We start from the raw sequence: 71,293 nt of genomic DNA, 5'->3' as shown, positions 1-71,293 counted from the left end.
ATAACTGTTACCTATCAAAACTAACTTCAGGGCACTTTTTACATAAATATTTATACATATGTTTCTCAGTCATATGGGTTTTTAGAAGAAATTCAGTTCTGTAATAATAACTGCACAGTGCACAGAAGAATGTTCCACTTGTGTGCTGAAAAAGAATTATTCCACAATATTATTTAACATACCAACATTTCTTAACATCTTTGACTTATATTTGTTAATAATGGGATAAAACATTCAATCGGATTTGAATATTGGCATACTCTTATGACATACTGTAATTGATATTTGGTCAAATTAGAATCTAGTAATCAAGATTACTACTAGATTTACACTAGATTAAGGTAACTCTGATGATTTCACTCATAAAAAAATGTCACGTGAGAGCATGAGTCCTTCATTTTTCGCATAGACAAGGAAATATATTTCTACACCCAGCCTTATCATCATGTACGCATGTATTTGTACGCTGCGACCATGTCACGAAACCCCTAACAACCCCATATTTTAGGCCTCATAAAGTCATTGAGAGAGGAGATAAATATTTTAAAATTATGATCTCCGATAATATAAAAGCAATCTCAATTGATCGACTAAAACCTGCATTTCTAATGCACAATAACTCATAAATACAATACGCTCCATCAAATAAGGCCGAAGAATTCATAACAAATTCCAAAGTGCGGCAGCAGAGAGGGCCACGATAACCATAACAACCAGATGCGAACCCAATACGGGCGACTCATCAAACCTACAATGTGATTTATGTCTGCGTAAAAAAACTTCTTATAATTATTCATCTTTAAATTTAATATTATTTTATTTTTTTTTAAAGGAAGGGAAGTGTTGTGCCTAAGTATTATCTTTTATTAATGTAAGCAAAAATCACTGTCCATAATGGCATCTAGAAACAAGTTGATATTCAATATACTACATTGTCAATTATTACATTATTATGTTCTGTCGCCTGGTCGCCATTCTAACATCGCACTGTAATATCGTCGTAACAATTAAATATTGTAAATTATATCACAATACATATGTCTATACTCAATTGCCTTTCATTACATCATCCACAAGACCTTTAAGGTAAACTTTTTTTTCATATTTGTATATTAAAATTAATATAAATAATGTTTGTACAAGTATATAACAATTTTATCTTTTAAATTGAACTAAACTCTTAACTTATTAAGTATCTAAAAATACGAAAACCTTGAAATAAAATAATTAATTCAATAATCAGAATTACAAATCAGACTAAATTGTTATTCACCTTAAGTGTGGAGGCAAAGAAGGAGGCTTTGTGCTTAAACAGACATAATTATGTAATTCAATATGACAATATCTGTAAAAAAATCAGTTTTACACATAAGCAATATTAATTTTGTTATTAGTATTTACCTTATCATGCATTCTCATGTGTGCTGTCAAACGATTTTCATTATAATATGCTTTTTTACACACTTTGCACTGATACTTGCCATGTGCAAACATTTTATATACATCCACAACTGCTTTAGCCTCCTTATTTGATATTGGTACCATTGTTGCATACTCCTCTTCTAAATTCATACCATCTACATCTGTTTGTTCAACTACTTTAGGTTGTTCATCATTATCTTCATAAACATTATCTTCCCCATCACAATCATCGAAATTGTTATCAAAGAAACTTTCTTCATTTTTTTCAGGCTCCAATTCCACACTTTCAGTTTGAAAAGGCTCCTCATATGTTGGTATTGCATTGTCTTCTTGTTTAACGCAAACATCTACCAATTCTGTTAGCAATTTTTGATTATTCCTAGGCACTTCAAAACTAAAATCATCCGATGTTGTCGTATATTGTATAACAGGTATATTATCTTGATGCTTTATACCAATTCTATTCTGATTTACCCATTTGAATTTAAGTCTTTCATAACCTGTCTTGAGATGGTCTGGAGCGAGATATGACAGTGCCGGTTTAATATTTAGTACATTACTATCTAATTCTGCAATTATTGACTTGGTGATCTGAAAAATAGTTAACATATATTAGTGACATGGTCCCAACTATTTATTTAAGTTGATATTTTAATAAACTTTAAAACTAACTTTACATAACACAACATAAGAGCAGAAAATGACATGATATTTATATAAATAGAAGCTAAATATATTTTTTTTTATTTAAGATGAATAGTTTACCTCTTTATTTCTATACAAAATTTCTTGCAAAGCATAATACGTGCGTTGGCATTTATCACGAAACTTCTTAAAATTTCTAACATAGGCAACACACTGATAACACAAATATTCGGGTAAGCCATTATGACTGTGGGTCTGTAAATAAACGGAACAATAATTTAAAGTAATAAAATATTATTATAACAACACCAATTAACAATATATAAACATTCATATTTCATTGTTATGATAACAAATTGTGTTTAAACGAAAAAGAGTAAGGAACAAATTATAGATATCATTCAATAACATTAGAAAAATGTGGTTTATTTATTATTTATAATTTAATTTTGATTCAGAAATGTTTAGACAGCTTACCTTTAAACCTGATGCTAAATTATATTCGTTTCTTAATTGATCTATGTTCATACTGAAGATTTTAACATCACTTTTTAAGCACACTGTGCAAGCTTTTAAGTCAAACATATCGACAACTTTTATCTCAACATTTACACATTATAATAATAAATAAAATATTAAAGGATATAACCACAAACCAAACACAAATCAACGCAAGTTGAAGTTTGCTATTTAAACAATGATCACAGATAATGAAAGTTATAGACATTGAATACATAATATTGTCACAGAGTCAGACACTTTATTTTATTATTTGAATTATAGTATAGTAAGACACAAAATTAGATGTAGCAAAAAGAAGTGTAGAAAGTGAAAAAAGAAAAGTGGAAGAGTGTGGAAAGCAAGTGTATGTAAATCGACGCGTCAAATTGACGAATTTATTAGGTCATATGATAGTACAAGTTCATATTCGCGTGAGAAATAAATACTGATAATTTGGGATAGCGTACTTAATTCGGATGTGATCAGTTTTACGAATTTTGCCGCTGCGACATCTAAGTTGTGTCGTACTATACATACAAACAACCAAAAATGAAACAGAATAGCAATTGATAGCATAGAATAACTTATACATAAGGAGCCGATAGTCACCCAGAAAATAAAAAAATGTTTTATTGTTCGTCTACTCGTCGACTAATTGGTATTATTTATTATATGAATAATTTACATGTATACACACACTCCTATTGCAATGGAAGTGGGAAGAAATAAACAAACCTTAGATCATGTCATCATCGTCATCATAATTCCGTTTTTGTCCACTGTTGAACATAAGCCTCTCCAAATGGCCCAAATGCAGGTCACTGTGGTCTTTCTCCGGCTACTCGAATCCAGCTCCTGACTCTCGTCGTGTGTAAATCGTCCTTAGTTAGATTTACGTATTACAAACGATTTGCTAATAGTTTAGCTAGCTGTAGCTACAGCAGTTGTGCACTACTACTGACAAGCCTATGATTTTATTATATTCGTTTTTAATACATCACCAAGCATAAACAACCACATAAAAGCTTTTATCCTTCCGCGGATTTAGACCTCGCTTCTTACTAAATTTCATCAAAATCAATTCAGTAATTTATCCGCGATAGTGTAACAAGCAGACAGCGAGTAAGTGTTATCTGCGCAGTTATACTGTCTTGTTTCCTATAATCTTAGAACAAACTAAAAACATTTAAAAACAATTACAGCAACAATTTACATGTGTCAATCAAGAATTTAGGTGTAATTTCAAAGTAAAACAATCTTAATCTTTTCGTTTAAAAAAACTTTTATTAAATGATTACAAGTTACTTGTTACATAACTTCACACTAATGTTGAATAAAATTGTCTTATTCTACTACAACATTATAACTAGCTAGGTGCCAAGATCTCTTTAATCTCACATTGTGGTAATAGAATATTTTGTTAAATAGATTATTTTATTTAGAGCTATCTATAACAAAGATATATTTATATTACAGAATGCATAAAAAATTAAAGACTTTCCTATTTAAGTTATTAAAAAATTATATTTCAAATTTAAAAAGAAGGTTACATTTTGTTATTTTGTGTATTTCATTTTTATTAAAAGTGCTAAAAATATTTGCAAAATTTCATTCAGTTTGATATAATTGATTTAGAAATTATTAACTCGATTATATCTACAAACAGATGAAAGTTTATATTCAAAAACTAGTAAATAGGATAAATGTGATAATAATGACAGTTAAAAATAAGTACATCTGTAAAATTCATGGCAAAAATCCCTAATTGCATTATTAAAATTGAGGTCCAAAATATTAGTCAGAGAAAATAAAAGTTATAAACTGAAAATGTTATAAGACCAATTAACATATATACACTAACAAAATCTTATGTTTTGCTAATTAATACCAACTTTTGCAAAATATTACACAATAATACTTAACATCAATTAATAATTTATGCGTAAACACAAATAAACATATACAGGTATTTTATAACTAACAATAAAGTATTACATGAGATTTCTTTAAAAATAATACAAATTATTAAAGCAGGACAAAATAATGAAAAAATATTTGCAATATAAATAATAGTGTTGCTTTGAAACACAATCTCGAGACTCAGGTTAACATTAATTTCACTCTAAAAATATTGCTACCTCCTTTATATTTCCTTTTGATAAGAAAAGAAAAAAACCATTCAGATATTACTGTATTACTAACACAAATAAATTATTATTAATAATCATTCAACAGGCTTTACCTGAAATTAATTATTAAACATGTCTACTGAACAAAAGTATTAATTGTATTCGTCACAATCTCTATTAATGTGTTTTTCGTCAGATATATTTGTTAAAGATGTAGATAACTGTGTGACATCTTAGTTAATAATGCTTGTGATAAAAATCACTGCATATCAATGTGGAAGAGGATAGCAAGAAAAACCCGTTATGGTTTTACAAAGATCAAGATCAGACCCAATAAAATCTTTAAAAGTGTTTGACGTTTTAAAAAGAGATAAATATATGTATATATATAATATTAGTATATTTAACTATTTAATAATTAAATTGTTTTAAACACTACTAATCTGTTATTACATTTTTTTGATTTTAAAGTAAATAATACTAGTCTTAAGGTACATATATTAAAACTTAATTGCTTAATCTTATTTGTCTAATCAAATGCAGCGTTAAATTAATATTTATAATATATTATTTGTCGTCCATTTCCATCAACCTACAATCTTTATCCAAAGTTCAACTTGTTCACCTTGATTGAAATGCACTACACTCAGAACCTCTTTTTACCTTTTGATTGAAATGAACTACACTCAGAACTTCTTGTTCGCCTCAATTGAAATGAACTACACTCAGAACTTCTTGTTCACCTCGATTGAAATGGACTACACTCAGAACACCTGGTTCACTTCGATTGAAATGGACTACACTCAGAACTTCCTGTTCACCTCGATTAAAATGAACTACACTCAAAACTCCTTGTTCACCTCAATTGAAATGAACTACACTCAGAACTTCTTTTTCACCTTGATTGAAATGAACTACACACAGAACTTCTTGTTCACTTCAATTTAAATGAACTACACTCAGAACTTCTTGTTTACCTCGATTGAAATGAACTACACTCAGAACTCCTTGTTCATTTAATTGAAATGGACTACACACAGAACTTCTTTTTCACTTTGATTTAAATGAACTACACTCAGAACTTCTTTTTCACCTCGATTGAAATGTTCTACACACAGAACTTCTTATTCACCTCGATTTAAATGAACTGCACTTAGAACTCTTTGTTCATTTGATTGAAATGGATTACACTCAGAACATCTTTTTCACTTTGATTGAAATGGACTACACTCAGAACTTATTTTTCACCTTGATTGAAATAGATTACACTCAGAACTTCTTTTTCACTTCGATTGAAATGAACTGCACTCAGAACTCTTTGTCCTATGTCCCGCAAACTTTGTTTGTGGTGTCGATGTAGGCGCTGAGGTAGTTCCCGTGCGCGGCGTCGAGCGGCAGCTTGTAGCTGGGCGCGGGGGAGGGCGGCGCGGAGTCGACGTCGCGACGCCGCTTGCGGTTCTTCTTGTTCCAGGGCGGGTACGGGATCTTCAGGTGCACGGTTTGTACGTGAAGCTTCACCGTGTTCTTTTGTGAGAAGCGACGGTTGCAGTGCGGGCACTGATATTTCTTCTCGCCGGTGTGGACCTGCGAATACGGAAAAAAATTAAAGTTCATATTTACACTATAAATGTACACAACATTGTTATATTGTGCTAAAACATATCAGTAAATATACTGTGTAATATGTATGAAGTTTTTTTTTTTTTGAGTTGATTCTAGTGAATATTCTTCATGGTACTGGTTGCATAGCTACATGCAACCAGTACCATGAAGAATATTCACGGTAAAAACCTAAAAATTGCATTGTTGCATTCTAGCGTTGGGTGGTCGTTGTACTGGGAAACATAACAATGTAAATGATTTCCTGGAATGTAAGATTTTAGTTAAGACAGTGGGAAACATGTATTTCAATAATTAATTAAACTGAGCATCCAAATCTATTCAGACGTGTTTAATTCAATCCTCAATTATTTTAAATATATATTTCTTTTATTTAAAAAAAAAAAAAATCAATTTGCCTCTTCGTAAACTTGACTATGTTGAGCACCATTTATATTTATATCGAAATATTTATACAATATGGTATGTCCGTAAATAAAAAAGTTTAAAACATTTACAATAAATAATCGATACAATTTTTTTTCTTTGTTAATTTTTGCCCAAGAGAAATGATGAATTGTAGAAACTTATTTTTTAAAATATCGATTTGAAGATACAACTCACAACAAGATGTCGATCGCGGTTATTCTGCATGCTGAAGCGCCGGTCGCAGTGCGGGCACGAGTACGGTTTCTCTTGCGTGTGCGTGCGCATGTGCACTACGAGGTTCGCATATTGCTGAAATTGAATAATCATTGGTCTAAGGTCTTTGTAAGCAACTGTACGATCATATATATGAGACAACATCACATACATTACTCTGATCCCAATGTAAGTAGCTGAAGCACTTGTGTTACGGAAATCAGAAGTAACGACGGTACCACAAACACCCAGACCCAAGACAACATAGAAAACTAATGCTAATCTACATCGACTCGGCCGGGAATCGAACCCGGGACCTCAGAGTGGCGTACCCATGAAAACCGGTGTACACACCACTCGACCATGGAGGTCGTCAAACATCATATTTTTCAACAAATGTTTTATATGTATATAATATAGAATATATGTGGGATACCATTCTTAATGGTTAGTCCATACTTTGTATAGCACACAGTATTCATTACTGCTAATAGTTAGATGCGACCACTTTTTGTTTTTTATATTATTTATTTTTATGAATAAATGATTAATTTGTTTTATTTCCAAGAAATTTAATACATCATATATCACTATTGAACTATTTTCCATTCAAAACCATATAGGTAACATATTTAAGAAGTTCAATTATGAGAAAAAACACATTCAAAGAAAAAATCAAATATTCAGAGTAGATGATATGAAGCTGTGAAGAAGTGTTTCTTATTCCGAACCGGTGTTCCTGTTTAACTGGATTATCTTTTTTCTTTTTTTTTATGGTATACAGTGGCGTAGCTATCGTAGGGCCAGGAGGTGCAGTGCACCAGGGCCCCGGAGTTCAGGGGCCCTCTAAACTAAACCTTTAACTTCTGTAGCTAAAATCACGACCCTGCGCACAAGATTTCTTATTTGGTATCTATAATTTTAAAGGGTAATCATTAGTTAAAGAGAGATGGGAAAGAGGGAGTGAGGGCCCGATTCTTTTTCTATGCACCGGGGCCCTTCCTCACCTAGCTACGCCACTGATGGTATAGGTTGGCGGACGAGCATATGGGCCACCTGATGGTAAGTGGTCACCATCGCCCATAGACATTAACGCTGTAAGAATTATTAACTATTCCTTACATCGTCAATGTGCCACCAACCTTGGGTACTAAGATGTTATGTCCCTTGTGCCTGTAGTTACACTGGCTCACTCACCCTTCAGACCGGAACACAACAATACTGAGTACTGTTGTTTGGCGGTAGAATAACTGATGAGTGGGTGGTACCTACCCAGACGGGCTTGCACAAAGCCCTACCACCAAGAAAATCATTCAGAAAGTGCAATGCTTCTACATTGAATAAGGTTATTCGAGTGTGTAGCGCTCACCCTGGTCTTGTGTCCGCAGATGTCACACATGTATCGCTTGAGGTAGGGCGCTCCAGGGTGCTCTGCGTCGTAGTGTCGGACCGCCTGAGTGTCATTCAGCAGGTACTTGTTACACTGGAAATTTTCAATTATTATGTAACAGAGAAATATATGACAATAATGTGCGTTTCAGCAAAGAACAAAACAGAAGCGTTAGATCAAATAATACAAGGTATGGTTTACTAGTTATTGACTATAAAAATATACAAACTGATTACAACAACAGCCTGTAAATTCCCACTGCTGGGCTAAAGGCCTCCTCTCCCTTTGAGAACGTTTTGGAACATATTCCACCACCTTGTTCCAATGCGGGTTGGTGGAATGCACATGTGGCAGAATTTCTATGAAATTTGTCACATGTAGGTTTCCTCACGATGTTTTCCTTCACCGCTGAGTACGAGATGAATTATAAAGACAAATTAAGCACATGAAACAGCGGTGCTTGCCTGGGTTTGAACCCGCAATCATCGGTTAAGATGCACGCGTTCTAACCACTGGGCCATCTTGAATCTCGACAAACTGATTAATTATTTGTAAAATTTTATTGAATTTTTTTTCTTAGTACGAAATTTAGTTAAAAAGATTATGTTAAAGACCAAAGGAAGCTTTTTGCAAGTTCTTCTTTTAAGTTCTATAAAAATTAGGATGTTATGGCCCCTTGCTGTTTGGCGGTAAGATATTTAGGATGAGTAAGTAGTACCTTCCTAGACGAGCGTGCACAACATTACCACTAAGTAATGCTGAAAAATAAAATAAATAAAAATACTGTAGGGAAACAATAAGCTCGAGCTTACCAAAGAGGAGCAAGGGTTTATAGGCTGTATCTATAAATAGTCATTTGGGTGGAGGGGAGTCGCTGTGTGTGTGTGTGTGTGTTTGTGCGCGTGCGTGCGTGCGTGCGTGCGTGCGTGCGTGCGTGCGTGTTGTGCGCGTGCGTGCGTGCGTGCATATTGTGAGTGTGTGCGTGCGTGCGTGCGTGTTGTGTGTGTGTGTGTGTGTGTGTGTCTGTGTGTGTGTCTGTGTGTGTGTGCGTGTGTGTACTCACGATGTCGCAGTGCGAGGAGGTGGCGCGGCCCATGTTGACGACGCCCTTGTCCGTGAGGCGCGCGCCCTCGCCCTCGCCGTCAAGCCCCAACTTCGTGATCGCTCTGTGCGCCCGCCGACCGAATTACACATATTTATACGACAATTAGGCATGTACTTATAGTACGACACAAATTAGATGTAGCATCGGAAAACGCAATGGAATGAATATAAAATCGATTACTGCCGATTTACACAACCAATAGAAATAGCGCCCAATCGCGCCATTCGACGCTATTCGTCGCTATAGATTCACGCTTCAGAGAAAGCAAGTGCATGTAAATCGATGTGTCAAATAGACGAATATATAAGGTCATATGATATTACAAGTTATTACGTTTATGCAAAGATAATATTCGCGTGAGAAATAAATATTGATAATTTGGGAGAGCGTACTTAATTCGGATGTGATCGGTTTTACGAATTTTGCCGATGCGACATCTAAGTTGTGTCGTACTGTACTTATTACAATATAACTTTTTTTTTATTGAATAGGTTGGCGGAGGAGCATATGGGTCACTATCACCCATAGACAATGACGTTGTAAGAAATATTAACTATTCCATACATCGTCAATGTGCCACCAACCCTGGGAACTAAGATGCTATGTCCCTTTAATCTGTAGTTACACTGGCTCACTCACCCATCAAACCGGAACACAAAAATACTGCGTACTGTTGTTTAGCGGTAGAATATCTGATGAGTAGGTGGTACCTACCCAGGCGGGCTTACACAAAGCCCTACCACAAAGTAAAATTATTACGAAATACGATATTTTTATTACTCTGACTTTAAAACACGCGCAAATGTAATCAAAAAGGCCTCTTAACATGTTGTCAGGTACGGACAATCAATACAAGTATACAAATATGACACTCCCAATGCAGTGCCAATATAATACTAGGGTATGTGTAAAATATTGTCTATTTTATGTAACGCAGTCATAAACTACTAAATAAACTGACCGGTTGGTGTCAGCGTGCTTGTTGGAGGAGCCAAGGTGCGTCGCAAAGGCATCGTCGTCTCGGAACTGAACCCCACACTCGGCGCAGTACAGCGGGTTCGATGTGTCCACTTTGCCTTCGTTTTCTTCCATCTCCTATGAATACAAAAATATACTTCGAAAACAAAAACTAACAGTCCACTGAACGAATATACAGAAAGAATAAATGTTAATGTGTAATAATTATAAATTCCGCAGACATTTTTAACTTTGCCGTTTAGTAAATTCAAATCGTTTGTAAAGAATACATTGGTAGAAAAAGCATATTATTCAATACAAGATTTTATAAATGATAAAAAAGCGTGGAGCTAATACCCGTTGACTTCCACGCAGGATATATTAATTTAAACAATTGTATATAACTGACATGACTTTGTATTTTAAATGTTAAAAAAGAGTAACTACTGAATTTCTTGCCGGTTCTTCTCGGTAGAATCTACTTTCCGAACCGGTGGTAGCTTCACTTAATTGTAAAATGACAATTCAAAAGTGCTACTTGAATAAAGTTTATTTTGATTTGATCTATCAAACTGGTACAGTGGCGGATTTACAAATATGCCGCTAGTACGCTAGTAGGCTATTCAATTTTTGTCGCCCCAACTATTTTTGCAACATTTATGATTTGTGTTTTATCGTCCTCATTACATCGGCTTTTTCCTGTTATTAGTATGATTATAAACTTGGTGATTTTTTTGTCAGTTACTAGATTTTTTTTATCATCTACTATGTAGTGACGAGATTACAGACGTAATATGTATACATATAATTAAAAGTTTTTTTTTTTTATTTCTGTAAGATAATAACAAATTTGAACTAAATTTGCCGCCCTAAGTTCCAGCCTAGTTAGCCTATTGGTAAATCCGCCAGTGTACTGGTATCTTAAATGTAAAGTCCAGCACCTAAGTTAAGTTACTGACCTCCTTGCTATGAGTCTTCAGTTTGTGTATGTGTAGTCCGGTGACGCTTACAAAGCTGTGACCGCATAAATTGCAAATGTTGGTCGATGGATGCATCTTACGGATATGACCAAGCTTTGTGGACTCTTTACTGAAATTATTATTTTCATTTTTAATTAACCGCATACATTGCAATAGTTTTTTATTTCAGTTTAAATAAAAAAAAAATTATATACATATAGATATATTATATTCAATATTGTTATTGATGTATTAGAAAATTTCGTAAGTGCTGAAAGGAAATGCTTTTTAAATGGTTTCTACGAATAAATAAATAACTTTGACCTGTAATTTATATTACGTCATTAGTCAAGCTGTAAAATAAACTATATAATTGTTTTAATTGAGTATTATTTAAAGCATTATGGATTCATGAAAAAAAGACATTATTACTGTCGGCGAATATGTTATCAGAAATTCGGATGTAAAATATTATAAAATGTAAATATAATGTTGAACCTGATAACATTTTAGTTTTCTAATTATTTATTATGCTTTCATTATACTGAAAAAAAATATTATGTTTTACAAAATTGTACTTACGAAAATTCTTTTTTACAATGAGGACATGGGTATGTGACTTTTTTATGCCATCTGTAATGAACTTTAGCTTGACCCCTGGAAATAGAGACTATAATAAAGAAATATGCATACCAATTTCCACAAATTATTAACAATATAATTATGTATAAAAAAAAAAACTATACATTAGCATCAACTCTTTGAAGATAAGTTATGGTAAAGTAATATAAGACAGTATTTTTATTTAATATTCGTTACGTCAAATAGGCATGCAATGCACATTTCCCATTGTTTGACAAAGTACTTTATTAACAGTAATCATTATAGTGAAATAAAATATGTATTTATATTCTACCTGTTAAAGCAAGTGTAGCCACACATTTGACATGAGTATTTGAAGATATGACATCTAGTCATGTGTTTGTACATCTTCCCAGTACTCGGATAACATATTTTGCATGCATCACATTGTAGTTTGCCAGACAGAGCCTGGAAATAAAATCATATCATTATTATAGTTATTTCCTAATAAGGAGGTTTTGATTTTGTTAATTAACACAGTATAATGTTTAAATTAAATAAATTCAATGACACAAATAATATACATGATTTCGACTGATAATAAATAAACAAAAACTTACAGGATCATGTTTCTTCAAATGTGTCTCAAATGTTGTTGCAACTCTGAATCCTTTAAAGCAGTATTCACACTTAAACGGTGAATCAATGTAGTTCTTTGTTTTCTGTCTGTCTCTCACCAACGCATATTGCTCAGCCTGACTTATGGCAGATTGAATGGGGAAATCATGCGGTACCTCCTGCTTCGTTCCCAATCGACGTATGGCAGACTTATTTTTCCTACCTCCCTTAGTGACTCTGGCTGTCCGAGACCAACTACCCTTGTTGGATATCTCTTGGAAATGTCCCCAGTAATAATGTCTTTTTGCCGAATGTCTGTAATTTACAACTGATTATAAATTTTAAAAATAAATTGTAGAATAATAGTATTTATTGCTTCAAAACATTTATCATATACAATAGGCTATTTGACAATGCGAAAAATAAATTGTGAATTATAGTAATCAGTGTATACTATGAGTTTAAAAATGGTTATTTACTAACAAAAGTTGAAAATAATACTTAATTTATTCAAAAATTCATAAATAAAAATGCATTTTTTCAAATGTTTCTCTTGTGACACAAAACGCTTCTGATTGGCCGGTCTTATGATGAAATCACTTTCTTGTAAGCCTTGCTTTTCTAATATTTTTACCACAGCTTAAAATACAGGAAAGTGACGTCACCAACCCCATTACAGCACCAACAAAATCAACTTTTACTGGGTTCCTTAACTTCTACTAAATAATATAAAATGGATTTTAAAAACCAGTCAAATAGCCTATGAAGTAATATTGCAGTTTGTTACATATTAAATAAATATAATGTATTGAAAACTTTTGTTACCTATCAAAGTTAACTTCAGGGCACTTCTTACATATATACTTGTACATGTGTTTCTCTGTCATGTGACTTTTCAAAAGAAGTTCAGATCTATAGTAATATTTGCATAAAACACAGAAGAAAGTTCCATTTATACTCTGAAAATAAGGTATTGTACACATTAATAATGGGATATTTTTTAAAGCTCATGATGTATGAACATGGTTTACCATTTCATGCATCCTCATATGTGCTTTCAGTCGACATTCACTATTGTATGTCTTCCCACAAACTTTGCACGAGAACTTGCCTTGTGCAAGCAGTTTATACACTTCAACGACAGCCTTAGCTTCTTTCAGAGATATGGGTAAAATAGTTGCATATTCTTCCTCCAAATTCATACCGGCATCAGCTTGCATGTCCATTTTATCATTACAGTCAATTTCAATCTGTGGTTCATCACAATCATCAAAGTGGTTATCAAAGAAACTGTCGTCATTTTGTTTTGCTTCCAAGTCCGTGCTTTCCGTCGTAAAAGTTTCATAGTTCTTTAGTATGGTATCTTCCTGTTTGATATTTTCTTCTAGGTCAATCCACAGTTTAGGCTTTTTTTTAGGCACTTCATATATTAGACTATCAGATGTAGTACCATATTGAGCGATGGTTATGTTTTCTTGTTGATCTAAATCAACATAACTTTGTTTGCCTGATTTATATTTAACATTTTCATACTTAGTTCTGATGTGGTCTGTAGCAAGATAGGATAATGTGGGTTCAATGTTTAACACACTTGAGTCTAATTCTTCAATTATAGACTTTGTTATCTGAAATGTAATGATGATTACTTTAATTTTAAATTTTATATTTATTATAATTAGTAAACATTTAATAAATAAAAACATTGAATTTGGTAACTAAATTTCAATTGCTCATATGTATCAATCAATTATTTTAAAATAACTAAGTTGTATAAGAAATACTTTTTCAAATTCCAATCATTTTTATTTATTTGTCGCTCCTCACCTTTTTATCACGATTTAGAATTTCTTGCAATGCATAATATGTACGATGGCATTTATCACGAAACTTCTTAAAGTTTCTAACATATGCCACACATTGATAACATAAATACTCTGGTAAACCATTTTGACTACGAGTCTGAAATTGGAAACGAATTTAAAAAGATTAGTAGATTTCGCTTTGTTACTTGAACTAATCGAAAAAAATCTTATAAAAATTAAATAATTCTTCGAAATTATTAAAGATGCATAAAAAAAGAATTAAGAATAAATAAAACAAAATATTTGGGGCTAAAAAGCTCTAAATACAACCAACAACAAAAGTGACATACCATTAAACCAGATACTAAATTATATTCATGTCTCAGTGGACCTGTGTTCATATTAAACAATTTTACGTCAGTTTTCAGGCACACTGTGCATGCTTTTAAGGTAAACATACTGATTTAATCAACAAACAATTTCTTCATTTTACTTCATTACAATTAGTCTTTAGATGTTATCTAAATTATCACAAACACCGAATCCAAATATTGAAACAAATTTAGCAGTCAAAGGTGACAGGTGACAACTATCAGAAATTTGAAACTTGAAGTTTCAAAGAAAATCACAGAGTAGAACAATATTAGTAAGGTAGTTTAAATTTTTTGGTTGGGCTTTGTATAAGCCTATCTACCACACATAATTATAATATCACTAAGCAACAAAGCTTAATAATATTGTTACGGTTTGAAAGTTAAATTACGAGGTCGGGCTAGTGGCGCATTGGTCTATTGGTAATTAGCATTTAAGGAAGGAAGGGTAAAAACTTTTGATGAAGGCTTTCTAAATTATTAGCCTCTTTGTAAATTATTATTTAGATAAAACATTTGAACCGGGTAAAAATACATAATAAAATATTGTATTAAATATAATGAAAAACACATATTCATAAGGCTGTTTATTGGCTTCATAAAGCTATTTATTAGCATTCGAAATACCAATATTTTATTTTCATGCATGCTTGCTTGATAGTAATCAACGAACACATGGAGGTCTTCACGAAGGTATCTAAAGACGAGCTTAACTGTTTAAAATTTTAAACGAACTTATTCATTATTATTTTCTCATTAGTCACTTTCAATAACTGCTATTTTTTCACTGAGAGACTTTTAAGTATAAGTTCGTTCGCTTACATACAACATTTATAATAATTGTTACGTAGGTTCCATTTTTAAGAGGAAACAAGTGTGTTACAAATATCCTCTAATAAGTAATGGAAAATTAAAAGCCGCTTGCCTGGAATTCTCTACTGAAATATGTGAGTTACGTCGAAATGGCGCGAATTTTAAAATTTCAGTATTTATTATTAAATATTCTATATTATTTTTTAAAATGAGAAAATTATAATACTATTAAAAATAATACAATATAATTTTATGATATTAAAATAAATTTGGTTTAGTTAAAAAGAATGTAAATTGAATTTGTAATTTTACAAAACAAAACACATATCCAATTTCTGAAAAATTTATTTCCTCTTATAATTGTAATGAATACTATCCTTTACTTTTACAATGCCAGTTTAGTTTGTTTCTGATTTTGTTTTTTAGCATCTATTAATTTATTGACATAGCAGAAGCGTAATCTTCTTTATCAAATACTGGATAATTTTCAGCATAACTTTGTGACAGTTGTCTTTCTTCTTCAGTGAATGTTATAGATGTGTCGGGATGTGTATTGGAAAGTAACATTGGCCATAGGAATAAGGCATTGAATCGCTCCATTAAGAGAAAAGCTTGCACTTTTAACATGACATTTCTTCTCATAACTACATTAATGTTTATTGTGTCTGCTTGTTGGGGTTTAGTGGTTACATAAGACATTAGTTTCTTACACCCTGTTATGGTCGAATAATGAGGTGGTAGAACATATGCTAATGGACCTAAACAGACATTTCCCCAAATGTCAGGACTTCCACTTATTTCTATACTTGTCTCTGTATTTTGTTTGGAATAAGACTTAACTTTTACAGTATACATTTCATGTTCTGGTTCTAATAAATCTCGATACTTTTTACCATATGAACTGTTTAAAAACTTTTCATGGTTTAATTTTGCCCTTAAAAGAATAAGTATTTTACGTAAGTTTGTCACATTGCATTTTCTGGTACGAGTATTAAAATTATCATCTGAAGAATCCGGTTCCTCTTCATCCAATTCAATTTTCCTTGCTTCTTCCAATTTTACACTTTCAGTAACAATATGAGCTATAATAGCATCTTCTATTACATTTTCTGGTGAATCTTTTGTAACCTTTTTACTTTTTTTATCGGTCACCTCTGATTGTATTCTAGTTTTTAAACTTTCTATAGCTCTATTTAAATCATCAGCACAATGTCCATGACCTAATCGTCTTGCACCGCGTCTTGGAGCTTTAGCAATATCTACATTGGGATTTCTTCTCATCCATTTAGATAATGTTAAATACCTCGCTCTTATATGCACTCTGTCTTTCCCTGGGAAATATGGAGCTATACTTGAATAATTAGTGATTGCATCTTGATTTGCCATTAGCTGTACAAGTTTCCTGTCCTCTTCTATCGTCCATACTGTTGATATTCGTTTTTTAGCTAAGACCTGATACCGGACTCGACATTGTGTCAAAGAACGGCCTGGAAGATACTTTGTCATCTTTTTAAAGTTTGGACCAAAATTTTCATAACAGGTTAATATTACTGCATCCTCTTCTGCCAAAAATCTGCCTTTTCTATGCTCACACATCCTTGAATATTTATTGTAGATTTGAATCTTAGTTCTGTTCTCCATTGAAGCTGCTACTTTACCCCATGGTATGTAATTATCTTCTTTGTAATATTCAATTAATCTTTTCAGGTATTCTTCTTCTTCCTTAGTCCATTTTCTGCCTGTGAAAGTATTAATCATGTTTGTTCTAAAATATACGAAGCATTGGTAATTTGTTCTACCAGTTTTTAACTTTTCAGCTATTTTGTCCCAGTTTTGTAGTTTTTCATCATATGCAACTTTTTGCAATGTTATATGCTCAGTTCTACTCCAAACGTTTTTATTTATACTTGGATGAAGAAATAACTTCCAGAGAGATCTGTATTCCTGAGCACTGTGTCTATAATTTAATTTATTGGCAATGTAATCCCAATCATATTCATCTTGTAACGGCAGTGCTAATTCTTTTAGTGACATTTTATTTACATGATCCATTTCTTTTTTTATTCTTGCAATTTCTTTATCATTTTTATTTTCATGAACTTTATTTTCACGTTTTAAGGCTGCAATTTTGGATTCCAATTCTTTTTTTCTTTTTGCTTGAGATAATTTATGTATTAGAATCATAAACTGGCTTTTATCTTTAACTGTCCATCCCGGAACAGATACAATATTTGAAAAGTCATACATTTCAGATTTGTTCATTATTATAGTGTCATCATTATCTGGAGCTGGAAAATTGGACCTGTCTTTAAAATAAGGTTTTCCACAATTTACGTAACGGAATGTCTCTACTTTATCGAATTTGTCATTCCAATCTGTACCCTGTATATCGCTTAACTTTTGTCGACACTCACGCAAACGAGATTGTAACATTTTCTCTAGTCTGGATAATTTTTCATCACACATTTTATTAAGAGCTAAAGTAGTTTCGATTTTTGAATATTCCTCATATTTAGAAGAAAAACTGCAGAAACTCGTTGCGCCTGTTGATATCTGAGAAACTGATGCACTTGAACAAGGTTCATCATCAATTAACACGGCATTAAGTTGCTCCAAGTCCTGAATCTCATTTTCTTCATCACTCTCTTCTTCAAAGTCATACATTTTAATACAATTTTTTTAATTTCTTGATTTGAAAAAACCTGAGACAATTCTATTTAAGTTTACTATTATCAACTCAATAGTAGTTTTTCTATTGTTAGAACTATACCTTTTTAATGTCACTCAGATTGTTCAGTAATAAATAAGTTATAGTCAAACCACTGACCAGAATATGAAAATGTTCAATAAAATAAAGAATGAATAATCGAGCTTCAAAAATTCAATAAAAACCTTGTATTCCTTTAGAATATTTTCAAAATGGTTTTACTGTAGACCTACAGATAAAACAGTAGGAAAAAGAATAATTTGTAAGTATTCCATATTTTTAGGTTTTGCATTAACTTAATTTTATAACGGCAAAAATGTTAATTGATTTTATTTTCTTTGAAAAACTCAAAACATTTATTAATAAATGAATAATATGAATACTCTTTGCTTTGATTGGGTTTAACTCCAGGGCCATGAAACTTCAGAAGAAACGTCGGATACAAAATTAGCTTAGAAACTAGCGCCATCTAGCGACCAGGGTCAAAATTTTTTTTATTATAATTTACGTATAGATGGCAGTAGTTACGATATTTTTACATAATATAATCAAAGGTAATATAATAAATTATTATTTTTATCGACAAGTTCTTAAAATATTATTTTTTAATATATTTAGGTACATAATTCACAAAATTAAACTACTTTACAATTTACTGTATCATAGACTATACATGTGCCTGACTTGTTTATGGCTACAGAAAAACTGGTAAAACTTTTCAAAAGTTTCAAAACATTGCTTTTGTTCACCTTGACTGTGACTATTTTCATTTTGGATTTTATACTACCTACTTGGCTTTTTTCATTTGGATTTTGTGATTCTTGTATACCTGATAACACTTGGCTTTGAATTTGGATACCGATATTTGCTTTTACGACTCACTTTGGCAAGATACCTGGACTACTGGCTGCTTATGAATTTGGATTAATCATGCCCGATAAAAATCGTTTGGTGTGTTATTACGGGTGCATCAATGATGGTAAGTCTACGATTTGAATAATTAATTAAAAGCAAAACTTTACATCCCAATTTAGACGGAAGAAAATGTTAACTGTCGGGTCGCCTCCTTGAGGCTGAATAGTCCAGTGCCCACTTGAATTGAATTTGAAACACTAGTTTGTTAGAAATAAAATGTTCATTCATTAAGAGTTGAAGTTTGTATTTACTCGCGTTTTTTTATATACTGAATATTACATAGTGTCAAAAATATGGACCGTCAAGTGGTTGCGGTTCACTGCAGAACTTAGAAATTAATATTAGTGGTAATTATTAATAAAGACATTCTTTTTTTGAGCTGTAAAAATGAATCTCATTAAAACAAAAATAATAAACTTCCAAATAAGACAAAATAAATTATTTATATTAGAAACGCTCTAAATTAATTATGAACGAGATAAAATACTGAAATATTACAAGATGTTCTCGCAGACGAGATTGCATTAGCTAACAACAATAAAAATAATCATTAGCATTTTAAATGACTTGGTTGTGGTAGATGGATTTCTTAATATATTGACATGTAATCTGTATAATAAAAACTAATCATAAAATGTATTGCTAAGTGCAAAACTCGGGTCGGCATTAGAAATTCGCATCCCGAATTTGATGATAGTAGGGGTTGTTTCTTAAAGGGGTTGTTCCCCTCTCTCGAAATTTACCACTCCCAACCCGCGGAAACCCATAGTTTTTTTTTAATGTGCGTTTAAAGTTACGTGTAACGGATCGATATTTTACATTATAATTAACATTAAATCATTATTTTTATGTTTGTTATCTTTTTTCTGTATTATATTTTAACAAATACAATATTAATTTATAGTAAAAATAAACGTGTCAAAATTTAATTTAATTTTGTAGTGTAGTTTTTTAGTGTATTCTTTTGTAAAGAAAATAATAATCACCCAGAAGATTTTACGAACATGATAATAGAATACAATATAACATAAAATATAAAAAAGATCCATTTATCGCATTATTAAATTTAGTCAAGTATATATACAGATAAATGGTTCTTATAAATTTCTAAAATATACCTATTGTTGTTTCTATTTTTCACCCAAGATTAACAGCTGTGAGGGGTACAGGAGTGGCGAAGCCACTCCGGCAACAAAAATAGTAGATAGTTATTGTAGCTAAGGATAGGTTAGGTTAGGTTAGATTTTATGACCAAACGCTGCGCAAGCCGAGCGAGCGAAGCGAGCGTGCCGCGGCAGCGGCCGGCGCAGCGCCAGAAATCACATTAAATACCAATAATTGGAATTTTATATCTCTCCCCTTCCAAAATTTAACTAACAGTACGATCTTGAAGATTTTAGTATTGAAATTTAAAAATTGAAAAAAAAAAAAACTAATGATTTCCGCGCGGGGGGAGTGGTGGTGTAGGTACTACACCACCCCCCTGACCCCCCACCCCTTCCCCAACCTTAAATTCGGGATGCGAATTTCTAATGCAATCCCCAAAACTCAAAAACGAATCTCTAAAATATGTATTAGTCTTAAAAAATTTAGTATGATTATATGCCTTATTGTCATTTATTATTTAATTAAAATTTGCCGAAAAAAATTTTAAGCCTTCTATAGACAGATATAACGGCATATTTGTTTATAGAAAGCTTACAATTTCTTTCAAAGTATGTATGACACTTTTAACATTATTAATTATTGTCAGGCCCACTGCATCATTTCCCGGACCCAAAAAGCCAAAATGTGGAAAATATTGAAAAATTTTCTCAATGGAAGGCTGTGCTAGATGTGGACACACAAGAAAAAGGAGATAAATACATTTATAATCATATAAGATTGTGCAATGAACATTTTTTGCAATGTTATCAGCTACCAAGCCGACGTCTCACAAAAAATGCTGTCCCCACAATAAACCTAAATAAGATAATCCATCAAACTGAGCAACCTTCAAAATCTGGGATTGCCTTACTGGATACTTGTTAGTATTTTTTTTTTATTACACTTAAGTTGTCCAACCTATCCAACTTGAGTTGTTCTGAGCCGGAAAGTTGTACATATACAGATTATTTGACACATTTCCTGTTCATTATAGAAATTATATACATTTCCTAGGAACTTTCTCATTTAACCAGCTGAATACCATTATTTTAGGGGTTGTCCATTAATCACGTGATCTTTTTTTAGCATTTTTTAACCCCCCCTCCCCCATTGGTGATATGTAGTGAGGTTTAAGACCACCCCCCTTCCCCCTTCTTAACATCACGTGTATTTTTAGTACCTACAACGAATCTTAAAATTTTCTGAATATTATCTTAATTTAAATACAGGTATAAACTATAATCTTATTTTATTCTGAAAATAAATACATGAGATATCTTATTACAACCCCCCTCCTCCCCCTTGTGTTATTTTCGTGATTTTTATCAAACCCCTCCCCCCCCTTTCAAGCCTCACGTGATTAATGGACAACCCCTTACATGCAGTGACTGCCTAAAGACCTCCACAATAAAGTTCTAAGTACATTGGACTTGGTTATGGTTCTGAATAGATTTTTATTTTCCATATCTCTCGGTTATGGGTATGGAGCTGCATAACATCCATGATTAAAACCACACAGTAAGAGTAAAACTAAAATAATAATATTTTTAACCCCCTATGAAAAAAGAGGGGTGTAATAAGTTTGACTGTTATGTGCGTCTGTCTGAGGCACTGTATCGTTTAAATAAGTGAACCCATTTGGATGCATTTCATTCAAGCACATGTAAAGCATAAAGGGTGCTTTATTTTTTATTGTTTGGTTACATTAACTGTTTATTTTTTCGTGGATTTCTCAGTCAATGTTTGAACTGTGACCACAACTCCTGGTTGCATACCCTTTCAATAGATGTTATTACATTAGAAGTACTTAGTATAATGAGATTTATATTTATTTTCTAGATAAAAATCCCATATTAGAACATGCTGTCACATCTGAGCCTTCAACATCTGTTACTTCTGTGCAGCCTATTCGTAAGTATTTTTTTTTATTATTTAGTATGTTTTCATCTATTACACACTAATAATATAAATGCGATAGTTTATGTATGTGATTAATTATGTAAGTTTATTACTTATTCACGCTCGAACGGCTGGACCGATTTGAATTAATTTCGGCATGTAGATAGCTCATCTTGGATTAACACAAAAAAAAAATCTCAGGTGAAACTGCTAATGTAACTCTATATTGTCTGTCAGTCTGTTACGGTTTAACAGCTAAACTACTGAACCAATTTTAAATAAACTTAAACACCACGGAAAAACTTACTCTAGTTTTATCTGGCTTCGACTTTGAATATTTTTGCAGCTGTAATAATCGATATTCATGCGGACGAAGTCACGGTTGAATGTTGAATTGATATATTATATGATGATGTTGTAACAAAAACTTTTTATTTTTTACAGGTAAACGGAAACATTCTAATCCTGAATGCAGAAATTCTAAATTGATAAATAAACTAAAATTAAAATTAGGTAGACTTGCTATCAAATATAAAGATCAGAGGAAGAGAATTCAAGCAGCCAAAAACCTGTCAATGAATAAAACATTTTTAAGAGCCATTGAAAAACTACCAGAAGAAATTAAAATCTTTACTAAATTGCAACTGAAAAGTGTAGTGAAACCGAGAGGAAGACGTTTCTCAGATCAAGAGAAAATCATGGCACTGACCATACTAAAGCAAAGCCCAAAGGCATACAAATTGTTGCAAAAAATGTTTGTCCTGCCATCAATACGTTGCTTGCAAAAGTTACTGAGCACATTTAGTGTACAACCTGGATTAAACCAGCACATATTAGATGATTTGGAAAATATTGCAAGAAATTTGCCACACGAAAAAAAGTATGTCAATATTTTATTTGATGAGGTTTCATTGGCCCCAGGCATAATATATAATGAATTTATGGACAAAATAATTGGTTTTGAAGATTTTGGATACTACAGAAATAGGACTCTGGCTGACCATGCACTTGTGTTCATGATAAAAGGAATTAAAAGTAAATGCAAACAGCCCATTTGTTTCACCTTTTGTAAGGCCTCAACAAAGAGTTCAGATTTGAAGAAATTATTAATAGAAATTATAAAACAAATTAATAGAACAGGCCTGAAGGTAGTGTCAACAATCTGTGACCAAGCGACAACCAATGTAAAAGTGGTGCGAGAATTATACAACGACACAAAAGCGGAATATTTGAGAAGAGGTATTGAATATAATTCAAAAGCATTTGAAATAGATAACAAAAAAATATTTCCACTATTTGATACACCCCACCTTCTTAAAGGAGTAAGAAATAATTTATTAAAAAAAAAAGCTAAATATATACAAAATGGTGATACTAAATGGGCTAACTGGGAACATTTAAAAATGTTATTAGAAGTAGATGATGGAGACGATGAAATAAGATTGCTTAATAAATTAACAGAAAAGCATGTCATTGATTTTAAAATACCTAAAATGAAAGTTAAATATGCAGCACAAGTGTTTAGCCAGAGGGTGTCTAGCGCTTTGCGGTTTTTATCAAGTTGGTATATTTATAATTTTACATACTTATAAGATTATCTTTTTAACATAATTAGCAAGAGTAATTGAAAAATATTAATATTTTGTTTCAGAACACAAAATTCTACCAGAAGAATGCAAAGGAACAGCAGATTTCCTATTACTATTCGATAAACTTTTTGACTCCTTTAATGGTCATTCTTACGACGGTTCGACTAAAACATATAAGCAGTGTTTAAAAAATAAATCACCCCATTTCCAACTATGGTATGATTTGTTACCGATTTTAGAATCTATTAAATTTGAATCAGTAGTTAGAAAAAATGATTCTCTGTTGATTAAATATGAATCGATTCCATCAGTAAAAAATTGGATACACAATATCAAAACCTTTATTGAAATGTGGCAATATTTAAATGTTAATTATGGTGTAAATAATTTATTAACTAGAAATTTCAATCAGGATCCCTTAGAAAATTTCTTTAGTAGTATTAGAAGTAATGGTGTTCGTAATATTAATCCTAATTGTAATCAGTTTATAAATGCGTATAAGACTTTATTAATCAATAATTTAAATTCTGTTCATTCTGTAAGAGCTAATTGTGAGAACGATTGTAATAAATCATATCAATCAATGGGAAATATGCTGAATAATAAATGTGATGATTCAGAGAATATTGATTTTGCATGTGAAATTGATGCTTTATTAACCATAATGAACAATAATAAAGGTAATGATTGTTTGATTTATAATGAATCAAAAAAATATGTTACTGGATATGTAATAAAAAAAATGAAATCGAAAATATTCAAAAAATGCGATATTTGTGTACGAGATTTGTGTAGATCAGAAGCTGATTTGCAATCTTTTAATTATGAAGTTGATTACACAAAACAATCATTATTCCACCCTAGCGATAATATGAATAATTTAATGAATGATATTTATCACACTATTATAACATGCGTACGTGATTGTCCAGAAACATTATTATTAAATAAAAAAATCAAATACATCCTTAATTGTGCATGCGATTATAATTTAATTACTTGTGATCAACATAAGGAGGAGCTGATTGAATGTATTAATAATTTATCCATCAAGTTGATTATACATAGTTGGTGTACCGGGGTGAACAGAATTTTAAATGGAAAGATATCCCGATTCGATAAGAATGACCATGTAAAACGCCAGGCGTATGAATATTATAAAAAAAGTCGCAAATAAAAACCATTACATTAAAACCGTGTTTTAATTTTTAGTACATTCTCTAAAACAATGATTATATTGAAGTATTATAAAAGTACTAGATTGATTGAAATTAATATTCTAATTGACAAAAGATCAATGTTTGATTAGAATTTTTATTTCAATCAATCTAGTACTTGTTTAAAAAGTAATTAAATTCTCAGCTGGACGCCACCTATCGGATTTTTTCGGTATTAAACTACATTTACGCTCTCTGGCGACCAGGGTCAAAATCTCTTGATTCACATTTCCATTCATAGAGTGGCGCATCTATCTCAGTATGTATATATCATCTATGTTTAACTCTGAAGTTTGACAGTGTTACCATTATGGTACCATATAGGAGTAGAAAACTTTATACTTAACTCTAAATGTACAAGTTCATTTTTTTAATGAAATTTTATGAAATGAGTGAGATTTTAGGAGAGGTTTTAAGATAGGATTTAAGAAGAGTGAAAATTACTCTCTTCAATTCCTTAAAATGTACCTGATGTTGGTATCATAGCATAGTAGCATTTTGAAAATAAATATAAATGTTTTTGCATTACAGACAACTATATTATTATAAATAGATATTAACCCTATAGTAATACGGTAGATGGTCGATCATGAAATATTATTTTTTTCTATAACTATGCTGCGAATAAGGAAATGTTGGTCAATATTATGTCAAAGTGAAAATTATATTATAGCTGTCACTTTTTAAAAATACGCAAATGGCGGCAAAATAAACCATTCTTAGTTCATAAAAGAGTAGAAATAGTTATTTTACTTTTTACTATTTGGTAACGTAAATCGTCTTCACCTGATTCCTCAGTACTCTTTCATATTTGAAATTTCCTCAGAGCAAAACCGACATTAAAAATAGACGTTTTATTAAAGGCAAAAATTCTAATGTTTCCTGAAGCCATTATCGAATAATATTTACAACATAATGAATGAACCTGGCATTATAAGAAAATTGGATGAGAATGTAGTCAACCGAATAGCCGCTGGTGAGATAGTTCAGAGACCGGCTAATGCTTTAAAAGAATTAATCGAAAATAGGTCTGTTGACAAAAATATCACATTAAAACTTAAAGTCTACTGATAATCTGTGCAAATGATTACATATATTTAATATTTGTGATTTCAGCTTGGATGCCCATGCAACAAATATAATTATTACTGTCAAAGCAGGAGGCTTAAAATATCTACAGGTAATGATTTTGATAGTATTTAGGACTTGAGTAATTTAAATTTAAAATGTTTCTATACATATATAATTTTACGTGAAATTGAAAGGAATTAAATTGGTGAATATTAACTGGAACTAATATAATAATTTGTTTCTTTTTTTTTTTTGGGATATAATGTACAGGCTATACTTTACCACTTTATTTATATTTTTTCTTATAGATACAAGATAATGGAACAGGTATTAGAAGTGATAGTCTGGATATAGTGTGCGAAAGATTTACCACCTCGAAGTTACGGGAATATGAGGATTTGCAAGCTATCAATACATACGGGTTCAGGGGAGAAGCGCTAGCTAGTATAAGTCATATAGCTCACTTGACTATTTTGACTAAAACACAACAAGACAAATGTGCTTATAAGTAAGTTGTTAAGATTTAAATAATTTGGATAACACCTGCAGTGAAGGAGAATAAGTCTCTTTATATCCTACTTGATATATATAATTTTTTATAAGTACAGATTATGTAATAAACTAAAAACTAAGTATTTAATATATAAAAAAAATATATATATATTGAATATGGGACAGCTTACCCAAATACAAGGAGTGTGTATATAAGTGTGATAAGTGAAAATAATCTTGTAAATATATAGATGCAATGGAATATATATATTTTAGAAGTAAATTCTAGTTGTTTGAATTTGAACATTGAAACTCAACAAAAAGGTAAAAGAATAAATTAATTTTATAGAGCATCCTATGAAAATGGTAAACTCAAAGGGCCTGTAAAACCATGTGCGGGCAACAATGGTACACAAATAACTGTTGAAGATTTATTCTACAATGTCATAGCTCGTAAGAAGGCTCTCCGCAGCCCCAATGAAGAATACACCCATATAATGGAAGTGGTCGGAGGGTATGCAATACATAATAGTCATGTCGGCTTTCATCTGAAGAAATTTGGTGAGAACACAGATATAAAAACTCCCATCAAGTCGTCTGTTGTGGAAAATGTCAGAATTGTGAGTACATTTAATTTTTTTTTTATTACTTAATAAAAACATAGCACGAAATGTTCGTATGTACTCATAGCCGACTAACCCGCGCTTACGCGCGCATTCACTGCCAATGTGAGTTCTATCCCCTACGTAACAATGCTTACATTCCTCTGAAGCAGCTACCAGCGCGGCTGTATGACGACACAAGCATGCACATGCAAGAAAAACGCATGCGTTGCTTGGTGTTGCATGATAAATAAAAAGAAACATTTAAACGGCTATGGTGTGGTGGTAAAAAAACGGGTCAAGTGCGAGTAGGACTCGTACTGGAAGGGCTCCGTAACATTTTTTATAAGAACGTTAAATAAATATATCTGTTGTTATAAGAAAATTGTTCTGCTTAAATAGTTATTTTATTATATTATTTAATATTTATGTCAGGGAGCGTTCAAGTGTTGCGTAACGCAATTATTAAAGATTTTTGACCCCCCTCCTCCCATTATAACGCACCGTAACGTTTTTCTGTACCCCCCCCTCCCACTCTCTAAACGTTACGTGACACTCAAATGACCATTTTTACCCTAAAGTCGCAAAAAAGTATGTTACCCCGTGAAATATAATAAAAAGGTTTGCCAACTTGCGAAAACAAATCAAAAATGACGACCAGACTAATACAATCAAGGGATTCCCTGTAAAACGTAAATGAAAAGGGTTGCCAATTTTGGAGTTTTAATTCCCTAATTTTTTATTTAAAAAAAATGTTACGTAACGTGTTGTAAGAAAGACCCCTTACGCCCTTGTAACGCATCGTAACTTTTTACTAGACCCCTCCTCCCCCCAAACGTTACGTATTACTTGAACAGTGGCAGAAAATGACCTGTAAAAATTTCGAAGTGTACAACTATCACGATTCATGAGATACATTCTGGTGACAGACGGATAGAGTGTACAGTGGAATCTTAGTAATAGGGTCCGTTTTACTCTTTGAGTATGCAACTCCAAAAAATACATAAATGAGGGAAAATAAAGGAAATTTTGAAATAAATGTAGACATAATTATACACATGAGACACCAGTAAAAAGAGATTACGCTGATACACCGGGAGATGATAGTGACAAAATATTTGGTCATTTGTACCAGTGTGGCGGTTTTTCAGGGGTCTAATTACGTAAAGGCAAAAAGGAAAATGATCATACATGGCATTTTTGCCTTTACGTAATTAGACCCCTGAAAAACCGCCACACTGGTACAAATGACCAAATATTTTGTCATTATCATCTCCCGGTCTATGAGAGACAATAGTCAAAAATCAAAATCAAAATAAACTTTAATCGTCATTTTACAATTAAGTGAAGCTACCACCGGTTTGGAAAGTAGATTCTACCGAGAAGAACCCGCAAGAAACTCAGTAGTTACTCTTTTTTAACATTTAAACAATACAAAGTCATGTTAATTACAAACAATTATTTAAATTAATATATCCTGCTTGGAAGTCAACAGGTATTAACTCCACGATTTTTTATCATCTATAAAATCTTGTATCAAATAATATGCTTTTTCTACCAATGTATTTTTTACAAACGATTTGAATTTACTAAACGGCAAAGTTAAAAATGTCTGTGTAATAATTGTAGTCAATTAGGAGTCCAAATGTAATTAAGTCAATTTCAGATACACGGTAACTCAATAGCTCGAGAATTGCTCGAGATACAACTCACAGATCCAACACTGAAGCTGTCTCTCAACGGCTACGTGACCAATGTAAACTACTCGCACAAGAAAGGCACCATGCTTTTGTTCATCAACCATAGATTAGTCGATTCACTATGTAAGTATATATCACATTTAATAAACATATATCCATACATTTACGACACTTATTATATGATTTAACTAATGTTATAAAAGAAAAGTAACCGTTTGTCTGTCTGTTACGCTTTTACGGTTAAACTCTAAAACGGAAGTTGGTCTGAAAAAAACATGAATCTCAAAGGACATGAGAATTTTTTTTATATTTGAAACCCAAGATAGCCCCTTCCACCCTATTAACTCTTAATAATAGTCTTTATTTGAAAAATATAAGCATTACAGTTTTTAAACCAAGTCGCTTATATCTACACTAACAACAACAACAACAGCCTGTAAATTTCCACTGCTGGACTAAAGGCCTCCTCTCCCTTTGAGGAGAAGGTTTGGAACTTACTCCACCACGCTGTTCCAATGAGGGTTGGTGGAATACACATGTGGCAGAATTTCTATGAAATTTGTCACATGCAGGTTTCCTCAGGATGTTTTCCTTCACCGCTGAGCACGAGATGAATTATGAAGACAAATTAAGCACAGGAATCAGCGGTGCTTGCCTGGGTTTGAACCCGCAATCATCGGTTAAGATGCACGCGTTCTAACCACTGGGCCATCTCGACTCATCTACACTAATTACTGAACAATGTTTTAAACAATCTTACTAATTTAAATAAAACATACTACGAGGGCAAATTAAATAAAATGTAGTAAAAAAAATATATATATATAAACAAAATAAGCTTAAATCTATTTAGGAACTACAAAATTATTCCTTAAAATTCTGGAATATGTAAATTTGTTTGAATATAGTATAAATGGGATCATAAAAATCACTTATAAACTCTTGATCCTACACCTTATATCCCTCGCGAAGCGGCGGGCAAAACTTAGTATTAAATATTTTCAAATCGACTATCGCGGATAAGTAATCGATTATCGCGGCTTACAAAGTCAAAGTCAAAAATCTTTATTCAAAATAGAAGTGTTTAAACTTTCTTATTGATTGTCGATAATCTACCACCGGTTCGAAAAATAATAACTCAGACCTGAGAAGAACCGGCGAAAGAAACTCTATTTTTTTTTTTATAATGTCAATTTACAATTTACAGTAATAAGCTACAAACTTAGAAACTGCAAATAATCATTGAATTTTAACATAGTGAGAGTTATGTGTAAATGCAACTGCCCACTTGCCCTACAACAAAATAAATAGTATTAGATATCGATCTACAAGCTACAAACCATTTAAAGGTTTTGCCCAACAGTGGGACATTTACAGCATATCGATAAATATTCGTATTAAGTTTGTATTCAGCTAAACAAATCATCTACAATATATGTATTTGTAGAGTCGAGATGGCTAGAACGCGCGCATCTTAACCGATGATAGCGGGTTCAAACCCAGGCAAGCACCGCTGATTCATGTGCTTAATTTGTCTTTATAATTCATCTCGTGCTCAGCGGTGAAGGAAAACATCGTGAGGAAACCTGCATGTGACAAATTTCATAGAAATTCTGCCACATGTGTATTCCACCAACCCGCATTATTTGTTTTCAGCCATCCGCAAAGCAGTGGACTCTGTGTATGCGACGTATTTACCGAAAAACGCGCATTCCTTCGTCTATCTCAGCATCGAATTGGGTAAGTTGTATGTATGATATCAATAAATCTTTCTCTTTTCTCATATTAATCTAAAATATTTTGCACGTTTTTATAGTGTACAGAAATATATTGCGTTTAAAAGTCAGTTTTCTTCAATACGTAGTATAAAACAAAGTCGCTTACCACTGTCTGTTTCTATGTATGCCTCGATCTTTAAAATTCCGCAACGGATTTTGATGCTTTTTTTTTAATAGATAGAGCGATTCGAGAGAAATTTTTGTGTATAATTCATGGAATATATAGTAAAGAAACACTGATAATTTTAGAAGTTTCTAATACTACACATATATCAAAATAATGTAGATATTTTTAGCAGTTTGTATTGTCTAATGAAACGAAGGTTTTGATTTTGTTTATATTCTGCAGTATATTTGTTATCACTATTACATCCGTGGAAAGCCGGGGCGGATTGCATAATAAATAATGATTACTGAATTTTAATAAAAATATTTATTTCCTTATCACAGATCCCAAAAATGTCGATGTGAATGTTCACCCAACGAAACATGAAGTCCAATTCTTATACGAGGAGCAAATAATAGATCGAATAAATACCGTCATAGAGAAGAAACTGCTTAGTTGTAACTCTTCCAGAGTTATGTATACTCAGGTAACATCAGCATATACAAAGTTTCTTAAGATTTACTGCTATCGTTTAACATATTATAGTACGACACAACTTAGATGTCACATTTTTTTTATATTATAGATTGGCGGACGAGCATATGAGCCACCTGACGGTAAGTGGTCACCATCACCCATAGACAATGACGCTGTAAGAAATATTAACTATTCCTTACATGGTCAATGTGCCACCAACCTTGGGAACTAAGATGTTATGTCCCTTGTGCCTGTAGTTACACTGGCTCACTCACCCTTCAAACTGGAACAAAACAATAGTGAGTACTGTTATTAAGCGGTAGAATAACTGATGAGTGGGTGGTACCTACCCAGACGGGCTTGCACAAAGCCCTACCACCGAGAAAATTCATCTGCAAAATTCGTAAAACCGATCACATCCGAATTGAGTACGCTATCCCAAATTATCAATATTTATTTCTCATGCGATTATGATCTTTGCACAAACGTAATAACTTGTAATATCATATGACCTAATATATTCGTCAATTTGACACGTCAATTTACATGCACTTGCTTTCTCTGACGCGAGAATCTATAGCGGCGAATAGCGTCGAATGGCGCGATAGGGAGCTATTTCTATTGGTCGTGTAAATCGGTTTTATTTTCATTCCATTGCATTTTCCGATGCTACATCTAATTTGTTTCGTACTATACATACATACGATGCAATGATATTTGATTCATGTATTCACGCTTAATATTTGCCGGGATATTTAAAATCACTAATACATAAAATATACCAATATTTTATTGAGAGGTGATCTATTTTAGCTCCTCCCCCAAGCGTTAGGGAAGGGGGAAGGACGCAGGTTAGGTAGGCTATGCGTTAAGTCAGAGCATAGCTTATTTCTATTCCAATAATCCAATTTTTCATCCATCTGACTGACTAACAAACATACAAACTTGCACATTTATAATATTATTAAGAAACCTTTATTATTATTACTAAACCAGCAGATGTACTCAATATGTAATCAAAATCAAAATCCGTTACGATATCGGTAACATATACAAAACTGGTATTATATGATTTTTGACAAATTGGTATTATATACAAAAGTCAGATTCTCTAACACTATTTTGTGACGAGTTTCGCTCTTTGAAAATCACAAATAAGTGCCAATTTTCATGGATAATTTTGATCTTGATGTTTTTCTTTCCGAATTTTTTTCAATTTGTGACACTAGTGTAAGTGTAATATATGAATAAAGATTTCCTTTCATTAAAGGAACTCTAGAAATGGTAAAAGGATTAGTTACTTAATTAAGATTTTGTATGCCCAAACAATGATTGATTTTTCGACGATACTAAAAATCCACCCTGTGATGAGAGCAGCCTATTTTTAATTTCGTTATTTTAACGTTTCAGGCCAGACTCCCAGGGGCAACGATGGTTGAAGAAATAGTTAAGAAAACAACAGATGGTGCAAAAGTATACGCCAAAGATTTAGTAAGGGTCGATTCTGATACGCAGAAAATCGACAAATTCTTCCGAACGGTATCAAAACCGGAAATCACAATCGAACAAGCCACAGGCACACATAAAGAAACAATAAAAATCGACCAAGATATTCCAGAAACAGTTTTAGAAGGAGTCAATGATCTAGATGATTCCCTATTCCTTGAGCCTAATGAGAGCAAAGTTAAACAGGAAGGAAATATAAAAACAGCTGTTGATAGTAATATAACATACATAGATCCGAAAGAATCTTTCAAAACCAGGACATTTCAGTACGAGAGGGTCGAAACTAAGTTGACGAGTGTTAAGCAGCTGCGTTTGGACGTGGAGAATAATTGTAATATGAATCTAAGGGAAATATTGGCTAATTTAATATTCATAGCGTGCATCGACGGCCAAAGGTCGCTGGTACAGCATTCAACTAAGCTGTACTTATGTGACACTACACGTTTGACGTAAGTATACTACTGAACGCCGATAGCGATGGGTATTTATTTAAGTTAACAGAAGGTAATACAGAATTTTTGAGCCAGTAGGGCCGTCTTTAACCTTTGGGGGTTCTAGGCATGTTAGGATAATGGGGTCCGTATGACTTTGACAAAACACCATTTTGTTAGAATGGATAGAGAAAGTAGTTAAACAAAGTTATAGATTTATTTTTATTAACAATCACATAGTAATATTATACTTTTTGTCTGTAATGCAGAACCCTCTTTTCCATTGGGTACTTAGGGCAAGTGCCCAGGGCTCCGCGATCGATAGGGGGCCCCTCAGATGAAATGATCTGAGGGGTCCAATGGGAAAGAGGTGTCTGCATTACAGACAGAAAGCGTTAACATCTTATATGACAAGTTTGGTCTCGCGTTGGCGTTGCATCCAATGTTGGTTTTATATTCTTATAGCACTAATGTCTGTACTGTCGTTTAATTGTGTTGGTAAATTAATTGTAAGGCTTATACTTATTAGGGCGGAGATGGCCCAGTGGTTAGAACGCGTGCATTTTAACCGATGATTGCGGGTTCAAACCCAGGCAAGCACCGCTATATATATGTGCTTAATTTGTGTTTATAATTCATCTTGTGCTCGGCGGTGAAAGAAAACATTGTGAAGAAACCTGCATGTGTCTAATTTCGTCGAAATTCTGCCACATGTGCATTCCACCAAGCCGCATTGGAACAGCGTGGTGGAACATGTTCCAAACCCTCTCCTTAATGGAAGAGGAGGCCTTATCTCAGCAGTGGGAAATTTACAGGCTGTTACTTTACTTTACTATACTATATTTTAGTGAGGAGCTGTTCTACGAGACGATACTGTACGATTTTCAAAACCTGGGATTAATTAAGCTATCGGATCCTCTGCCATTAGAGGAATTATTCGTGTTGGGACTTAGCTCACAAGACTCTCAATGGGATCCAGAATTAGGTATGTGTCATATATATGTTTATAAATAGCAGTAGCAAACATTACACAATAGAGGAATTAACCAAGTTCTGTATCTAATAGTTCTTTGAAAAGAAGTTCTTTTATTTTCTTAATAGTAGTCTATTGGAAGCTCTTTGACTATTTTATGAATATATTTCTTTCGAATCTAAATAAAATGAGCTGAGATGGCCCAGTGGTTAGAACGCATGCATCTTAATCGATGATTTCGGGTTCAAACCCAGGCAAGCACCACTATATACATGTGCTTAATTTGTGTTTATAATTCATCTCGTGCTCGGCGGTGAAGGAAAACATCGTAAGGAAACCTTAATTTCATCGAAATTATGCCACATGTGCATTCCACCAAACAGCATTTGAACAGCGTGGTGGAATATGTTCCAAACCGTTTCCTTAGTAGAAGAGGAGGCCTTAGCCCAGTAGTGGGAAATTTACGAGCTGTTATTTTACTTTAATTTAAAAAAAAAATGTGATTTAAAACAGATTATAACCAATAAAAACAGCTGGGTTTGTAAGTTATTTCGAATAACATATATTATGTATGGTTCAGGTGATAAGCGTGACATGGCGAGGCAGATGGCGGAGTTGCTCGTCAGCAAGAGCTCGATGCTCTTTGAATACTTTTCTCTTCAAATAAACAACCGAGGGGAGTTGTTGGCCTTACCCTTACTTCTCGGTAAGAATTATCTCCACAATATTTATTGAAGTATTATGGATAACATTGTTCTTTTTAAATTAATTTTATTTTTCGAATAACAGTTGGCCGTTAAATTAAAAAAAAAATCGATTAAGAATATATTTTTTAATTTTACATTTCTTTAATAATGGAGTATAGGACACAACTTAGATGTAGCATCGGAAAATTCAATAAAACCGATTACTGCCGATTTATACGACCAATAGAAATAGCTCCGCCATTCGACGCTACTCGTCGCTATAGGTTCTCGCGTCAGTCGAACCCGAGAAAGGAAGTGCATTTTAGTAAATCAACGTGTCAAATTGACGAATATTATAGGTCATATTATGATATTACAAGTTATTACGTTTTTGTAGAGATCATATTCAAATAAGAAATTAATATTGATAATTGGGGATAGCGTACTTAATTCGGCTGTGATCGGTTTTACGAATTTTGTAGATGCGACATCTAACTTGTGTCGTACAATACAAAACTAATGATACCACGAAATTCGATTACATTACAGATGGTCACACACCATTCATGGGGGCATTACCCACTTACCTCGTGCGGCTAGTCACGGAAGTAAACTGGAAATCTGAGAAGGAATGTTTCGATACATTCAGCCGACAAACCGCCATATTTTACTCCCAACCGAACCCCGATACAGCTGAAGAAGTATTGAAATCGGAAATGTGGGAACAGGAGCACATAGTATTCCCGGCTATAAGAAGATACTTCCTGCCCCCAACAAGTTTTATTGGCAATGGAGCCATATTACAAATTGCAAGCCTATGTGATCTGTACAAAGTCTTCGAAAGATGTTAGCGTTTTAAGTCAAAACTGTATATTAATTAAATAAAATTTGGAAATAATTTTATGGTCTTATTATCGATAAGTTACAAAGGTTTACATTTTTACCGCGGTTTTTGCTCATAGCTTATAACTGAGTTTAGGTAAATAACGGCATTATAGATATACCATAGACGGTAGAGTGACTATAGTGCAGAAATATAACGGAAGTGACACATGCAGAAAAGCTTCCATACATTTTCCCTGCTAGACGAAAAGTAACTAATGAATAGTTTAATTTATTACTAGCAGGGTGCAAATAGTTGATACTAACTATATAGGTACTACAGAATTAGTTTTTTCCCGAGATTACATTAGAAACTTCAACAATAATTAGTGTTTTCTTACTATATTGTCCAATGATGTTTTAGTAAACAGATATGTTATTAACGCGCAAAAAGTGAAGACTAGAAAACGTCCTAATTGGGACGTTTGCCTTTAGTCGTTTTACGTAGTTAATATATTGTAATACATCATAATTACGTAGTAATACGTTTTGTAAACATCTAGTTATCCCTTTTACTTATTGTTTTTATCAAGCTATCCTTTTTACTTGTAACGAAATGTAAAATAAACGGTCCCCGGCGCGGCACACTTTTTTCTGTTGTTTAGTATGGATATAACATATCTGTTTATTAGAATATCATTGATATTGTCTATGTATCATATACAAATCCTTCCCCTCGAATCAACTCAACTCAAATTGCTTTATTCAATATAGAAGTATTATACTTTCTTATTGATGGTCAATTGAAACACTACCACCGGTTCGGAAAAGAAAATACCCTGACCTGAGAAGAACCGCCGAAAGAAACTTAGCGGGCTTTTTTGTCTCATTTATTATATAAACAATTTAAATGAAATGAATTAGTCAGGAGGCGATCGTTTCATTCCCAAGGTGTGCTATCGATCATAAACTCATTTACCCTTTCACCGCCAGAGTCGGATTTATCCGACAAAACATTTCGGGCTCATTCCGCCTGAGTCAGATTTATCCGACTCAAAACCCTGTATATTATATATACGATTTATAAAGGTATTATGATGTTTTAGCCTAAAATACATATTTTTTTCGAAAGTTTATCTATTCAATCTTTTATTTAGTCTTATAATTTACATTTACTATATCAAGAAACAAAATAAAATAATATTTCATTACGGTAAATTTACTAATATTATTCAGGAGAAAATGAATTGACTTCCAACGCCTCTGTCGTATTTATCCGACCGTAGTGATGAGATATAATGTTAGAATTTATAAGATATGGAATATTTATTAACAGAAATATTGTTTTAAATACCAAGTTATTTAATAAAAAAAGCACATTAAGTTGTTATTTAATAACGTGTTGTTTTTACTCTGTGTAGATGTATATTTTTCTAAGAAATTTAAAATTAGCGATTTAGTTATTTCTGTATGGACAACTATAAATGCAAATTCCCATCCCTAGACCGTGTCCATTTTGCTAATATAGCCAGCGTCTGTGTCGGATAAACACGACCGTTCATGACGTCACAACCGTATGGAACTTTCAATTAGTGTTGCGCGTGTTTTTGTAATAGTTTTATGTTCCTGTTTTAATTACCGTGACGACTGCTGAATAATTAATATGGATTCTAGAAGGTGATGACGATGACGAATTTGTGTCAGACTAAGATTTTAATATTGATGAACAGTAATTATAATTTTTATTTATTTTTTTAGATATTTTTTTATTCTTATTTTAACTGAGGTAGGGTTAAAGCAGAACATATCCTCGTCAAAATATGGAGTAGCCCGACGGTGAGTAAGGTGACCAGAGCTCCTGGGGGAATGTTCGGCAATGCGCTTGAGGTGCTTTTAGGGTTTAGTGTTACAAGTTACGGTTGTCACTTACCATAAGGTGAGCCCTACGTTTGTTTGTCGACTTAGTTGTATAAAAAATATAATAATAATTGAATGTATAATTTTTTAAATTTTCATTCAGTAGTAGTAGAGTATACTGTAGTAGGTAAGTATGTATGTAGTTGTTGGTTAACCAAGCTCGTAAATACAATTTCTATTATTATAGCGAAATATCGACATCGACATAAAAAAATGTACCCACAACCCTATTTGTTGTAGGTATTATTTTATTGTTAAATGTGCCGGGCGCTGGGGGCACGCCAATCAGTAAAAAGTCTGGCGGTGAAAGGGTTAATTGTATAATAACCTTTTGCATACAAGCAATCCTTAATATATTTTTTTTAATTTGGCAATAGAGGCATTTTGAACGCTTTCTGGGATCCTGTTGTAAAACCGTATACATTGCCCCACAAAAGAGTTACTGACTCTATGCAGTCGAGTAACAGGAGTAACAAGTTTGTGTTTGTTCCTTGTAGCAATGCTATGAGTATCACATTTTCTCATTTTTACATTAATATTTTTCGTACATACATAACGTTACAGAATATATTATATTGAGAAGCAACAGTTAATATCTTGATTTATTTAAATTTATTCCTTAATGATTCTTTAGCTCCTAGGTTATAGATTGCGCGAATAGCCCTCTTCTGCAACACAAATATAGTATGGATAGCAGCTGCGTTACCCCACAGCATAATACCGTATGACATTACTACGGTACAGTAAATAATCTAATTTTTGACCGCCAAAACAATCTATTAAAAAAACCGCACCAAAATCATCGACAGACAGACATCGGTAAGGGACTTTGTTTTATACTATGTAAAGATTAGTATTTAGAGGAAGATCTTGTCCGTGATCAGTGGAAGTAAATAAAATATAAAAAAAATCAATGATTTATTACAAAATACCAGCTTTAAACAGGAATGAGTTAAGTGTCAACAACGTAATTAGGATGGACCACCAATAGCGGGTCGTCTTCTACTTCTTGCTCCGATGACTTGCTCGATTTAAGGCCAGTTGTTTGCAGAGGGATTATTACTTGATCCTGAAATAACACATTACACGACTTAAAATAAAGCAATGAATCATGCGAAATCAATATTTTTATGTTGATTTCATACAAATAACTCATATATATTACTAGTTGACGCCCGTGGCTTCGCTCGCGTTTAGCGGATTGGTTGTTATGTGTTAGGCGAAAAGGTAGCATATTTCCTACCTTGGAGTTCAAATTAGTTTCATACCAAATAGGCTTTTAAAATCCATTTTATATTATTTAGTAGATGTTAAGGAACCCAGTAAAATTAGATTTTTTTAATTCTAGTACATAATTGCCGAAAAATATCATAACAAAAATTCCATATTTAAAGAAAGCGCGAAAACGCTACTTGGACAATATGGCGCTGCAATGTGGTCGGTGACGTCACTTTGCTGTATTTTAATCTGTGGTCATATAGTAGAAAAGCAAGGTTTACAAGAAAGTGACTTCATCATAAGCCCGGCCAATCAGGAGCGTTTTGTGTTACGTGACAAACGTTTGAAAATATGCGTTTTTATTTATTGATTTTTGAATAAATTAAGTATTATTTTCAACTTTCGTTAGTAAATAACCATTTTTAATCTCATAATCTACACTGATTACAATAATTCACAATTTATTGTTCGCATTGTCAAATAGCCTATTTAATCAGATACATTCAGTTGTTTGGTAGTGAAAGCGACAGCCACACAGAGCTCACATTTATAAGAATAGTATAGATTATGGTTTTTTAACTGATAAAGAAAACACCAGACGGTCACTAATAGACATGATAATCGTGTATCTGATGTTTACATCAACTTATTACAAGATATTAGATTTTAATCCAGCAACATGGAAATAATTTGTAACATCCATTGTATCTAGTTCTATTTATTATTTCTAGGGTAAATATATTAAATCTCATATTAGGGGCTGTTCAAATAAAACATAAACAGATTTATTACAGTTATTTACCCCCCTATCCATCAGGTCAGCAAAAGTAAGCAAACCTCTTACTTCCTCCCCCTATGTTTACTTAAGAAAAGTTCAATTATAAATGTATCTTTTTTTAATTGTGTAATATTTATAATTTTAAAAATAAGAACAAAGTTTAGGGTAGAGATTAGATGTTGACTCTACGTTGATACAGTATTCAATATGGAGTAAGGAACAAAAATATTATAATTTTAGGAACATACTTATAATATGTCTACGCGCTATAGTATACAAACGAAACAATACACTGACAGAGGAAATTTGACAAGTGAATAGCGCGCGGGAATTCCCCTAATCGGTTCTAAAGCGAATGCCTAGACATATGCATTACTTGCAGGAATTCTCGAAAATGAGTTTCGTTTTCAAGCATAGATGTGAGGATTGCCATTCGTGTAAAAAAGGAAATAACTACCGATTACGTAATCATCATCTAGACTAGCCTCCCCCCCCCCCATGTTATCCAAAATAAGCAAAACAAAAACCCCTCCGCCCCCATTAGTGATTACGTAATACTTGAACGGCCTTAAATATATATATATATACGATACTCACATGGTACATGAGCCTGTCAATGACCTTCTCAACTAATGTCTTCCTCTCCAGCAATTCATCTTCGCTTTCTATTTGTCCCTGCGCCACAAGCCGCTCCAGATACCAACTCACGACGGCGCTCTTGTGCATGCCTGAACTTTCCTCGCCTACAAATTATACTCATATTAATCATCCATTCAAGTATTCTAAATTTGGTAACCTAACCTAACCTAATCATTATCAACATTATGGTAATTTTACTTTTTTATGGGGTTTTTATGGCGTCCCCCACACCATATTACATGGGATAGCATATGTTAACCACAAAGAGTGTAAAAAAAAATAGTAGCACATTTGAGCTGCAGCCCTGATTCGACATAATTACCGTAAATTTAAAAGTACCGATTTCTGGTATGGAGATAACAGTGTGTGTGCTAAAGGTAATTTTATAAATTTCTCGCGAATAATGCCAAGGGTCCAGTGATATATCATGATTTTTTTCTAATTAGAAAAGATCATATAGATTATTTAGATTAAGCTAACTGTATGAACATTTTACCTTTTGATTCCGCTTCAACCTCTGCCTTTCTCATGAACACAACAAGCATGTTACTGAGAGATTTATATTCCTCAAACGATAATGTCAATTTCTTCTTTGATGCTTGATCTCCATTAACTTGACTCTCGGAACCTAAGAACATAATATCATATGATTTATTTACATTAATAACTTATTATATACACACAGATACACAAATAATTTTAACATGGATGATCACTAGAAAACAATATTGCTTTCTGCTTCTTTTAAACAACTCAAAATAATTATTTTTGGGTATTTATTGGTAGAAAGAGCGATATACGAAGATAGAGCACTTCTTCTTTGACTAAAACAAAGTTGCAGAAGAATTAGAGAGAAATTATAAGTTTTATTTGTATACATAATAATAATGATCTAATTATTTATTTCAAATCATTAAATTGGGTTTAATGTGATTAGATTTACTCATTTTAACAAAAATAAAAAAAAAATGTATGTTACATACTTGGAGCCGCACTGGGTATTTCTTGGTCGACATCCATACTAGGTTCATACTGTGGGTCTTCTTCGTCCAAATGTATGTCGGGTTGCTCGACGCGAATTATAGATTTGTTAAGTAATCTGAAAATTATATCTCGTTCATTTTTATGTCCTTTAAAAGCTATTATTTTAACAGTCTGAAACTAAAATTTAATCAAAATAGGTTCGGAAAGTAGATTCTACCGAGAAGAACCGGCAAGAAACTCAGTAGTTACTCTTTTTCAACATTTAAAAAAAATACAGTCATGTTAGTTAATACAATTATTTAAATTAATATATCCTACCTGGATGTCAACAGGTATTAATTCCACGCTTTTTTATCATCTACAAAATCTTGTATCGAATAATACGCCTTTTTAATCAATTTATTTTTTATAACAAACAATAACAACAGCCTGTAAATTCCTACTGCTCTGTCTGTCTGACTGCTGAGTCGAAATGGCCCAGTGGTTAGAACGCGTGCATCTTAACCGATGATTGCGGGTTCAAACCCAGGCAAGCACCGCTGATTCATGTGCTTAATTTGTCTTTATCTTTCATCTCGTGCTCAGCGGTGAAGGAAAACATCGTGAGGAAACCTGCATGTGACAAATTTCATAGAAATTCTGGCACATGTGTATTCCACCAACCCGTATTGGAACAGCGTTCCATGTTCCAAAACCTTCTCCTCAAAGGGAGAGGAGGTCTTTAGCCCAGCAGTGGGAATTTACAGGCTGTTGTTGTTGTTGTTGTTGTTGGGTAAACTTTTAGTTATATAAGGGGCGCTCACCGGTAGGCCTCGTGCACGTGGTGCGGCGACACGTGTCCGCTGCAGTGCATCTTGGCCATGGCCTCGGCGAGGCGCACCATGGACTCGAGCTGGCGCACCGTGATGCGCCACGCGCCGCCCGCGCCGCCCTCGCGCGCCCGCAGCGCGCCGTAGTACTCCACCAGCAGCCGCCCCGCCTCCTGCACGCACCACCGCATTGATTTACATATTGATTACATATTTTTGAGTGAGCCAGTGTAACTACAGGCACAAGGGACGTAACATCTCAGTTCCCAAGGTTGGTGACACATTGACCATGTAAGGAATAGTTAATATTTCTTACAGCGTCATTGTCTATGGGTGATGGTGACCACTTACCATCAGGTGGCCCATGTGCTCGTCCGCCAATCTATACCATAAAAAAAAATATTTTATGTTATGCTTGATCGAATTTAATACTTTGACTTAAATTAGATGCTCACTTAATTCACTCAACGAAAAGAAAAAAATAAAATAGGTTTGCTGACTTCAAAATAGAGGGTTCATAATACTTTACCTCTGTGATGAGGGGCTTGAATGACCTCGAAAAAGCGATGTATCGCAGCAGGTCTTCCCTCGAGTAGACACTGTCGTATGTCTCCTCCTTATTACAATGGAGATCTACAATTTTCCTCGCTATGGCGTAGTCGACCATTTCGCTGCTTTCGTCTATCAGTATGAAGAAGAGATCGAAGCGGGACATGATCGGCGCGCTCAGTGCGACATTTTGTTGTAAGGACTTTGCCCGGTCGTATCGACCGCCGATAGGGTTAGCTGCCGCTAAGATGGATGTTCTTGCGTTTAAAGTCGCTCGTACTCCTGCCTGAAGGCAAAATAAGATTCTATGGAAATCGTTTTTTGAATGATATGATAGTAGAGATGTATTTATAATACCTTAAAAAATTAAAAGAAACAAAATATAATGAGCATACATTTATTTAAATTGCTTCATTGATTTTGAATATGAATGAGTCGAGATGGTTAGTACGCGTGCATCTTAACCGATGATTGCGGGTTCAAACCCAGGCAAGCACCGGTGATTTATGTGCTTAATTTGTCTTTATAATTCATCTCGTGCACAGCGGTGAAGGAAAACATCGAGAGGGAACCTGCATGTGACAAATTTCATAGAAATTCTGCCACATGTGTATTCCACCACCCGCATTGGAACAGCGTGGTGGAATATGTTCCAAACCCCCTCCTCAAAGGGAGAGGAGGCCTTTAGCTCAGCAGTGGGAATTTATAGGCTGTTGTTGTTGTTGATTTTAAATACAAGCCTGATACCATACTTAATACAATACATCAGTACTCATAAAATGTTACTATAAGTATGCAGAAAAATGTATATCTACCCACCACTTATTCCCAGTAACAATTTATTTCATAATTCACGCGTGCCACCTATTGTCGTACTACATCCAAATTCTAAACATGGCAGACTTTTGTAGCTTGTGAGTTACGTTTATTATAGATTTAAAACAAATTACAACATAAATAATTTGAACATAACATACCTTAGCTATAGAAATGGTCTGTTGTTCCATAGCTTCGTGGATAGCGACTTGATCGCTGGGGTCCATTTTGTCGAACTCATCGATACAACACACGCCATTGTCAGCTAACATCAGCGCACCCGCTTCTATCACGAAGTCGAAAGATTCCTCGTCCTGTTATAAAAATAATTAAGGAATTGTGTATTAATATATCCAACACAATTAACAAAATATATATATATATATATATATACATATATATATATATATACATATATATATATATATATATATATATAGAACAAAAATAGTCACAGTAAGAAGTGGAAAAGGTAGATCGACGCGCCAAGACAGAATGCGTAAGCGATCCCGTGGCGCCCGCCGAAAGACGGACAGGGTTTTTTTTATGGTATAGGTTGGCGGGCGAACATATGGACCACCTGATGGTAAGTGGTCACCATCACCCATAGAAAATGACGCTGTAAGAAATATTAAATATTCCTTACATCGTCAATGTGCCACCAACCTTGGCAACTAAGATGTTATGTCCCTTGTACTTGTAGTTACACTGGCTCACTCACCCTTCAAACCGGAACACAACAATACTGAGTACTGTTATTTGGCGGTAGAATATCTGATGAGTGGGTGGTACCCAAACAGGCTTGCACAAAGCCATACCACCAAGTAAACCGGTACCGTTTTAAAGTGGGTAAATCCGGTGGAACTGGGCGGACTCCCCCCTCCCACTTTCCGTCACGTGGGGGAAGTGTGTAATGTGTTTTTCAACAGAAAAAATGGTACCTTAACGACGGCGGCGGTGAGACCGGCGGCCGAGGACGCCTTCCCGCTGGTGTAGACTGCGCGTGGCGTCATGGCGCTGACCTGCTGCAGCAGCTGAGACTTGGCCGTGCTGGGGTCGCCCACCACGCACACGTTGATGTCTCCACGGAGCGTCGTGCCTGAAACACGGAACATTCATATCTGAAGTGACAATAATAAATACTCTTTATTGTACACCAATAATAAAAAACAAGGCAAATGGGTGACATGTTGAGTATGTGTACAAAGGCGGTCTTAGCGCTACGGTAGCAATTTCTTCCAGACAACCTTTGGGCATAGGACTGAAAAAAAAAAAAATGGAAGAAGTGACCCTTAAAGAGTCGAGATGGTCCAGTGGTTAGAACGCGTGCATCTTAACCGATGGTTGCGGGTTCAAACCCAGGCAAGCACCGCTGATTCATGTGCTTAATTTGTGTTTATAATTCATCTCGTGCTCGGCGGTGAAGGAAAACATCGTGAGGAAACCTGCATGTGTCTAATTTCTTCGAAATTCTGCCAGATGTGCATACCGCCAACCCGCATTGGAACAGCGTGGTGGAATATGTTCCAAACCCTCTCCTTAATGGAAGAGGAGGCCTTATCTCAGCAGTGGGAAATGTACAGGCTGTTACTTTACTTACTTTAAGTGACCCTTTTTAAAACACATTTTATATGAAATGTGATACATTTATTTGTATTATTTTTTGGAATAAATGACATGAACCAAGAGACATTGTTCACTTATAGTAGCGGCACGCTATGATGGCCGTTTTGACGTTTGCCCGCTCATGAAGTTTCTTATTTAATAAATAATTACATCAAAGGAGCAAATTGTTGTTCTTTATTGTCAATAGTGACGTGCAGTTAGTCATAAAATTTATCGAATGTGATTTCTAAACTACAAATATAAGGGTACCGCGAAGATAACTTCTTTTTTGCGTAAACGTGTACGTCACACTCTCACACTCGACCTCGTTGTCGGTGTTATATTTGTGTTGACAGTAAATATTTTATCTATATTAATTCAAATTTTTGATTTAAATTGATTTCATTCGAATATATAATTAAACTTATTTTATATATTTTTTTTATTAAACCTTTTAATCAGATACTACTTGCAACAAAAACTTGCAGTAAATTACTTGCAAAAAAACAAAGATTTGAATATATTTTATCGATAATAAATTTAAATTTTACATCACTTTTTTAATGTGTCAAAACGGCCATCGTATCTTGCCGCTAGTATAATTGTTATTTGAATATAGAAAATTATTTTTATATGTGTCATTAATTTGTAATTTTTTGTAGAGAAATTGTTTTTCACCTTCAATAGTAGTTTTTGCTACACCTCCGAACAGCATCAACAGTATACCCCTCTTGACTTCATTATTACCGTGTATGCTTGGAAATAGACTTGTGATGAGATTGTTGTACAGATTACGATCTCTTGACATTTCATACACCTAAAAATTATATGAATTTTATGATTATGATGAAATTTAGGTAAATCCTACTACACAGCAAGCAACCAAAGTCTACCTTATCCCATTCCTTGTCAGTCATCTGTTTCCTCATATCTTCAGTGGTTAGATCATCGGTAGCTAAATCTCCAGTACCAAAACGTCTCGAAGTAGCTTGAACACTGCAGGCTAAAAATGCTGTCCTGTAAAAGACACTCTTATCAGGGTGCGTCAATTAAAAAAAGAATAACATTTTATAAGAATCAGCTTTGAATAAATCAATAGAGCTTCCTGCAAGCCCATGTGTGTAGTGTACCACAACACACTTAAAACTGGTAATCTTTTGTTTTGAAATAATTTATTAACATTAGTTTTAAACAAAAACATACTTATAATGTAACTCTCGGACTCCTAAAGCCTTGAGTCCTTTAATGCCTTCCATTTGACCTTCATTAGCCATTCTTGTTCTAGTTGTGAGTTCTGCTTTAGCACCAGGTAAAGACAGAGATCCCACATCTGGGACTACTATAAGTGTTCCTGTGAAATCATAACGATCTCCTGCCTGCAATAATACAGAACATTAAAAGACATTTAACAAATAAAATAATATGTATATAACTTTCTTAGGTAGTTATTATCTCTATTAATAAAATAATGACATGCATTCTACACCTAAATAAAAAGTTATTATTGATATGTATATCTGTTTGAAGATATAGACTTATACATAGTTTAACAGATTTATAATGAATTAGTATTAAAGCCCAGTAACTAATAATAAATAAGTATCAATATCAAGACATTTGATTGACCATCTTCATAAAGTTTTAGGTATTATTACCTGCACAGACTCCACAGCCTCAGCTCTTAAAATAACTTCAAGTGAACGAGGTATGCATCCCCTAGGCAGCTCTGCCTGTGTCTCTTGAATGCGAATTTTTTGAAAGTCGACAAAAATGGATTTGTCAGCATCCAGCATAAAACGCCGACGATTTGCACATACAGGATTTCGACATATTGTTGGTATTGTGTACTGAAAACATGGAAAAAATTACTTAATAATATTAAAAGATAATTTTTAAGTGATATAGTTGCAATTATTCACTTCATATTCACTTATCCACTATATATAACTTCTATGAAACTAATTTGCTGAATGAAAATGTTAAGATGTACATAAATTATAGTTTATAACAAAAATTCCCTTAAGTATGTGATTAATAACCATATGTACATAAAATTATCAACCATTTAATTGTCTAAAAGTTGTCAATATGGTATATCAACAGTATATAAAAAGAAGGAGACATCTACAGAATTGGGAATTGACTATAAAATGTAAATTACATACCTTAAACTGTTGTTCGACATTTTTAATGACAGTCTGGCAATCCAAACACACAAATGTACCTAACACAAGTTCAGGGTGAACAGGATGTGTCCTCACGATCTGTCCTGATATCCTAATTAAGGTACCAATCTTGGCCGTCGTTAGTTCCCTCACTTTGTGCCGAGTTGGTACATCGACAAACGAAATATAGCATTCTTTATCTTGTAAATCTTTTTTCATGCTACTATCAGCGAGGCTTAATACATAATTCAATATAGCCTGGTTCAAAAATGGGTATATCCTGTAATATTCTTCTATTATTGTTGTCGCTAGGTTTTGATTATATTTCTCAACATCATCAAAGCTGACTTCTAATGTACTTAACTCTGGCTTAAGAAGCTCTTTAGCTTGTTTTTCGTATTTGAGTTCATTGTCTTCTTTGAATCTATAACAAATATTAAATCCTTTTATTTTAACTTAAAACTTAGCTGTACATAAGCCATATTTGATAGTTTATATATTCTAACACCATTATTTTGCCATAGAAACTTTATCGAAGAAATATAATTTCACAAGAAATGATAAAATGTTGTTGCAAAAGATAGAAGATCATTAATTAAACACCTTACACAGAACTTTGGAATATTATTTGTTAGAAAATAATAAAAAAAAAACAAAAAGTATTTACTCTTCTAAAAAATCTTGAAACAACTTCTGGCACCGAACTCCAACCTCATCTTTAACTTGACTTTGAGTGGCATAAGTGTCTGCTACATCCATGATTATGAAATCTTATTTTATTCTATGTTAAACTATTACAATAACTGTTTTGTGCTATTTTAACGTATGACTTTCATTTAAATCTACAAAAAATTGTACACTGAGACTCATTGAATCACACCGGTGGGGATTTATTTGTCTTTAATATATTATTAAAGAATTGTGTTTAGAAGATTTCACTCCCTACACGAATTCAATAGCTTAAATAACGTGAAATTATTCAAAACGCTGTATACTAGTGTGTAATTGCAATTTTAAAGTAAATTGTAACATGCAAAGAAGTAAGAACTTAAGCTCTTCGAAATGACAGTTGAGTGTTTTGGCGGGAATTCGTTTCGTTCAGAAATATTGTTTATTGCATTTGTATTCTTTACACAAATGTGTAAAACTTACAAATATATCCTTATTTTTTAATTTTATATATACATTGTTATACATATCTGGCAAATAAATTACTTCAACGATGTATATAATCCATATTAGTATAATTGAAGTAAAACTATTTTTTTCTTATTTATTGTATTACATTATCAATTTATATCAATACAATAGTTTGTCATAAATAAATAGATAATGTAATAATATATGTATGGCCTTCATTATACATACATACTAAATACATACATAATAAATATATATATAAATAACAATTGACTGTCGACCGGACGACGATTCGGTGAACATGGAAGCAAAGATCATCATCAAATTGAATGCATATACTATACTACTTACACACATACTACTTAAACTTAAATCTATTGTAATTTAATATCAATATGATATTTACCTTGGAATCGATGCTCATACAATATCGATCGAAAATCGACATTTCTAAAAATCATGGAACGTCATTAATATTTTTGTCATTTGTCATTGGAGCATGGTTGATTTGTCAATATGTGTATAAATTAAACTTTATAATCGAATACTACAAAAATATTTTTATTTAATAACAAATATACATTATTTAAGGTTCTAGAAATTCATTAACAAAGCATAAATTTATTTTCATTGACAATGACTGAAGAGCATATTGGTTTTCTGGTCAATGCGGCTTCAGTTATTGCTCCAAGAAAAATAAACGACAGCTATGATAAGTTGAGAAGTTATTATTTGTAAGTATAATCCTTGTAGAAATAAAAAAAGCTATAATAAAATACACAAGTAGTTAATAACTTGTAATTGCGTTCTACAGGATGCGATGTAAAGAAATGACTAGAGGTTATGGATTACCAAAAAAGCAGTTTTCTGAAAAAAGTAGATGTTCATATTGTTGTCTTGAGTGGGACAGTAAGTCTCAAACAAAGGTAATTTTATTATAAATACTGTACAACTAAAATCAATGTGTGCACTAAGCACTTCATGTATATACATATTATATGACTGATATGACTATGTCATTCTGGTAGGGCTACATCAATGATGTTCTAGTAAACAGATATGTCATTAACGCGCAAAAACGTCCTAATTGGGACGTTTTCTAGTAGTTTTCATCATAATTATGCCTATTTACTTATTGTTTTTATCAAGCTATCCTTTATACTTGTAACGAAATGTTAAATAAACGGTCACCGGCATGGCACACTTTTTTCTGTTGTTTAGTATGGGTATAACATATCTGTTTATTAGAATATCATTGGGCTACATTCTATAACACAAAAATTTTACAGCTAGGGTAGCTGTATAAAAATATTTATTTATCATAAGTAATGTTATAATTATACATCTTGTATGTTGGTAGTTGTCAGATTTGTCAGTAGTTTGAAATTCAACATCCTATTCGGCAATTCAAAGTATGCCATTCATATGTTACAATGTTTCAGATAAAACCTATTAAATTAAGCAAACGGCAAAGAAAAAGAATTCGATTTAATATCAAAAATAAGGCACCATATAAAAGAGAAAGTTTACTCTATAGCAATGAAATGGTAAGTTTTATAAATATAATTAATACCACCCTATTTTTACAAAAATATACAAGCATAAATATAAGACCTGATAATTTCTTATTATTTCATATAATAAAAGCTATATACTAACTTTGCAGGAAAATATTTGTTCGTTTTGCAACAAAAGTGTAAAAATTCCCATATTAAAACCCAGTAAAACAAAAAATAAAAAAGAGGAACAAAATGATGAAATTGCTGAGGACCCAGTGAAGCCTAAAATTAAAAAAGTTAAATTAAAAATTGACGAGAAGCTACAGTCCGAAGTGTATTGTAAATCAAAAATTGCATTTTCTTTAAATAAACAGAAAAACACCTTACCTGGTACCATTAAAGTACAGGCAAAGGTAATAAAAAATAGCAAGAAGAAGAAGGACAAATTTGCTGGTCTCTGTCAAACAGCTGTGATTGCGGCTACAAAATTAAAACAAGAAAAAGAGAAAGAGAATAAACTTAATCTCTTCCTTAAACCATCATTATAAAAATATGTACGTAATTATAGTATATTAAATCATGTTGATTTACACACTTTTTTTATTATTATTAAGTGTATATCCATCACATTAGTATTTGTATGGCCTATAACTACATGTAGTTCACCATTATTAAATTTCTTATAAAAATTGTAGGAATCATTATTATTTATATACATATCAACATCAATATTAGCTTGTTTACATTCAGAAATCAGATTTAAATGTCCAATAGCTCCTGCAGCATCAGTCGGTCCATCAATACCATCAGTTCCTGCACTCAGGAAATAGATTTCATGATCTTTAAATTCATTACTTGAATAGCTCAAAGCTTTTGAGAATTCCAAAGCTAACTGTTGATTTCTACCACCCAGACCCGACCCGTTAACATTGACTGTTGTTTCCCCTCCAAGTATCAAACACAAATCTTTTGTCCTTATTGAACTTAGTTCATTAGTGTTTTCAGCAAAATTCAAATTGAAGCCTGGTATGTTTAAGGTTTTCAATTTACTCTGCAAGATGCTGATGTTATCATTTCCATTTCTAAAATCACAAAATATTTTGACTAAGTTCACATATTCTTGAACTAAATCCCCTACATTACCAGTAACAATATTAGATAGTTCAATAGGCATATAATTTAATTCATAAGCCTTTGATGTAGCTGCTTTTATACTCAATTTGTTTGACCCTAAAATAATATTTTTAACTTTGTCATTTGGAAATGTTTTTGTATGATTTTTATCTTCCAAAACTGTTTTAATTGATAGGGGAAGATCATTGTATAGTTTGAATTTATTTATTATATTTATTGCTTCCATGGGGTTATCATCATGATGAACAGTAGGTCCACTTGCTATCATATCTATAGGGTCACCGACAACATCAGATAGTATTAAGGTCACAATTTGTGCAGGTTCAGCATACATAGCTAACTTGCCTCCTTTTATATCAGAGATCCATTTCCTAACCGTGTTAAGTTCTTTAATATCAGCACCTGAGTTTGCCAACTTTTTTATTAATGCAGTTTTTTCTTGCAAATTAATTGGCTCCTTAGGTAAGGATAATAGTGCTGATCCACCACCTGATAACAAAACTAATAAAAAGTCGTCATGGGTTAATTTTGATACTAGATCTTTTATTTTTCTAGTTGTTGTCATAGCCGTTTCATCAGGCAAATTGTTTTTAGCTCCTTCAAGATATTGTATATTATTATTTTCTGATAGCTTAGTTTTTATGCTTCCTGTTGGTATACTAATAATACCTTGTTTAATTTTAGAATTTAACATGTTTTCCATTTCAATGGCCATATTTTGTACAGCCTTTCCTGCACCAATGATATAAACATTTTTTTTTTCTAGGTTATAATTTTCACCACCTATTGATAACTTTTGGGTAACAGGACTATAATTGATAGACTTTTTGATAAGATTTTCAGGTAGAACAGCTGATACACTACTTTTGAATATCTGCAGTAAGTCACAAAAAATAACCTTCGACATTTTGAAAAATATATTCAAATAACATTCACTTTTACATATATTTACTGATAAGATATATGAAGTATGAACTGTAAACTTCTAATTAATATATACAATAATAATCGGGGAATAGTGATGAGTACGAAATTTGGAATTGATCACTTATTTCGAATAATAACTCGAATAACCAATCGAAAACTTTGTTGACCAATTGATTTTTTGTTTATTACTTAACTACTAAGAGTAAGTAAGTTTTTTTTACTGGAAAAGTAAATTAATAAAAACTTATACAGGTGATATAAATTTAAAAAATATTCATATTAATTAATAAATATGTAAGCTTCATACTTTTACAAAGAATAAATTTGGTAGTACCCATTTTGCAATTAATTTCACGGAAATATCTCATTCGACAAAATTTAAATTTTAAAAATTGCCAATAAAGGTGTTAATTTTTGAATTTTGACGTTTGCGGTTTGAGTCCTCAGTCCAGTGATGTGACAGTTGAAACGTTTTGTTTCGTTGGAAACTACGGGTACTTAGTATACTGAGTTCAGTTATTTTAAATAATATGCTTAATAAAAATATAGAAAATGAATTCCTTTAAATAATATTGTGTTTTTATAGTACAAAAATACATAAATGAAATTAATTGTAAAAATAAATGTTTTTTGTAAAACTAAAATGAACTCTTCGAAACGCGACCGACACAAGTTTAGACAAGTCGCCGCAAAATTTTAAAAATATTTACAATAGTTAGTGAAGTCTTAATTGTGAATTTTGTGTCGCACTTAACTAAAGTTTATTAAGAAATGAGTAATCCTATTTGTTTTTCTCAATACTTTGTGAATAAGCAAAATGTAAGGTCATTCAATAATGTATTAAATTCAAAGTATCTGAGAAGTGGAAATGATACTGCATTTCTTAAAAATATATTCGAAGATCAAAAATTAGTAAGTGAATTATCTAATGAACTTAAGGAAATATTGTTTGAAATAAGGGAAAATATTAAAAGTTGCTGCCAACAAGATTTTAAAAATGATCTAATAATAAAAGATGTTGAACATAGTTTGCAAACAATTCATAGGGACGATGTTCTGAAAAGTTGTAGTATTGCCTTGGTGAAGATAATCCCTACTAATTTTTTTGGGAACAATCATAACAAAAAAATATTTAACAAGTGTACGAAACTTATAATATATAGCATGAGAAATCAATTCTTATATTTAGAAAATTATATTGTTAAAAGTTGGGATTTTTCCAGATTTCCTTGGAACACTATTATGGAAACACTGTCTTCTAAAATACTTTGCCATATTTTGTACTGGATCTTTAAAATTGTTTTATCTGCAATAATATCTCTAAATTTTTATGTTACCACTTGTAAATTTGATAATGATGAAAACAAACTACATTTCTTTTTAAAGAATCAGTGGCAAAGGTTCTATGATATAAGGTTGTCAAATATGATTATTTCAAAAATAATTAGCAGATTTGAACCATATTGCATAGGCAAAAAGGTGAAAACAAAATACAATCTTCAAGAAAGATTAAAATTGAAAATGCTAAAAAGAGAGATATCCAAATTGCATTTAGTTTTAAAATCTAATGATGATTTTAGACCCATTGTTCGATATAAGAATGAATCAATTAGTACATCAGAGAAATATAAAATTAAAGAAAAATTGCACTTTCTACATATATTAACTGGTAAAAGGCATGAAAAAATAGAGAGGCTATTTTCAGCTTTATATACACTGTGGATTAAAAAAAATCAACCAAAATTATATTTTGTGAAAACAGATCTCAGTAATGCTTTTGGATCTATCAGTAAGGAAAAGCTTTTAAAGATTCTTTGTGAGCGGCATGTAGAATTTCAAAAGAGAGAAAAATCATTGTACAAAAAAAAGAAATTTGCTCAACATTATAAAGAAATTGTAGCTGAGCTTAGAAAGCCACTGTTAATTCGAGCAGGTTCTACAATTTATGAATGGAAAGAAGGTTTGGTGCAGGGATATAAATATTCACCAGCATTATCTGAATTGTATTATTCATATTTAGATGAAATATATTTTTCAGAACATCTCAAAAGGGAAGATCATGATCTTAAGTTATTTATACGAGTGGTTGATGATTATTTGTATATAACAGATTCTTTAGAAGATGCCCACTTGTTTTTAAAGGCATTGTCTAATTATAGGAATGTGAACTTTATAAAAACATTTGTTAATTTTGAACATCCAACAGTCAAATTTAGCCAAGAAATAACATTTCTTGGATACAGCTATAATACTGTTAATATGGAAGTAAGCAGAGCAAATAATGTGTATACTGGTGACATGTGTTATAAAATTAGCTTTTCAGCAGCAATTGGAAATTTAGGTAAATTTTTAGAGAACAGGATAGGGCAGTCAGGAATTCAAATTAATGGTCACATTTTTAATTTTTATCACAACAATGAAGAATTAATATGGCATCATGTTTTTGTAACATTCTGTCTTTCAGCTAATAAATTCTGCACAATATTAGCCCTTTATTGTGATGTGGAACAGATGTCACAATATTTAGCATTATATAAAAATAGAGTAACTGTTAAACTTTGTAATAGTATAATACAGACTTTGAAAAGCAATCGACCAACAGATTTTGTTTTTAAATACTGCATCAATCATTTTCGATATTTATCTTTTAAAGCTCTGCTCTTATGCGCGCAAAATACATCTAAATGCAATGTCTTAGTCCCATATGTGAATGTTGAGTTAGCCAGGACTAATTGTATAAATGGAAAATGGAGGGACCACTCCAGTAGAATTTGTAACAATGGTAAAAGCCTAATGCAAGCAATTAGAGAAATTTGTAAAAGGCCAGATCTTAAGATAATTATGAAAAAATTTAATGACTTACCACCAGGTGTTCAGTGTTTTAATCATAAGAAATTTTATCAATGAATTCATGTAAAATAAAATTATTTAAAAAAAAACGTATATTTTTATTGTAAATAGATATACATTCACATATAATGTTATTTAACACTTATGAGATTCATTTGGACGGAATCAATTAAATACAATATCAGTTCAAAAAACAATTAGAAAAAAAATATCAAAAGAAGCTTCTGATTTGATTTGTCACATCAAACAATTATTGTGTAATATTTATTTTAAAAGTTAATTCAAAATAAATTTAAAGCTTTTTATGTATCCACATTTAAATCTAATAAAGTACTATGCATATCAGGCACTTGGCTGGACGAAATTACATTAGTTCTTATCTACTAAAGAAACTGTAATATCTAAAAAATATAATTATATTGTGTTTTATTCCTATCGTAATAATGCGCCGACAAATAACGCAATTGCAATCACATGTCCGACCACTCCAGTTGTATACGCCTTTGATAGAAAGTCTGGATCCGAAGCAATGTAGTATGAAGCTTGTGGGGCGTCACACGAGACGATGCGGGCCGCTCTGGACAGAGCTTTGCCCGCTATGATTTCTGCTGAACGTTCGGTGTGTGGGAGGGGCTTAAGACGTACGGCCGCGTCGCTGAATATGAGATCCGCGAATGGAGGTTGCGATAAAAACATGCTAAAGCTGCAACAATACAAATATATAAATGTGTGTAAATAAACTGTATGTATGAGTCGAGATGGCCCAGTGGTTAGAACGCGTGCATCTTAACCGATGATTGCGGGTTCAAACCCAGGCAAGCACCGCTGTTTCATGTGCTTAATATGTCTTTATAATTCATCTCGTGCTCAGCGGTGAAAGAAAACATCCTGAGGAAACCTGCATGTGACAAATTTCATAGAAATTCTGCCACATGTGTATTCCAACAACCCGCATTGGAACAGCGTGGTGGAATATGTTCCAAAACCTTCTCCTCAAAGCGAGAGGAGGTCTTTAGCCCAGCAGTGGGAATTTACAGACTGTTGTTGTTGAAACTGTATGTATAGTTTTTGCCTATATTATTTAACAGTTCAATGAATTCTTTAGTGTAAGTTAAACTCTATATGTAAAGTACCTGAACTCATCAGACGCAGTTGATCCATATAGCTGCTGTGCGTACACCATGAGGTTAGAGTAGGTGTCCAGTTCGGTGTGATTAGCTCTACCCATCAACACTGACCCAGGTACCTTGCCGAGGTTGCATTGTTTATATTCGTGCATTTTCGCACGAGTACCTGTCATTAACAATGTATTGTTTTTATTAATTAACAATAAGTAATAAGAGTTTAATTTTTTATAATATAATAATAACTTATTTTGTATCTGTAAGTAACCGCCACATACAGAATATCATGTAATATATTACTAATATCAATAATATTAGACAAAAAAGGCATATATTATATAAAACAAACCACACTTTTACTTTTTTTAAGACAAAAAAAAGTGTTACATATCAATATTGACCCTTTTAATACTAGGCTATAATTAGTATGATTATAAATTTATGATTGGTGGTAGGATCTGTCTGGATGTGGAAGTTGGTGGTACTTATTTAACATAGTGTATCATTATTAACCTTTACAATAAGCACACATTTAGGTATTGAAATATCAACAGGCGCGGTTAGGTGATGTTTTTTTTTTTTTTAAGCTGGTCAGTAGGACCTTCAACTCACCGTCAGGACACAGCAGTTGCAGGTCGTCAGGCAGCAGGTCTCTGGCCCACCACTCGCGTCGCCGGCCGCCAGACACCTCTGCGGGCGCGCTGTGCCGCACGAAGGCCACGTCGCCGCCCCCCTCCACCATGCAGCGCAGAGCGCCCACGTGCCCGTAGTAGTCCTCGCTGGCGTCGCGACGGCACCGACTGGGAACGAATTGGCCATTTAATTCATTGTTACTGGGATACAGATTGCAAATCGATTTGTTATGTAATATATAAAAATTGAGCCGATATGGCCCAGTGGTTAGAACGCGTGCATCTTAACCGATGATTGCGGGTTCAAACCCAGGCAAGCACCGCTGTTTCATGTACTTAATTTGACTTTATAATTCATCTCGTGCTCAGCGGTGAAGGAAAACATCGTGAGGAAACCTGCATGTGACAAATTTCATAGAAATTCTGCCGCATGTGTATTCCACCAACCCGCATTGGAACAGCGTGGTGGAATATGTTCCAAACCTTCTCCTCAAAGGGAGAGGAGGCCTTTAGCCCAGCAGTGGGAATTTACAGGCTGTTATTGTTTGTTATTGATATAAAAATAATATAAACACCTACCGGAATGAAGCTCCGTGGCAAAGATGACACAAATTGTCATGAGGTACGGTTCCAGAATCCACGTACTCGCTGCTCAAAGCGCCGGGAGCGCAGGATTTGCTGAAGTACTGGGCGGCCGCGTGTGCGCCGTCGCAGCCATATGAACTGAAAGATAAGTAACGCTTTAATATGTCTCTCATGGAAAAACAATTCTAAGAAATAACAAATACAATTTGTCTATATCTCGTTACTTAATTACTATTTAGATAATCTCATTCTGGTAGATTTTCAGCTATTACATTATATTTAAATTTTCTATGAAGAAAATGAAATCGTATCTGTGTCTCACCGAATCCATCCGTTTGATATAAGGTAGGCCAAAGGATAGACCCATCCAGCTGCCATCCCGATACCGGTGTGGCAAGTGTTCTTGCCGCGTAAGTATGTCAGATCAGTGTCCGGATCCTGCTCCTTTGCGACTGCAACCGCGTAGTACCAGTTGTCCCCGCTCGAATATATCTGATTTATTAAGGATTTATACATATAAAATTCTTGCGTTTCGATTCAAATTAAGGTAGGTTAGGTAGGGTAAGAGCGATTTTAGATTACGATAACATTTATATAAGATAATAATTTTAGTGATCAAATTCTTTCAATTACATAATGAATTAAGGATTAATCGGAAAAATATAATCATCCCACCAGTGGCGTAGCTATCGTAGGGCCAGGAGGTGCAGTGCACCAGGGCCCCGGAGTTCAGGGGGCCCTCTAAACTAAACCTTAAGCTTCTGAAGCTAGGAAATCACGACACAAGACTTCTTATTTGGTATCTATAACTTTAAAGGGTAATTATTAGTTAAAGAGGGATGAGAAAGTGGGGGAGAGGGCCCGATTAATTGTATATGCACCGGGGCCCTCCTCACCTAGCTACGTCACTGCATCCCACGACAAAAAATAGTGACAAATCTCTTTACGAGTAAGAAAGTTAGAGCGAGACAGCCTGGACTAGTAAGGGAAAAAAGTGACAAATCTCTTTACGAGTAAGAAAGTTAGAGCGAGACAGCCTGGACTAGTAAGGGAAAAAAGTGACAAATCTCTTTACGAGTGAGTGAGAGCGAGACAGCCTTGACAAGTAAGAGGATAGAGAGGGAGGGATAGACGGCGCTCACCTCCTGCATGAAGGGCACGAGGCGGTGGCGGTAGGCGGCGTGCAGCATGTCGGCCGCGTCGAACATCGCGAAGTCGCTCGTGCCCTCCGCGATGGCGCGCTCGCAGTGCCGCATGCTGTGCGCGCGCCAGCACACCAGCGTGGGCGACAGGAAGGCCGCTTTTAACGCCACCTGCGAGCGACAAATAATTTGTAATATTTCATATTTGGAACACGAACTGGCAACTCAAACTCAAATTCCTTTATTCAATATAGAAGCATCACACTTATAGTACGACACAACTTAGATGTCGCATCGGCAAAATTCGTAAAACCGATCACACCCGAATTGAGTACGCTATCCCAAATTATCAATATTTATTTCTCATGCGAATATGGTCTTTGCACAAACGTAATAACTTGTTATATCACATGACCTAATATATTCGTCAATTTGACGCGTCGATTTACATGTACTTGCTTTCTCAGACGCGTGAATCTATAGCGACGAATAGCGTCGAATGGCGCGATAGGGAGCTATTTCTATTGGTTGTGTAAATCGGCAGTAATCGGTTTTATTTTCATTCCATTGCATTTTCCGATGCTACATCTAATTTGTGTCATACTATACTTATTGATTGTCAAATAAACACTACCACCGGTTCGGAAAAAGGAACACCCTGACCTGAGAAGAACCGGCGAAAGAAACTGAGCAGGTCTTTTATTTTGTCAAATTAATAAGACACATAGTATATGATTAGAAATAGCCAGGAGGCGACCGTTTCATTCCCAATGTGTGCTATCAAACATAAACTCGCTAATTGTATAATAACCTTTTGCACACAAGCGTTCCTTAACAATTTTTTTTAATTTGGCAACAGAAGCATTTTGAACGCTTTCTGGGATCCTGTTGTAGAAGCGTATACATTGCCCCACAAAAGAGTTACTGACTATATGCAGTCAAGTAACAGGATTAACAAGATTGTATTTGTTCCTTGTACCAATGTTATGAGAATCACATTTTCTCATAAAAACATTAATATTTTTTCCGTACATACAAAACAAACTTGATGATAAGTTGCCACTTTCGCCCATAGATTTTCCCATAACATGTTTAAAGTACTACATCAACCGCTAATACGGCGTCAACCATGTTACGTCCTTTTGCTTATGATATAGGAGTGATTTTCACACCTTGTATTAATGATTTCTAGAAAAATTTTCATGAGTTCGTTCTTGCGGCAAAAGTAGAAAGAAAATATTCATGCCAAAAATAAATTATATGTTTACCCTCATTTTAACACATTTGTCCATCTCTTGGTCACTAGTGACACACAGTGTAGCTCTCTTCACGGGACAATCCCGTATACCGACTACTGCTTTCTCTGCTTGATCTCCAACTAATTTGTTATTTAATATATGCTGGGCTGCTTGCTGATCTTCTTTGAGGATCCGGAAGTTAATAGTTGCGTCCTGTTTGAATGACAACAAAAAGTATTATAGTCTAAAAAAAAATAAAAAAATAAAAAGGACAGTTAGGATACTATATAACTTATTTACAAATTATTTAAAATAGATATAACCTTAGTGGTATGAAATGAATGTAGCTTGTTCGTAAAATTTTATCAAATTGATTGTCAGTTAAAATAATTCTTGTCAGGTAAAATTATATTAGTTATGAAACTATCTATTTACCTGTAATAACAAGTCTGTGGTACCCTCAGATTGAAACAGTTGAAACTGTGTCTCAATGGGATGTCCGGATGGATCTAATCTTTGTCTAAATGGCGATATGCTGAAAAGAAATGAAATTTAAAAACGTGCAGCATGTAAATCAATTATGTTTGTTACTTCTGCACTTATTTTTAAATTGCCCGAGTGTTAATCGTGATTTGGGCGTATCGATTCCGTAACAACATCGATAAAAAAATGTTGATAAATTTAGCCGAAGGCCTTAGTATTACTTTAAATTCCGATGTTAACAAAAAAGCTTGATAATATAGCTTATATTATGAAAAAAGAGAAAATATTTTTTTATGTTTTCAAAACGAAGAGTAAATAATACATAATGCTGAGGTTAAATAATATTTTTAAAATATTTCTGGTGATGAAGATCTGTAATTTTGCTAATTCTCACATAGAAAGCCAAGCATTGAGTGTAGTGAACTACATGTTCACTACACTCAGTGTTGGGCAAATTTTAATTGCAATTAAAATTAAAGATTAACAATTAATTAATTGTTAATTGTTACTACTACAGTTAACAATTAATCAATTGTAATTGTGGAAAATCACAACTAACAATTATTTAATTGTTAACTGTATTAGTAACAATTAACAATTAATTAATTTTTAATTGTTTTGTTAATTTTAATTAAAAATAACAATTAAAAATACTGCTGTAAAATATAAAGACTTGAGCGAAAACGACGACTTGAAATGTTTTTGTTTTATACCTACGCTGAAGAAATATTTATCAATGCAACTTTATATTATATAATATAAAAATAAACACTTTTTTCTGTGGAAAGAGACATTTAGAAAAAATAAGCTTAAAACTTAGAGTCTTTGACCACATTTTTATTCGTCTGAAGTCTAATACTTATAGCTTAATTTTCCTAAAAAATTACTAATCACATTTTGATGTATAAAGTTAATTGTTAGTTTTAATTGTTTTATAAAACAACTAAAAAAGTTAATTGCAATTATTTTAATTGTAAGTTGCAATTGACATACGTTAATCAAATTAATTTAATTGCAAGGTGCAATTAAAAGTGTAATTGCGATTAATTTAATTGCAATTACTTTTTTAGTCAATTAATAAAATAATTAACAATTGCTTGATTAATGCCCAACACTGACTACACTCAATGCTTGGCAATTATTTTAAAAAGAGATATTCAATTATAACTTACTTTTCATTTGATGTATCGAACTGTCTTTCTCCACTCTCTTTTCTATATGTGTTATATTGGTATGTAGATTTTTCAGTGGTTGTTATCAAGTTACCATATGGGTCACGGGGCTGGTAATCAAGTGTGCGGTTGGATATCTTGTTAAATGGATTTGGTTCCCCGTATAATTCCAATATCTTCAACAACATGTTTTGGTATCTGCAAATAATTTAATTGTTAAGCAATATTTATGAGTTTTATAAGCCAATATGAGTTTGGTAATTAATATTTCAATGTTTTCAAAGCAAGAGCATTATATTGATATCTTGAAGACATAAATAAAGATACATTACACTTGACATTAAAAATTTTTTTCTTAGTGTATACAGATAAAAAAAATAGTGAATATACAAACTTTTTCTTCTGCTTTACTGTTGCTGCACTACTAGTGACAATGGCATCAGCGGGTACCCGACCCCAGTTACATTGTTCCCACTCCACTACTGGCATTCGGGAACCATCTCTGCATATCAACTCGAAATTGTCCTCAGTCACACCACCTGATTATACAATAATAATTATCAAAATACTAAACATAATTGAAAGAAAGAAAGAAAGAAAGAAAGAACACTTTTATTTGGGACAACATGACACTTGGTACAAAATAAAAAGTAAAAATAATAATTAAAAAAAAAAAAAAAAATAATAATTAATTACTAATAAATTATCATTTACACAAAAAAAATTGCTGCGTAACAACATATATATATATCAAACTCAAACTCAAATAACTTTATTCAATATAGAAGCATTACAACTTTAGCATTATAACTTTATTTATGAAATAAAAGATTTTTTCACTCAACTAGTGTGCACTTCCGATAGCAACTTCCCCGAAATTCTAAGTGTTATTTCTATGTCAATGTTTTTTATTTGTCTTTACAAAATGTATGTTTAGAATGTGACTATAGTTTTAATTACATAGCAAAAAAAGTACCTAATATTTTATGAGACAGCAATGCATGTTGTATAGTTGTGTCACGTACAAATGCAATGTCTCCAGTGCCATTGGAGATTAAGCATCTCAATGCTCCTTCATATCCAGCATGTGGGTCGGCTAATGTACACCGTACACCTGCTCCACCAACGCAGAGCTTACATAACCTGTAAAATAATTCTATGTAAATAAACAAAACAATGATTTTACATAGAGGGATGCTTCATTTCAATGGATGCAGTAAAGTTACGCAATAGCTATAATATTAGGAGGCAGTATTTATTACTCAGATTATAATTGTTATAAAAAATAAATTAAAAAAAAAACTAATTATCAAAAAATATGCATTTATCTGTGAAACCTATTATTGAGGTGTGAATAAAGTTTACTGGTAAATAACTAACACTAAACTTTTAAAATACGCATCTCTGAATGTGTAAAGTATATTAAAACATTTATCACACATATATATCACATATAAAACAAATACATATTATTCTATTTTTTAAAATGCTTACAAATTATTTTTTAAAAATAGCAAACATACTTATCAGAATTATCTCCAATAGGATTGTACATGTCTTTTAAAGAATTAGGAGCACATGATTCTCCAAAATATTCCACAGCTGATTTCACATGATTGTTACAGTCAGTTATCTTCAAGCCACCTTCTTTCATCAACTACAAACAAATATTTTATAATTAAAACAAAAAAAGGACATTAATAAAAAGTGTCTACTGTAACTCATTAATCTATTGATTCCTTTAATGCATGGACAAAATATGAAACTATAAACTTACTCATAATTATTTAATTAGTGTTATTGTTATAGCATTGCATAATGTTTCTGACCTATTTGTTGTTACAATACATATATATTACACAAATTAATTTATACAGATGCAAATTAGTTATTAAAATTTCACTAAAACTGTTTTTATTAAGAAAAAAGCCAAGTCAAACCTTAAGCTACAATATATTATCCTAAGTTCTGGAAATATGTTTTATGTAGTTAGAAATATATTTAGGACTGGCCATAAAACTTGGCAGCCATTTCGATCTCACTTCTTTTGTCATTGAAGTCAACAACCAAGGCTTATTTCATAATATAGTACTTGGCTCTCATTTTAAATTTAATTTTTTGATGGGATTAGTCATTTTACATATATAATTAAAATAATAAGTTTGTAGATGCAGTATATGTTAAAATTGATATTAAAAATAACAATACTTACAGTGTGTATTGGCATGACCCATCCAGCTAGTGATCCAACCCCGGGAAAGCATGCTTTGGCACCTCTCAAGCCATGTAGGCCCATGCCAGGCTGAACATTTGGTAGGCCTCCTTTCTTAATGACTGCTACAGCATACTGGTAAGGTTCTCCTCTGCCATATAGCTTAAGAAATAAAATAAATAAACATTATAGATAATTTAATTATTTTAACTTATAGATTCACTGAATAATTTTAACATAGTGTAAATATATTTACATTGTATTATATTCAATTAAAAAAAAATCTATGACACATATGTAAATATTTGTGATACATATTCAATACTTTGAATTAGACATTACTTGTAAATTGATCCACTAAGAGTACCACCTCTTTTATTTCAATATTTATATAAATAAAACTATATTAATTATACACTGCACTTTTTAGAATTATATTAGTGTGATCTATAATTATGAACTTTATGTTATAAATATAAAAATTATGGGTATAGAGTGGATCATATTAATAGATATGAAATAAAAAACATATCTTCTAAAATGTTATCATCATCAGTTTATGGAATCATTAGAGAGTGAGGATTACTAATAGAATATTATTTTTTAAGGGAAAATAAATATACTTTAGGTTAGGACTTCATATTGCTCAATTAGCTTGCATACCTCTTGTATGATGGGCACTAGGGAGTGAAATCTGCCAGCAACATACACTTCTCCTGCATCTAATGCCAATAGGGATGCTTCACCTCTATCTACCCATGTCATACACTCTTCTGTGTCAAATGCCTGTAATTAGATTTTACAAATTCTTAATTGTGCTTTTTCATACATGAACAACACAATTTAATTATTGTAGTGAGTACAGAACAGGTAACTAAATAGTAAAAACACATAATTATTAATAACTAAATGGTAACATTTTAAAATGTATAATTATGAAATATTTATAGAGTATAAATGAGTTAATAATCGTTTCTTACTCGTTTACATTGTATTTCAATATAATCCTGACCAAATAGGCCTTTGTCTTGCACTGTGATATTGGCTAGTTTCAAACATTTTTTTTGTTCGGGTATCGATGTTGTGCACCATGTTATAAAATCTTCTCCTTCTACTTTTGGTTGGTATGAATTATCGTTGGCGATTGACTCACTGCCGAAGAAATTAGCGGCGCCAGAGGCTACAATTGAAATACATATAGTGTTATGGATATTATTTAATGGTGTTATTATTCCGATAAGGGAATAAAGAATATTATACTGATAATAAAAGACATCAATTGTACTGTTTCGTTTTAATAATTTATCATACAAAACATGAAAGTTTTGAAATGCTAAGTTTATATTAATGTTTGTTCAATACTTACTAATTAGAGTAATAAGTAAAGTCAAAAATAAACAACTGCAATCAGTATTCATTTTCATTTTGTTTATTTTATCATTGTTATTAAGCAATTATAGAATCAAAGTTATATTTTGGACACACCCGAAACCTCAAAGCTTTGAAAATTGTTAAGCGTGAAGTCGTTAGCTTAAATGAAGTATGAGTCAAGTGTCAAGTAGCAATTGTCAATCTCGTCAACGCTCAACAACAGCTTACTTAATTTTGTTTTTATGTTATATTTTTAATTTTTGTCATTTGTGTTTAATTTTAAACTCTCTACAATTATACAATTTGTGAATAAAAACTAAGGTTTCATATTATTTCTTGTCAAATTGTTCCAGGTTCTGTAACTAGGTCTATAAACTATCAAGAAAATAAAAAAGGTTTAAGTAGTACTACTAATAGTAATAACTATTAGGATTAACAAAAGAATAAATATTTTTATTGTAATTGTTTTCTACACGTCGGTAATATTTGAACATTTCTTACTACGAAAATGTCAAATGACAATTGACATTTAACTTGACATTGTGAAAATTTTCATAATTCGGTTTCGAAAATTGTGGCGTGTTTTGAAAAGCACGTGTGAATAAAAATCCAAATAAACATCAAACTGTTAATTAAAAAAATAACTTGCACATGTTACAAACATATTATTATAAATTGTTTATATAATTGACAACTCTTCCCAAAAACAAAAATTTAGGTCGTGACATATTTCAATAACAAAATACAATCTATTGTTTTGATTTTGTCCATTCGATTTACTAGTGAATATGGTTGTTTTTACATGTGGTCATTGTGGAGAATCAGTTCAAAAGCCTAAGGTTGAAAAACACTATAACACAAAATGCAGAAATAAAAATCCTAACTTATCTTGCATGGACTGTTTTAAAGACTTTTTGTAAGTATACCAATTAGAAAATATAGACATAACTTAAATACGATAAAACTGTTTTTACATTTTATATTCGAATTTTTTTATTTCTATTTTGATACACAATTTTAAATATTGGATTCTTAATTAATCTAATACAAATAAATTAAAAAAAAAATAGACGGAATAAAGCAAATATATATATTGAAATACATTTGTAAATTAATCACTTATATTTTTCAGAGGAAGTGATTATGAAGCTCATACAAAATGTATAACTGAAGAAGAACGTTACTCTGGAAAAGGATTTACTCCGAAAGAAAAGAAGGGTGAAAAGAAACAAAATGCATGGGTGGAAATGTTACAGTCCGTCTTAGATGAACAAAAGAATGCATCTGGGAATGTATTGAGAATTATAGAGACTATAAGCAAGCATAATAATACTCCTAGGAAGAAACCTAAATTCATAAACTTTGTAAAGAATGTTTGTGGACAAAAAACTAACCCCAAAGATATTGATCAGGCTTGGGACTTAATATCAGTAAAGTTATCAGAATTGTCAAATTTAAATTCACAGAATAAAAATAAAAATGAACAAGATAAGACTGATGCACCTAAGGTAAATGGTTCTGCTGGTAAGGAGCAAAATGGTGGTATACCAAATGGTAAAAAAGAAAATGGTGTTGCAAATCATGATGAGGAAGAAGATGAGGAGGAGGCTCAAGCTGATGAGGACAAAAAAGATATTGAAACTAAGAATGGTGATTCAGAGGAGCCCAATAAAAAACTTTCCAAAAAGCAAAGGAAAGAAGAAAAAAAACGTAAGAAGTATGAAGCAGAATTACAAAGTGCGGAAGCTCCACCAGCTGAAGTGACCCAGGAAGAAATACAAGTGCCAAAAAAAGGTAAGAAAAACAAGAATAAAATTGAAAATGGTCATGAAGAAGGAAATGGCCCTGTTGAAGGAAAAGATAAAAATAAGAAAAGAAAGAGACAAGACACAGCAACAACAATAGAAGTTATTGAAGCTGTCAATAATGCTGATATAGAAAATGTGTCGGTTAAAGTAAAAGCCACTAAAAAGAAGTTAAAAATGGAGGGAGAACTTGCTACTGCTGAAGCAGATGAGAGTATTTGTCTTCATGATCAGAATGTTGCTAAAAGTGAGAATGAGGTGTCAGAAAATAATGGAAAATTCAACTGGCACGCTGTAATTATGTCAGTTTTACAGAAAAAAGGGAATGAACTTCCATTTAAGCGTCTTCAGAAAAAAGTTTTGTCTGAATATTCTGAATATACAGGGAATGAAGTGGATGATAGAATTGCTGATAAATTTATTAAAAAATTGAGAAGTGCACCCAATGTCAGGGTTGATAAAAATAGAGTTTTGCTCCTAGAAGAAGATGAGTAAAAACTCCTTTTATACACTTTTATAAAAATATTACTTAAGGATTTAAGGCAATTGTGGTAAATAATTTGCAATGACTTACACTGCCTGAATATTATACTTATTTTTCTCGTAGATTAAGCTAACATATTATTAAATTTACTGCATCTCAATGTGTAATTTTCTGTATTTGTATATCCTACAAATTGGAGAAACCAAAATATATTGTAGATCATTAATTATTTGACTTTTTATTTTAATTTTTACAGACCTTTAAGATATTCATAAGGATCATAACACGTGATTATCAAAAATTGTATTACTTGAAGTTGGTTGAAGGTTAAAAAAACACAATTGGTTGCAATGATATATTTGACCTTATGAAAACATTTACGTGTTCTAGCAACTGTGCGACCATCACTGTTCTCAACGAAAACTAACAAAATGGTTTTATTTCAACATATGTAATTTTTATTAGGATTTCACTTCGCTTCACGAGCGAGTTGTATTAGATATAAAAACATCTACCAATTCCCATAGGAAATCTGATAAGTAGTATGACAAGACTGAAACATATGATCACGAATTATTTGTGAGCAAACTTCTTAGAGCGATATCTGTACGAAAAACATAGTTGCTAAATTTATACTAGATGTGAGAAAATATTACTAAAGGCGAAATTTTTTTTTATTAAAAATTGTAAAATTAAGAATTATTGATATTTTCGTTAGTTCCATATAAAATTTAAATCATTAATTCTGCTTTATTGTATATACTAACGCTGTAGTTATAAAAGACCTCGAATTGTAGAATTTTAATTTACGTTTAGTCAACATTGTATGTTTCGAAATATTACAGAGACTAGAATTATTATTATATACTACAAATGTTACTTGGAAACTCTCAAACGCATACAAGGTACGTTGAGGAAATAGGTAGTTATTATTACGATCTAAAAACAACGTTAAGTAAAAGTCGACTGATTTAAATACAATTTTTGTAATAAGTACATAGGTAGTTGTAACTTGTACAACTATTATAAAACAATTGTAAATAATTCGAAAATTAAAGTATACGTATAATAAGATCAGTAGGTATTAATTATTGAAATTACGCCGATTTTAATTAACATTTACTCCTGAATGTTTAAATATATGTATGTCATCTACAAGCAAACGATTCATTATTTAATTCAATATAGTTATATTAAAATAATTACATCTCTCACCATAAATATTTATTAATTGAGTTTAAATTAGGTGATTTCCATCCGTTTCGTCCAATCTTTTATTATATTTTAAACAAAACGAATGCAAAACTCGTTAATTGCAATATTATACAAAAAGTTATGCAAAAAAAACCAGAAACAAAAAATAAGCACGTAATACATTTCCATAATAAAGCGTCGTCCTAAAATGCATGTTGAGAAGTGTGAAAATGAAGCTCGTTTTTATTTAGCACTTGTTCTGTTCCAACCTGCATTCATTTGCGTTTTTACATAATTTCATAATATCTCTCACTACTCATTCGTAACTATAATACTGTTGTGTCTATACAAATTACAAGGTAGGTAATATTTGTGAATGTTACAATGTTGCATAGTATTTGTTTAATGTTCATTTCTTTTTTATTATTAGTTTTAAGTAGGTATATAATGTGTATTCGAATTTCAAAAATAAGTGTACATAAAAATCATTTTTATTATAAATATATTTTGATAAAATTAAATATTTGGCGTTAGTATAAACAGTAGGTTATAGTCACTAGTCGGTTAAAAATATAAGTAAAAGAGAAGTCGATATTGTATTATAAAATTTGCAAGGAATTCTCAAGTTTTGATATGTTTTCTTCATAAGTACATTTTAAATAGAAAGCTTAATAGATATTTTATTGCTCAAAGGCAATGATAATTCTGTAACAAAATTAATAATCTTAAAATTACACACCATAATTATCCTGAAACAAAGTAGGTGAGCCGAAATCAAAACTAGCTTTCTCCTCTTGTACTTGATTTGTGAAGAGCTCTTGTCGACAAAATAGAAATGTTCTTTTGTCTAATCTAATGTAATTTCCACTTCACACTTTATTTAATTAATCTGTAAAGTTATAGCAGGATATTGAAAGTTTAAAGATGTAAGTTTGTTATGACAGTCGTTAGGATTTGTTGTTAGTGTATTATTATTTATTAATGGTTAAGATTAATTTTTTTTTTACAAGAAAGATACATCTAAATCAAATTAATCACTTGATTTATCTGTAATTTCACATAATTATCGATAATAAAGAGAGAAGTAGGTTATCTAAAAACGTATTATTTGAAAAATAAGGCAAATTAACTACGATAAATGTTTTATGGGATGTTGCTTCGTTTTAGGCTGCTTATTTATCGTGTCTCTGGTGGATGCGCAGCTTTAAAGAGGAGATTTGAAGCTTAAACTGCAACAAAGCCCCAGTTCGTGTTGGCGGATAAACATATACCACTATATCATGATCCGACTCATGTTGGTTTCATCACAATGGTTTCCTTTACCACCGATAACGAGATGAATGTGAATTTAAACACGTTCTATTTTGATAAGTTAGTCGGCATTACTTCTTAAAAAACAATATACTAGAATAAGTAACAATGTATAATATACATTTATTGAGAGGAGCCTAAAATAAGACTAGAATAAAATAGATTTTTTTTTTTTAATAGACGATAGTGCTCTTTTATAGAGCAAGGCATAGAGCACAATAGAAACCACAAACAATTAGAGCAACTAATCTGTAAAATAATTTCGACTGAGTTTCCTTTAATGTGAGCTAGAAATAATAAAGCTGGTCGAGCTTATTACGTTGTACCTACGCGGCGTAATTAGCAATGTTTCTCTTTATATATTTACGAGCTACCCGTCCCGGCTCCGCACGGGTAATTAAGGATTTATTTTGTGGTATTTTTGAGATAAAAACATTTGCCAACTGATCTATCCTTTCTCGATATCGATATCGATTTGAAAACGTCCAGAACAAGCTTTTTTTAATTTTTATTATTAATTTAATGTTTAGTTTGACATGATCTATTCGATACATTATAAATTGATTCAATGATAAAGCGCACAGGCTAATTTATTGGTCTAACCGAATTAAACTTTGTACTCACGGCTTTATTTAAATGGGGGATGAATATGTGTTTGGAAATTCGTCCTTTCTGATATTAAAAATATGGAAATTGGCTTTAAGATAAGGTTTACCATAGCTCAAGAATTTCAAAATTCAAAATTCGTAAAATGTTAACCTTAGCTCATTACAGAGAATGTAAAACCATCTCGAAAAGGGAGAGGAAGGAGGTCTTTGGCCTGTAGTAGATCCGTAACAACACTTTAGTTTTGGACATTTATATATTACCAGGACTACAATTAATATGGTCTATCTGGAATGCATGTTACTAAAGAACTCTGACACTTATGTGAATTCGGTGAATTTACAAATAATATTTCCGTTGGAATATCCCCTCGGGCACACGGCTAGTGAAATATTTGGCTTTTTCTTATAAAACCTACATCATATATTAATTGTAATGTGGCGTCTATTAATAAAATATATTCTAAAGCTATAAAGTAAAATAATAGAAGGAAGTTCTGTTGAAAATCAACAAGATATAAAATATATATATTTAATATTTACGGAGTTTTAGAATTACAGAAAAAAAAACAATTTATAGACTATTTATTATTATCTTTAATTCGCTCTGAAAATTCACTCATTTTACTGGCCGATATTCGGATTTTCTTATAATAAAAGTCCTAAAATTATACAGAAATATTAGGATAATATTGTTTGTTACAACCAAAAACAGAGAACGTTACGAAGGCTACAAACTTTAGTTGACAGTTTATACATTTTATTCGCCTGTGAAATAATTAACCGTGGACACCATGGAACGGGCTTAATAAACAAATGTACAAAGGGAAGTGAAACCACATGGACCAATTAAGACCGAAGGATTTCCATATCGATCGTCCATTCCAACTAAAATCATTAGCACATCAGTTAGACTAGACAACATCCATTTTTGTCGTTTCCTACTTTAGCGTAGCATCTAAAGCATTTTTTATTAAATATAGATGTGGATGAATGATGATGATCTTGACCAATTTCGGATACGAAGACCAATCTGGGACAGGGGAGCACAGCGAACTACGCGAGATATATTGTAGTACACATGTGTGTCTAGAGTTCAGATGGTCAACTAACGATTTTACGTGCTTCCAAATTCCCAGTGTATGTTCCGCCCAGACCAGGATATTTTTTTGATAGAAAAATCCAATATTTTTTATTGCCCCAACCAAGACTTAAAACCAAAATATTCGGATCTGTTGAGTTATGCACGACTA

At 32.5% G+C, this 71,293-nt stretch overlaps 10 protein-coding genes across 11 annotated transcripts in view; 4 read left to right on the top strand and 6 right to left on the bottom strand.

The window, feature by feature from the left end:
* Positions 1-2,746, bottom strand: part of LOC124539860 (zinc finger protein 420-like) — a 12,171-nt gene extending 9,425 nt beyond the window's left edge. Inside the window, exons 1-4 of the mRNA XM_047117218.1 lie at positions 2,545-2,746; positions 2,188-2,322; positions 1,402-2,013; positions 12-145 (exon numbers count right to left, since the gene is read on the bottom strand). Of these exons, the coding sequence (XP_046973174.1) occupies positions 12-145; positions 1,402-2,013; positions 2,188-2,322; positions 2,545-2,652 (989 nt within the window). The 5' untranslated portion in view covers positions 2,653-2,746. The remainder of the gene's footprint in view (positions 1-11; positions 146-1,401; positions 2,014-2,187; positions 2,323-2,544) is intronic.
* Positions 2,747-5,879: 3,133 nt separating this feature from the next.
* On the bottom strand, positions 5,880-14,930 carry LOC124539681 (zinc finger protein 569-like). Its single transcript, XM_047117004.1, has 13 exons — positions 14,702-14,930; positions 14,374-14,508; positions 13,581-14,174; positions 13,375-13,508; positions 12,552-12,864; positions 12,266-12,399; positions 11,932-12,006; positions 11,350-11,479; positions 10,395-10,528; positions 9,392-9,494; positions 8,308-8,421; positions 6,921-7,034; positions 5,880-6,281 (listed from the first exon to the last, which is right to left on the bottom strand). Exons 1-13 carry the CDS (start codon positions 14,807-14,809, stop codon positions 6,021-6,023), a joined length of 2,349 nt encoding a protein of 782 aa, XP_046972960.1. The 5' UTR covers positions 14,810-14,930; the 3' UTR covers positions 5,880-6,020.
* Positions 14,931-15,862: 932 nt separating this feature from the next.
* Positions 15,863-18,644, bottom strand: LOC124539682 (snRNA-activating protein complex subunit 4). Its single transcript, XM_047117005.1, has one exon. The coding sequence runs from the start codon at positions 18,197-18,199 to the stop codon at positions 15,968-15,970; it is 2,232 nt and encodes a 743-aa protein (XP_046972961.1). The 5' UTR covers positions 18,200-18,644; the 3' UTR covers positions 15,863-15,967.
* A 7,044-nt stretch (positions 18,645-25,688) lies between these two features.
* On the top strand, positions 25,689-35,728 carry LOC124539883 (DNA mismatch repair protein Mlh1). The gene is made up of 11 exons (XM_047117242.1): positions 25,689-26,036; positions 26,125-26,188; positions 26,388-26,587; positions 26,921-27,191; positions 28,840-28,996; positions 30,530-30,613; positions 31,102-31,244; positions 32,645-33,189; positions 34,020-34,156; positions 34,725-34,850; positions 35,380-35,728. The coding sequence occupies exons 1-11, from the start codon at positions 25,924-25,926 to the stop codon at positions 35,679-35,681; spliced, it is 2,142 nt and encodes a 713-aa protein (XP_046973198.1). The 5' UTR covers positions 25,689-25,923; the 3' UTR covers positions 35,682-35,728.
* Positions 35,729-38,472: 2,744 nt separating this feature from the next.
* Positions 38,473-48,208, bottom strand: LOC124539777 (DNA replication licensing factor Mcm6). Its single transcript, XM_047117128.1, has 14 exons — positions 47,800-48,208; positions 47,133-47,556; positions 46,623-46,814; positions 46,171-46,343; positions 45,861-45,984; positions 45,646-45,784; positions 44,304-44,461; positions 43,524-43,676; positions 42,527-42,832; positions 41,992-42,170; positions 41,188-41,303; positions 40,701-40,832; positions 40,163-40,308; positions 38,473-38,638 (listed from the first exon to the last, which is right to left on the bottom strand). Exons 1-14 carry the CDS (start codon positions 47,889-47,891, stop codon positions 38,522-38,524), a joined length of 2,451 nt encoding a protein of 816 aa, XP_046973084.1. The 5' UTR covers positions 47,892-48,208; the 3' UTR covers positions 38,473-38,521.
* Positions 48,209-48,748: 540 nt separating this feature from the next.
* LOC124539801 lies at positions 48,749-50,363 on the top strand. The gene is made up of 4 exons (XM_047117156.1): positions 48,749-49,006; positions 49,087-49,198; positions 49,715-49,819; positions 49,939-50,363. Exons 1-4 carry the CDS (start codon positions 48,909-48,911, stop codon positions 50,317-50,319), a joined length of 696 nt encoding a protein of 231 aa, XP_046973112.1. The 5' UTR covers positions 48,749-48,908; the 3' UTR covers positions 50,320-50,363.
* Positions 49,087-51,987, bottom strand: LOC124539800 (glycerate kinase). The gene has a single exon (XM_047117154.1). The coding sequence runs from the start codon at positions 51,810-51,812 to the stop codon at positions 50,349-50,351; it is 1,464 nt and encodes a 487-aa protein (XP_046973110.1). The 5' UTR covers positions 51,813-51,987; the 3' UTR covers positions 49,087-50,348.
* Positions 51,988-52,327: 340 nt separating this feature from the next.
* On the top strand, positions 52,328-54,891 carry LOC124539720 (telomerase reverse transcriptase-like). The gene has a single exon (XM_047117061.1). It carries the CDS (start codon positions 52,604-52,606, stop codon positions 54,737-54,739), a length of 2,136 nt encoding a protein of 711 aa, XP_046973017.1. The 5' UTR covers positions 52,328-52,603; the 3' UTR covers positions 54,740-54,891.
* Positions 54,766-64,811, bottom strand: LOC124539719 (melanotransferrin). Its single transcript, XM_047117060.1, has 16 exons — positions 64,637-64,811; positions 64,251-64,450; positions 63,934-64,056; positions 63,271-63,432; positions 62,582-62,715; positions 62,035-62,201; positions 61,453-61,597; positions 61,059-61,256; positions 59,839-59,938; positions 59,434-59,616; positions 58,166-58,336; positions 57,346-57,515; positions 57,018-57,161; positions 56,419-56,606; positions 55,816-55,975; positions 54,766-55,385 (listed from the first exon to the last, which is right to left on the bottom strand). Exons 1-16 carry the CDS (start codon positions 64,692-64,694, stop codon positions 55,115-55,117), a joined length of 2,574 nt encoding a protein of 857 aa, XP_046973016.1. The 5' UTR covers positions 64,695-64,811; the 3' UTR covers positions 54,766-55,114.
* Positions 64,812-64,846: 35 nt separating this feature from the next.
* On the top strand, positions 64,847-67,157 carry LOC124539784 (cell growth-regulating nucleolar protein). 2 transcript variants are annotated; one of them, XM_047117137.1, is made up of 2 exons: positions 64,847-65,036; positions 65,774-67,157. In XM_047117137.1, exon 2 carries the CDS (start codon positions 65,889-65,891, stop codon positions 66,939-66,941), a length of 1,053 nt encoding a protein of 350 aa, XP_046973093.1. In that variant the 5' UTR covers positions 64,847-65,036; positions 65,774-65,888; the 3' UTR covers positions 66,942-67,157. The 2 variants fall into 2 exon arrangements, with proteins under 2 accessions (XP_046973093.1, XP_046973092.1); XM_047117136.1 differs by lacking the exon at positions 64,847-65,036 and adding an exon at positions 65,080-65,557.
* Positions 67,158-71,293: the final 4,136 nt, after the last annotated feature.

Source organism: Vanessa cardui, chromosome 23 (assembly GCF_905220365.1).
Source record: "Vanessa cardui chromosome 23, ilVanCard2.1, whole genome shotgun sequence".
NCBI classification, from domain to species: domain Eukaryota; kingdom Metazoa; phylum Arthropoda; class Insecta; order Lepidoptera; family Nymphalidae; genus Vanessa; species Vanessa cardui.
The sequence above is the reverse complement of the archived record's forward strand: the minus strand, read 5'-3'. Positions and strand labels throughout refer to the sequence as shown.

Excerpts from the sequence above, each read along its gene's own strand:
- LOC124539719 (XM_047117060.1), bottom strand. The coding sequence starts at position 64,694 with ATGAAAATGAATACTGATTGCAGTTGTTTATTTTTGACTTTACTTATT. Across the intron at positions 64,451-64,636 it reads TTTACTTATTACTCTAATTA|CCTCTGGCGCCGCTAATTTC; the intron begins GTAAGTATTGAA and ends TTTCAATTGTAG. Across the intron at positions 59,939-61,058 it reads TTCGATACATCAAATGAAAA|CATATCGCCATTTAGACAAA; the intron begins GTAAGTTATAAT and ends ATTTCTTTTCAG.
- LOC124539777 (XM_047117128.1), bottom strand. The coding sequence starts at position 47,891 with ATGGATGTAGCAGACACTTATGCCACTCAAAGTCAAGTTAAAGATGAG. Across the intron at positions 45,985-46,170 it reads GTCCGAGAGTTACATTATAA|GACAGCATTTTTAGCCTGCA; the intron begins GTATGTTTTTGT and ends TGTCTTTTACAG. Across the intron at positions 40,309-40,700 it reads GGTTGAAGCGGAATCAAAAG|GCGAGGAAAGTTCAGGCATG; the intron begins GTAAAATGTTCA and ends TATAATTTGTAG.
- LOC124539800 (XM_047117154.1), bottom strand. The coding sequence starts at position 51,812 with ATGTCGAAGGTTATTTTTTGTGACTTACTGCAGATATTCAAAAGTAGT.
- LOC124539801 (XM_047117156.1), top strand. The coding sequence starts at position 48,909 with ATGACTGAAGAGCATATTGGTTTTCTGGTCAATGCGGCTTCAGTTATT. Across the intron at positions 49,007-49,086 it reads AAGTTGAGAAGTTATTATTT|GATGCGATGTAAAGAAATGA; the intron begins GTAAGTATAATC and ends TGCGTTCTACAG. Across the intron at positions 49,199-49,714 it reads ACAGTAAGTCTCAAACAAAG|ATAAAACCTATTAAATTAAG; the intron begins GTAATTTTATTA and ends ACAATGTTTCAG.
- LOC124539681 (XM_047117004.1), bottom strand. The coding sequence starts at position 14,809 with ATGTTTACCTTAAAAGCATGCACAGTGTGCCTGAAAACTGACGTAAAA. Across the intron at positions 12,865-13,374 it reads CCTGAAGTTAACTTTGATAG|ACATTCGGCAAAAAGACATT; the intron begins GTAACAAAAGTT and ends TGTAAATTACAG. Across the intron at positions 7,035-8,307 it reads TCTGCGGACACAAGACCAGG|CAATATGCGAACCTCGTAGT; the intron begins GTGAGCGCTACA and ends ATTCAATTTCAG.
- LOC124539682 (XM_047117005.1), bottom strand. The coding sequence starts at position 18,199 with ATGTATGACTTTGAAGAAGAGAGTGATGAAGAAAATGAGATTCAGGAC.
- LOC124539784 (XM_047117136.1), top strand. The coding sequence starts at position 65,430 with ATGGTTGTTTTTACATGTGGTCATTGTGGAGAATCAGTTCAAAAGCCT. Across the intron at positions 65,558-65,773 it reads GACTGTTTTAAAGACTTTTT|AGGAAGTGATTATGAAGCTC; the intron begins GTAAGTATACCA and ends TATATTTTTCAG.
- LOC124539883 (XM_047117242.1), top strand. The coding sequence starts at position 25,924 with ATGAATGAACCTGGCATTATAAGAAAATTGGATGAGAATGTAGTCAAC. Across the intron at positions 34,157-34,724 it reads TCAATGGGATCCAGAATTAG|GTGATAAGCGTGACATGGCG; the intron begins GTATGTGTCATA and ends TGTATGGTTCAG. Across the intron at positions 34,851-35,379 it reads GGCCTTACCCTTACTTCTCG|ATGGTCACACACCATTCATG; the intron begins GTAAGAATTATC and ends ATTACATTACAG.
- LOC124539720 (XM_047117061.1), top strand. The coding sequence starts at position 52,604 with ATGAGTAATCCTATTTGTTTTTCTCAATACTTTGTGAATAAGCAAAAT.